Source organism: Lytechinus pictus, chromosome 5 (assembly GCF_037042905.1).
Source record: "Lytechinus pictus isolate F3 Inbred chromosome 5, Lp3.0, whole genome shotgun sequence".
Lineage (NCBI taxonomy): Eukaryota > Metazoa > Echinodermata > Echinoidea > Temnopleuroida > Toxopneustidae > Lytechinus > Lytechinus pictus.
This window is the reverse complement of record NC_087249.1, coordinates 48,050,025-48,110,972: the sequence shown is the minus strand read 5'-3', so window position 1 is coordinate 48,110,972 and position 60,948 is coordinate 48,050,025. Positions and strand designations below refer to the sequence as shown.

Here is a 60,948-nt window from a genome sequence, read left to right as displayed (position 1 = left end):
CCATGTAACATTACAAATGCACATGCCCTCCATCTCTATAATCTGTATTGTAACAAAATATCAGCAGCTCCTATTATTAAATTCCGTCCGACATTATTACCAGGCCCCCTAGCACCTCTACTGATAATGGGATATTAAAAAAAAATAGTGTGTGTGTTTGGGCGAGACAATGTGCTGTCGTGTGATAATAAGATATCTGGTCGCATGTCAAATATTACAATATGATTTTTTTTTCATTTCTTCTACGTAGCCTGTGACCTGTCAATGCCGGATAATAAATTCATATCAGGGAAACATTGCAATCTCTCCAGGAAAAACAATACTATATGGCTGGAGGATACAAGGTTGGTCAAATTTAAACTCCATTTCATTTTAGGGACGTTTGTGAGTCTATATTGACTTGGTCTTCTCGATGGTCTACTACCACATGGGCCAACCCACTTGGTCTATCGATTTGGTCCAAATGGCTTTTGGTCTATAAAAGGTATACTACACTTGGTCCAAGTCCAATACTTATAAACCGGTAGTCTAAAGTTTAATGCCCAGTTGGTCTAATTTCCAGTTCGTTCATAATTTGTTCTTTTAACCATAGTGGTGTTTGAATAGACCAAGTGGATATTGGACAAAATGAACTGATCATTAAACAAAATAGAAAATGGGCTATTATATTAACTGGTTGTAGACGAAATATGATTAGACGGTGTGGGATTAGACCTAACAGAAAGTATCAAAGTGGGTGTAAACCAAGTGGTAATTTATTGTTTGTGGCGTAACACAATGGACATTTAGGAATATGGCAAAAATATGAATGTGTAGTGATGAGGGAAGAGCAAAAATCTATGTATTTGCCCCAAACCCATTTCAAAATTTCAATTAAAAAACTAAATTCTAATCCAGTGAACTTCGTTTGAATTTCATTTTCTTTCTTTCTTTGGTTTTTCTTCCTGCAGTACTAATGGTACGTGGTTAAATGGAGTCAAGATTGGCAAGGGACAGGTAGGTTTCATACACAGTATCTGGTAAGTGTTTCATAAAGATGATTGTAAGTTACAAGCGACTTTACGAACGACGTGTGACCTTTTCTTACATGTAGGTACTTCATTAACACCAAAGAAAAATCTAGTGTTTATCATTTACCACAAGAAAAGATCATGAGCCGTTCATTGGGTCGCTTGTAACCTATGAATAGCTTTATAAAACATCCACCTGTTTTAAATGTATGTAAGCTCATGTGCAGTTTAGGTTACCCTCCCCCCACACACACAAAAAAGAACAATAATGGATATAATGAATACAATATAAAACAAAACAAAATAAAATGACAAAATGAATTTCAGAAAAAATGAAATAAATCAGTAAATTAATGAAAATATAAGAACATTATAATGATGACAGGATAATAAAATGAAGTAAATTAATTGAGTAAAGAAGATGAATGAATTTGTTTGAATATGAAAAAGGATGTATCCCCAAAAAAGAGGTACCTACTAACATGGCATCCAAGCCTCTCGCATCAAGTTTTGCTGTACATTTGTGCATTTTCACATTTTATACCATGATTAGAAATAGACTGCAAGAGAAAATGATAATGGTAATCGGCTTATTTTGTATTGATATTCAACATTTTCAGAAACAAAGACTGTTTCACAGGGATGAAATAGCAGTTGTACACCAAGAGGGCAAAGAAGGGGCTAGAGGTAAGTAAAATGAAGAAACAAAAATAAGCACGATTTAATAGGATATTCCGTTTGCCGGTAAATCAAAACGGAAAATCTGTTTTTGGTTCTTTGCTTTTCATGTGAAAATTCTTTTGATTTACCATTGCAAAATGGAAGTTATTTGCTGTGGACATTTTCTATGGCAAAACATAATTCCATTTTTAGATCAAGTTTGACACAGAATTACAGGTTTTTAGAAGTGGAAAAGCAATATCATGTCTTGTTTTTGTTTATTTTTTTCTTGAATAAAACTGGCAATTAAGTAACTGTTAAGTGTTGAAGTTTGCTTTTGATTTGTCAATTTCTCCTTTATATTTGGGAAGCAAACACAATTTGAAAATGCAAATGCAAGTTGAAATTCAACTTGCATAATTTGACTTTTGATGTTGCATCTAAATACAACTCATTGTACAATAGCTCCTGCTGATTGATAACCTATAACACTAAACTGTTCTATTGATTTATTTTTTAGATATAGTTTACCGATATGAAGACATTGCAATGCTGGAGGCTGAGCAAGAACGGCTGGATCAGACACAAGAAATGGATGACCCAGGTATTCTTTTTGACTTGATTTTTTTGGAATGTGTGTTTACTTTTATAATTTTGATAACATACATCATTTACGATTACAGATCTAGTTGTGTATTTAATTGCGCATTATTATAGGCACTGGGTGCATTCAAGGAATTAATCCTGCTGGGTACCCACTCATCTCACTTGGGTTGAGTGCAGCACAATGTAGATCAATTTCTTGCTGAAGGAAATTAAACGTGGCTTGGATTCAAACCCATGACCCTCCGTTTCAATGGCCAGAGGCAGAACCACTAGACCACGGTGCTCCAGATTCTAGAATAGCCTACAGATGCAAAACTTAGACCTCCTTGAAGCAATATGATAAGTCATGTCATGTAAAGAAGTTTTATCTGTCATCTTGTAACACTTGGCTTTATATTCAAAGTTGACAGTGTGTGACAATGGTATTATTAGTTTGATATGAATATTTAAAAACCTGTCAATTGCGGCGCTACATGTACAGTACCTCTCTACAGTTGCAACATGTTTTTACATGTACATGTAGTAGCCACCAAAATTGTCTACCATTTGAAAGAAATACATGAATGTTTTATAAAACCTGACAATGAAGGTCACCTGCCTCCAGTAACCAGTTTTCTGGTTCCCTTTATAGACAGGTTTGAGTGTAAATTACAGTAAGTTGGGGTTTCAAGATTGTCTATTGACTTATTTTAATTGTTCAGATGAAAATACAGAAGATTATGTATTCAAAGACAAAGATGATGAAGAAGGGGCTTCCAGGAAGAGGAAAAAAGATGAGGTACGCAGTGTAATGATTTCTATACTTTATATTTTTCTAAGGATTATAACAGTCCCATTTCATTGAGGTTTATAATTATGGTGTATAATAATCTAATAGTTAATGTTCCTGAAAAAGATTAAATATCTAAAAAATTAGTAGCAATTTACCAATTTGATTAGAGATGTGATTTAACTTGCCACTATCTTGCTGTTGAAGAAATGTGATTATTATTGTTCAAACATATTAGCATAAAAAATTGGACAGTCTATTTTACCATTTTAAAATCGTTTTTCTTTCTTGTATTTTTAATTTTAGGGTACATTTTTAACCCTATCTACAATTAACAGTGTTTCTACAATTCTGTCTACAATTTACAACTCTATCAACAATTTGGGCAATATTTTCGCTGAGCAAATTTTTTTTACCGCGCGGCTTGCTGACATTTTACATTTAAGTCTTGTGCATCATTTGAGACCAAATTTGCGATGCCCGGGTACGCAGTTCCGAAATTACGCAACATTTTGTTAGTGCATGTCAGACCCAAAATTGCTCAAAAAACGTGATATTGTGTACAAAGTCAATTGATGCAATTGTGTTATCAACCAAAAATTGTAAATGTATCATAATTTTGTTGTTTTGTTGGTCTAAATGGATTTATTTTATGCTGTTTATGATCCCAAGAGTCGCTGACAAAGTTCATTGAAAAAACACTGAAAAACAAAGGGTAAAAAAAACAGATTGCATAAAACAATATGATACATAAGAAATTGATCTGATATCATAATTTTTTCATATACATTTGCTAAGAACACTACAAAGAGTTTCTACAACAGAAAAAAGGACATTTGGGGCATTATTTAGGGAGTCAGAACAAAAAGTATGATTTTGCATACTAATTACGCATAAATTAGCGTAATCAATGAATAGCAATTTCTTATGTATTTCTTTGTTTTTTAACTTTTTGTTTTTTATTGCTTTTCAATGGATATTGTTGGGGGACATTATTTTGACCATGAACAAGATACATTTATGAATTTTGGCAAAAAAAACCACTATTTGTATTGGATTTGTACACAGATTCACTTTTTTGAACAATTTACAAAATGTTGCGTAATTTCAGAACCGCGTAGCTGGGGGTCGCAATTTTGGTCTCAAAAGTTGCACGAGTCTTAAAAGTAAAAAGTCAGCGAGCAACGCGGTCAAAAAAATTTGCGTGGCAGATTTATCGCGAAAAATGTTGAGGGCGGCTTGAATTAGCCCCCCCCCCCCCGTCTTCTTTAATAGGGTTAACCCTAATTCTCCCGGGGGGGGGCCATAATGGCCCCCCCCTCGACAATTTTCGCGATATATCCGCTGCGCAAATTTTTTTGACCTCGCCGCTCACTGACTTTTTACTTTCAAGTCTCGCGCAAATTTTGAGACCAAATTTGTGACGACCGGATACGCGGTTACGACATTACGCAACATTATGTAAGTGCATGTCAGACCCAAAATTGCTCACAAACGTGATTTCATGTACAAATCCAATGCAAATTGTGTATTTAGCCAAAATTCATAAATGTATCATTATTTCTACTTTTACTGATTGAATTTAATTAATTTTGTCTTGCATATGATCAGAATTAAGTCTGGAACGATTTCCATTGAAAAAACAATAAAAAAACAAAAAGTAAAAAAAACAAGGAAATACATAAGAAATTCATAAAACAATAAAATACATAAGAAATTGATTTCCAAACTTAAGTTTTTTTTAATTGCGATTGTTAAGAATGCTACAAAGAATATTTTAACCAAAAATTAGCATTCTAGGAGCTTTATTTAGTGAATTAGAGCAAAAAGTATGATTTATGCATAAATTAGCATAATTAATTCATATAAAATAAAATCTCATTATTTTGGAAAATTTTACCATACAGCCTTGTAGATTACATCGCACACAACCAGTGTGCAAATTTTTGCGTCGCTCGAGCGATCAGCGGCGGAGATCTTAAGGGGGGGCCATAATGGCCCCCCCTCCCCCCCGGGAATGACAAGAATCAAAATACCCCGGGAGATTGAGGGTTAAAGCTCGGAATTGACAGATGATGGGCTATCCCACAAAATCTGGTGTCTGTATTAAAAAAATAGATAGATTGAACTTTTCTCCTAAGTGCATACAGAAGTTAGGACTAGTTTCATACAATGTATCCAGGTCCATGAAATATTACACCTACTAAATTCTACTGCGCTTACAACTTGGTATTATATGATTAACCTGGCTGTAGCTGAGCTGCTGTACTGGCTAAAACAATACACCCTACGGGCAACCCATACACCTTTATACCTGGGTTGATCAAGGTCAGGCACTACACCATACCGTTCCCATGTATGTGTGTTGACCAAAAGCCAATTTTATTATAATGCAAACTTTTCCACTCAGTTTTCTTTTGTTAAAGACACAACTGATGACTTACATATTTTCTTCTGTTGGGCGTACTGTTCATTCAAGGAGCCTACCACAGTTTCTTCATATATATTTTTTTTCTTACGAAGGATTCTGATGATGGAAGTAAACCTCCTGCTAAAAGGCTTGAAGCAGGAGAGGAAGATGTAAACAAGGATGATAAAATTCCATGTAAGTTTCATTGAACTGTTGTCTGTATTGATTTTAGTAGCTATGTGTTCTCATTCCCGAATGCAATATGAGTGGAAGAATTCAGGGTGGTGTTTGATAAAACTGTATATGAATTTTTTTAAGAGGTACTAACTGAGCTCTACAAGGTTACATAGTAGCCTATAGCACGAAGATAGGATCACCAACTGTTTGTAAAGTGTTGCATAACTTATCAGCAGCTGTATGAAATGGCCCCCAGGTTTTTTACAGATATGAATATCTAGTTAAACTTGTGAAATTTCACTTTTGCCCAAAATTTCTTGGTTTATACACGTGCCTTTTATTCAGAGGGTTGTGATTTCAGTCATTCATGTTTTGAATTTCCTCTAGCAATAAAGTTGTTTATGGTTGCCTATTTTAGACACCCGCCTAGATATGTGACTTCGTGCTATTTAAATGGGGAGGGGGGATGTAATGCAGGGTCCCGTCTTACAAAGAGTTGCGATTGATCTGATCAATCACAACTATGGAAAGCCAGCAACATCTAACATACGTGTTTGTTCAAAATATTTTCTAGAAATGACGTATATTCATACATTCTCTGTTTTCTTGACAAATCAGTATGCTTCTCTTTGTTTTCAATGGACATTAAGTTTGATGGGATCAATCATAACTCTTTGTAACACGGGGCCGAGATGGTCATCTACATGTAATCCTTAACAAATGTTCCTGAGTAGGAGATCTACATGTAGCTGGATTAGACATACATGTACTACTTTGTATCTGCCCACCATTGTGCAATACAAATTTGGCCTGCGAAATGTTACTGTATCTTACTCGGCGAGACCTGCTCCTGAGATTCATTGGTCTAGCCTAAGCAAGTGGTGTGGGAATGTCCCTTTGGCTGATATCTGGGTTTTATTTTTTGTAAAGGTAATCCACCCCAGGAAGTCAAGAGGACATTGTTGGACGTTCGTACGCGCTGCAGATGGCGCCAGCTGCCCATTGACACCAATGTTACACGATACTTACTTGTCCTGCATGCTCCTGCTCTTGACAATTCTCGGTTCGCGTATGCTTAAGCTGCTTTTCGAAGATCCTGGCAGGTTGGCTCCGCCTCCTGCTGCTGTGTGAAATGACTTCGGCAGATGTTTGGACCAGCGCCAATGTAGTTGAAAGCAGCGCAGCGTATGTGTACTGTGCATGTGTGCATGTGCTGCACAACCGGCTGATGATTGACGTAGATGATCTTCGTGTTGAAGATGGCAGCGAGTACAGCATGTTAAAAAACCTTCCAGAAGCGCCCTCTTGAATTCCCTGGAGGTATTACCATTGAAATAGTCGATTGCAATATTGTCATTCAAATACTCATAGCTGAAGATCCTGCAGAAAAGCCAGCAGGAGAAGCAGCTTCATCCGTTGCAGATGAAGCTTCTAAGGCAATAGAAGATACTGATAAGGCTGCTGCCACTGAAAAGGGAGATGGGGATACTGAGAAGAGGAAAGAAGAAGGGGTGAAATCTCCAAAGGATGAGGAAGAAGAATCAGATGACATTCTTGAGACCCTTATATGCAGCATCTGCCAAGATATACTGCATAAGTGTATCAGGTATTTAAAGATTTGTCTATTTGTCTGTCATTTTGTATCTGTGTTTATTTTTTTCTCTCGCTGCCCTGATATTAATATCTCCATCAGCTTTTCTTTGTCTATTTATCAAGCTATCCATCAAATGATCAATGTCCGTGTATCTGTCTATCTATCTATCTATCTGTTTTTTTGCTATGATTTCTTCCATATACAACATGAAGAGTATGGAATATCACTTAAGATTTCACCTCCAGATCTGGGGTAAAAACTTACTATTTCTATAATTGAAAGATTATGACAATGACCATGGTAGTAGGTCTATGGAACCAGTAAAAATCAATGCTTTCTATGGTAGTAAACAGAGTGGATTATTTGCCAAATGTTATTTTAATATGAAACAGGGCTCCAGAACTTTTTTTTTCTTAGAATGATCGAAAAAGCTAGCTCTAGTACATGTATTTTTTTTTTCTCCATTTTGTGATACAGCCTTCAACCTTGTATGCATAGCTTTTGTGCTGCATGTATATCGGGATGGATGAAACATTCAAAGAGATGTCCTCAAGTGAGTATGCAATGATGATAATGTTGATGATGATGGTGGTGGTGATGGTGGTGGTGGGGATGATGATGATGGTGGTGGTGGTGGTGATGATGATGATGATGATGGAGATTGTGATAGTGGTGTTGATGGTGTTGACGATGATGATGATGATGAAGTTACTGATGATATTGATGGTCATGATAATCACCATGATGATGATGATGGTGGTGATGACGGTGATTATGATGATGATGATCAGCATGTTTAGCGCTGTCTGTTTTCATATTCGATAGATATAACACTACGTTATATAATTTTGTGTATATTTTTTCTTGCAGTGTCGAAAACATGTTAAGCGCATAGGCCATAATTACATTGTTAACAGCCTAGTGGATGCCTATCTCAAACAAAATCCAGGTAAGATTGAAAAGAGTTTCTTTGATCATCATTTTAGATCCTTTCCTCTGTTTGCAATGGACTTTAAATAACATGTCATTGTAAGATTCACTGAAGATTATGTAATAATGAATTGACCTGTAAGCTCTGGCAAGAATTCACAAAGGTGGTTTTGAAAAACGTTGGTTGAACCCATGGTTTATGCAGATTTCCTTTACAAATTGTGTTCGATTTACTGCATATATTAAAAATGTCCAATGCTGTCATGTATGTTCATTGCATTGTGAAATAACTCTGAATCAAATTGAATTGAATTGAATATTTGTTTTGCCTGACTTGCAGACAAAAAGAGGACAAAAGAAGACTTGGAAGAAATGGATGCCCGTTGCAGTATTCCATTCAATAAGGTAAATAGAATTTTGCTTCTATATTAACAGACTGCCAAGCAATTAAAGCAATGGTTTTGCTAATCACTCTTAATTTTCAAATTCTGCAGTAGGTCTTTTGATTGATGGGCAAATTCATATGTTATTGCTAAGGGAAAATATCAACATAGCAACCACGTAATGCTGCTTTTTAGTGTTTTATTTTTCTCAAGCATGGAATAGGCTGAAAATTTCAGAATATAATCTTTGTAGGTTTTGAATATCCAATTACTAAATTTATAAAGTAAGTGCTTGAAGGATAAATTGCCAATTCGTCTACTGCCAACTCGTCCACTCACCACATGGTCTACCTTTATGTAGTCTAATGCCATTCCGTCCAACATTTTGTCTAACAACCATTTGGTCCAATAACCATTTGGTCCAATCATCACTTCGTCTAATCACCATTTTGTTTATTACCATTTCGTCTAATAACCAGTTGGTCTTATACCTATTTTATTTTCATTCATCTTGCACAATTAACACTTTAGTTTAATTAGACCATATGGTATATGGACTAAATGGCTATTGGACCAACTGGTTATTAGACGGAATGGCATTAGACTAAATGAAAGTAGACCATGTGGTGAGTAGACGAACTGATGATAGACCAAATGGTAGTAGACGAGTTGGCATTAGACAAATTGGAAATAAACCGCTTCAAGGGCTATTTGAAATGAAAACAAAACATAGAGAGGGGGTGCAAGATGCCAAGTTTAAATTTTAATTGTTGAAAAATGCAAAATCGGAATGTTTATGGCTGAGAAAATATCCCACGACCACTACACTGTTGTAATTTTGGAACGTAAGATGACACTTGGAATTCTTATAGCATGCATTTGTGTTTTCATTTTTGTGTACTATTGCAGACATTTGACTATGACCCCTTATACGATGAGGATGAAGAAGGTGATTATGATCCAGATGATGAGGAGGATTATGAGGAGGAGGAAGAAGAGGAGGAGGAATATGTTCCACCACCACCACTGTACGTAGCTCTTTTGCCATCTCATGACATACTTGGCAACCATCCATATTTCATAGGGACAGTTTCTATTTGGGGGGAAAGAAAACAATAACTTGTCACCCAAAATGATCCTATGGTCCCTATTTGTGTGAGCATTTGTTCATAGGATTGGGTAGGAACTTTAGCTTTGTCCTTATTCTTATTTTTTTAAATATAAATCCTATGATGCACTTTGCACTGTCCTTATTTCATAGGGACAGTCCCTATTTTGGGGGAAAGAAAACAAGAAATTCTCACCCAAAATGATCCTATGTCCCTATTTATGGACTTGCAATTTTGGCAGGTACATGTATGTTATGATGCACTGCATAAAGTTATTGATCAGTAGCAAATCTATTTTGGGTTCCCAAATCAATCATATATCTCAGCAGCCTTGCAATTGATATGCAAATTTACTATTGATTACTGACCTGTTTTCTTGCAACTGCATGTAGCAGTATAAAAACAATTTGTTACAGATTTGAAGTGATCTATCAATTATAAAATTTGGCAATCGATTGTAAAATTTTTTCTTGCATTACCCCTTTAATGCTCTTTTTCTTTTCATTGAATTAATAATGCCACATGTATAGATGCCAGGTTTGGTAAGATGAGTTCTAAGGCAGAATTTCCCTAAATGAACAACCAATGTATTGTATGTGTAAATGAACAAAATACTATGCCAAATTAGTTCAATAGATGTAAATGCAGAGAAATAAGGAGTCGGGTAGTTTTCCAAGCTAAAAAAATAAACCAATTCTACATATTTATAATTACATGATGCAGAAATTTAGAACATTTGCCAGTATATATATAACATTACATACATGTACTAGTAGTTCAAACATTATAAACGTATTGATTTTTTTTTCAATCCAGTGCCTGTAGACAGTGTCCCCACTATGTACAGCCATTGGACAGAGATGCTGTCATGTCACTTCAAACCTCTCTGGATCCATCAACAAGCACTGCTGCGGTGGCAGGTTTGTATGGAAGCTTTCCTATCACTTGAATTGCAGCTAAAGGCAACACAGTGTATTGAAACAAGCTAATACAAGGTCAATATGCAGACTATATAGTGCAGAGGCCTTATGGTCTGACTCAGTACTTTTTTAAAAACAAACTTCCGCAACTGAATGCATGGAAAATTCATCTGAGTGAAGGTGAGTGGCAACAACCAAATGCAAGCATGGACACGCAGGTACAAGCTGCTTATGTAGGCTCATGCAGCGTTACTGCTAGATGTACATCGCAAAAGCTTCCATTGCTTCGCTTTTATTCGACTCCAGTCGCAACGATCTGCGACAAGAGGTGAAGGTGAGTTAGGCTGCGCATTTCTGCTGTTGGCTCACGTAGCAATACATGTACATGTACGCAGGTTAAAACGCAGGCTTTTAAAGTGCCACACTGATCATCAGATGATAAAATCTCGGATGGCATCATGTTTGCATCCTGTAGAAGTGATGGTAAGATGACAATATGTTAGTCTAATCATGTCTCCATTCATGTATAATTTCATAAGATTATGTAATTTCTTTATTGGTTGATTTCACCTTTAGTTATGACACATCACATGCTCATTCTAGTAACTCTCTTGAAAGAGGGAACATCTTTAAAAAAAATCTAATTGAACAAATGGAATCGTCATCAACAACATATTCAATCGGCATCATCAATATTGACACTTGCTCATGTATTGTTTACAAAACAATGTTGAATCTTGATCGTCTATATAAAAAAAGGAATGGAAGGATACAATGCAGTTTTTGTCTTGTCTATTTCATTATGTATTTCATCAAGTAATGAAGTTATGCATGGTTGTATTGTTCCATGGCATCGTAATATTATGTGTTTATTTGATCTCTAGGGAATGCTCCTTCCACATCTTCAGGAGATGCTGCTGTTCCCTCCACCTCTTCAGCCACGTCTTCATCTCCGTCCAAGAGAGTCCGAATAGCTGTGGGAGGCGTACCTGTCCCCATGCCAACCCCTCCACCATTCCAGTGCAATCTTGATGCCTTACAACACGTAGCCTGCACGTGCTGCCTGCAGTCCATGCCACACAGAACCAGAGCGCCAGATATTCCCCCACAGATATGTGAGTGTATTGGCCTTATCGTTTGTTATTTGTGACCACCCACCCCAAAACCATCAATAAGTTGCCCAAAATGAATTTTGAGCTTGAAAAAGGCACATCTTATGCTTTAAAATGATATATAATATTGTCAAAATTAATCAACTATATGTATAATCCTGACAAGTACTTGATTGAAGGCAGAAAAATTTATGTGCGAGTCCCCCCCCCAAAAAAAAAAAAAAAAATAAGGAGAAAACAATGTTTGAAGTTCAGAGTTCACTCAAGCATAAGATGTCACACTGCATTTTCATTGAAACTTCCAATAGTGCGCAAAATTGATAATAATAATAAGTTACATTTATATAATAATACAATAATAAATACAAAACATTTATAGGGCGCTTAATACAGGCGTTTATTCCTTTAATAGAATCTGAAAATTAGCACATTCACAGGATTTCTGAGGAAAATAGCAGTTCCGACTTTTGACATGGTGTCTATTATATCATAGCATAGCTGTGTTCTGAATTTAACTTTACATGGGGGAAAAAATTCAAAGGGCATAATAATAACTCAAAGCATGACAAAAATCATTAAGAGAGAAAAAAAATACTAACAGATTAAAACTGGTGTGCACCTCAATGACCGACCCACAACTGGGATTCATTGATTGAAAAGGTATGACGGACTTGGCACTATGCATGTGAGAGGGTAACTTGTTCCAAAGAGAAGGGGCAATAGAAGAAAAAGCACGGTCACCATATTTTGTAGAAGTTCGCGGTCCAGGAGTTAACTGCATTGTAGATGATGAACGGAGGGGTCTTGAGGAGGTACTAGAACGTAAAGAAATGAGATCTGTGAGATATTTGGGGGATTGACCATTAAGAATTTTGTAGGTAAGGAGGAGGACTTTGAAAGATATACGATGATGTTTGGGGAGCCAGTGGAGAGAACGCAGGATTGGGGTTATACATGTATGCTCAGATTTCCTACAGAGAGAGACCAGTCTAGCAGCAGAGTTTTTAACCCGCTGAAGTGGAAGTAGGTTTGTACAAGGGCGGTTAGAAAATATTGCGTTACAATAATCTAGGTGGCAAGAAACAAATGCATGTGTTAGTTTGGCAGTTGTGGGTCGGTCAAGTAGTTTCCTAATCTTTCCAATTTTGAAAATACCGTATGACGCAGACCTGCAAATGTGCTTGATATGATGTTGAAGAGTAATATTATTGTCGATCATCACATCGAGGTCGCGTATCCACTCACTACCCTTCAGAGAAGCATTATCAGAAAATAAATCAGGGAATGGAGTGGTATTTCTGAACTTTGATGATATGTGGATAACCTCAGATTTCCGTTCATTAAGGCAGAGTCTGTTTTTACGAGACCAAACCTTAATGTCCTCAATGCAGCTTTGAAGCTTTTGAGCTGCTTCAGCCTTGCCGTCCAGTTTAAGGACGTTCCACAGTTATGTTTGTGCGCATCATGATCTGCGCATATTTTACACTCTGCGCGCTGACGTCACAATGGATGAACTGGTGATTAATCAGCTGTACTGTGAGCTGATTTTTCTCCTTTACTAACTGCAGATCCGATGTTTATTTTATGAAGCTTATAAACTGGAATTATTCCATGGACCATTTTTTTTTATTCCTCTACAATTTCAAAATAGTTTCTCTGAAGTGCAGCAAAGTATGATGAATATGACCCCGAGTTTGAATAAATGGAAAAGTGGTTTGGAATTTTTCCTCACATAGATACAAAGCTTTTGGCGCGTTTTCGGGTGTTTTAAGAAGCAAATTTGCTCTAATAAGAGTGCTGATAGTTTGAAAACAAGCACATTAACCCATATTTTTTAATGTTTGCACCTCTTAGGTATACCTTCCTCTACAACTTTGCAAAGTTTTGTGAAAATGACATGGGTTTTTACTAAAGTGCAGCATTTCTTTTAACTTCTCAAGTTTGTTATTGAAATTTGAAATTTTTGAGGTTGAGTATCTTTCCCGCAATTTCTAAGAACTGAGAGTGTTGTTAAACTTCAATGAGCAAACAATTGACAGCAATATAAATCAATTATCAATCTTACGGATACAATTATTAATCATATTGCAAAATTTGATGAAATCTTTATAGATTTTGACTGATTAATAGAGCTTTAAACTCATTGTTGTGATCTCGTGAGATCTAAAAATGCCAAATTCTTTTGGATGCACAATTATTAAGAACATCATCCATTTTGGGTTAATTTTGAAGCTCTATAGCAAAAAATCAAGCACATGGACCCATGTAAATTTTTGTATATTTGAAATATTCAGGTGCTAAAGTATCTATGTGCAAAGTATAATGAAAATGACATGGATTTTCAATGTTTGGGAGCAAGACTACGGAACCATTCGCATTTTAGACTGTATTAACAGACTTTTGCTTGTTTTCGGCGCATTTTGGGCTGTTTCAAGCCAACCAGCCAACCTGCAATGCTTTGGACACTGATAATTTGAAAATGAGGACATGGACCCCATAGCTTTAATATCTTAACTTCTTCAGAATATATTCCTCTACAAATCTAGAGAGTATGATGAAAATGACATGGATTTTGAATGTTTAGGAGCAGAACTACGGAACCATTCGTATTTTAGACATTTTGGATGGTACATGTATTATCTGACTTTTACTTGTTTTCGGCGCATTTTGGGCTGTTTCAAGCCAACTCGCAACAGTTTAGGCACTGATAGTAAAAAATCGAGCACATGGACCCCATATTTTTAATATTCTAATGTCTTTAGAATATATTCCTCTACAAATCTAGAGAGTATGATGAAAATGACATGGATTTTGAATGTTAGGGAGCCAAACTACGGAACCATTCGCATTTTAGACGGTATTATTAGACTTTGCACGTTTTCGGCGCATTTTAGGTGCATTTCAATATTTTCAAGCCAACTCGCAACAATTTGGACACTGATAGATTAAAAACGAGCACATAGACCCCATATTTTTGATATTTTGATGCCTTTAGAATGTATTCCTCTACAAATCTAGAGAGTATGATGAAAATGACGTGGATTTTGAGTGTTTGGGAGCAAAACTACGGAACCATTCGCATTTTAGACGGTATTATTAGACTTTGCACGTTTTCGGCGCATTTTAGGTGGATTTCAATACTTTTAAGTCAACTCGCAACACTTTGGACACTGATAGTTTAAAAACGAGCACATAGACCCCATGTTTTTGATATTTTAACGTCATCAGAATATATTTCTCTGCAAATCTAGAGAGTATGATGAAAATGACATGGATTTTGAGTGTTTGGGAGCAGAACTACGGAATCATTCGTATTTTAGACATTTCGGACGGTATTGTAAGACTTGTGCTTGTTTTCGGCGCATTTTGGGCTGTTTCAAGCCAACTCGCAACAGTTTAGACACTGATAGTTTAAAAACGAGCACATGGACCCCATATTTTTAATATTCTTATGTCTTTAGAATATATTCCTCTACAAATCTAGAGAGTATGATGAAAATGACATGGATTTTGAATGTTAGGGAGCAAAACTACGGAACCATTTGCATTTTAGAGGGTATAGACTTCTGCACGTTTTCGGCGCATTTTAGGTGCATTTCAATATTTTCAAGCCAACTCGCAACAATTTGGACACTGATAGTTTAAAAACGAGCACATGGACCCCATATTTTTAATATTTTAATGTCTTCAGAATATATTCTTCTACAAATCTAGAGAGTATGATGAAAATGACATGGATTTTGAATGTTCGGGGGCAAAACTACGGAACCATTTGCATTTTAGACGATATTATTAGACTTTTGCACGTTTTGGGTACATTTTCGGCGATTTCGATGCCAACTCACATCACTTTGGACACTCATAGTTAAAAAACGAGCACATGGACCCCATATTTTTAACTTCCCTACACCTTCGATATGCATTCCTCTACAAATTAGCAGAATTTGATGAAAATGACATGGATTTTGAAAAAAGTGCAGCTTACAAAATACATGTACTTTTTAAATTTTTGAGTAGATTCACGTCTTTGAAGATTTGCTTTTTCCGAGTTTTTGCACCATTCTTGCCAAATGATGGCGCTGCTAACTCCAGATAGATATAGTTTTACCAAGTAAAAGGCTTTCTCTTACTTTGGTATACACTTTGTTATATATCTTGAAAATTTGATGAAGTTTGATGCGATATCCACTGAGTAAAGATGATTTAAACTCATTTGGTGAATTCGTGAGGTCTAAGAGAGGCAAAATTCTCTTAAATTGCACAAGATTGCATATCATTCAAATACGGCGACTTTGAAGACCCGTAGAAAAAAAATAAGCACATGAACCTATATTATTTTTTGCATTTTCATAATGCATAAATACCAGAGTAACTCTCTGCAAAATTTGGTGAAAATGACATGGACTTCATTTTAACTGTGGAACGTCCTTAAGTGTTACATAAATTTGTGTGTTGTCTGCGTACATCACATGCTGAACACCTTGGTGAGATTCTATAAGTTTTGAAAGTGGACTGGTATAAAGAATGAAAAGGAGTGGGCCAACCACGGGACCCAGTGGAACTCCGTAAGTTAGAGGGAATGATTCAGAAAGTGTATCATTAATGATTACTTGCTGGGAACGACCATGAAGGTATGAGCGGATCCATTGTAGGACAGTTCCAGTGATGGAGAATTCATTCTCAAGACGATCGAGTAACAGGTTGTGGTCAATAGTGTCAAAAGCAGCTGTATAGTCCAGAAGGACTAACGCTACTTCATCGCCTTTGTCCACAGCCAGTAGAAAATCGTTGAAAAGTTTAACCAACGCAGTCTCTGTCGAATGATGGTTCCTATAAGAAGACTGAGGCACAGGAAGCAAGCCAAATCCCTCAAGATGAACTCTGAGCTGCTACGACACTATTCTCTCCAGAACCTTACCCAAGAAAGGAAGGTTTGCAATTGGTCGGTAGTTATTAAGTGAATTTGGGTCGAGTGCAGGCTTCTTGAGGAGAGGAAGGAGTAGAGATGACTTAAAAGGTTCGGGGAAGAGACCGGAGGACAAAGAAAGGTTAAACAGCTTAGTGATGAGTGGAAGGATATCGTGAAGAGTGTCTTTTAATAAACCAGGTGGGGATCGGGTCCAATTGACAGTGCTTTGATGGTAGTGATGTGATGAGTTTCTTAACTTCCAGGTCAGATACAGGATGAAATTCTGAAAATTTGCACTGAGGTGGACCAACTGGAGTGGTGGTTGCTGGTAATGAAGATGAGTCAGAGAAAGCAGATATAACATTGGAGACCTTCTCGCTTCATCATTGGGTTTCTGAGCGCTTTACATTGTAATTATTATTAATACCCCAGTCATAAGATCCTTCACTGTTCAACATATAAAGTGTACCATCTCCACTCTCTGGGGAGTATCCTGGTCAGGCAACCGTTTATCGGTGCACACGTGCCAATCTAATCACATTGGTCAACGTTCACATTCATCCAGGTACCCATTTAACATCTGGGTGGAGAGTGACAAACGTTGATAGAGTCTATTGACTGAACCACTACACCACGACACCTCCACAAAGAAATGTCCATAATGATGTCAAAGAAACTCTTGTTTCTTATTTATTCAACTTTACAACTTCAAATTTTGATTGTATAGAGGTAAATCATTACCCTTTCAGATAAAGCAAATTTTTAATTTTTACTTTTTGAAGACCGAATTACATGTACTATTTTGACTTCTTACAGAGAACCTTCCCTGGTAAGTATTGTTGGTTTTGGAGTGGCTGGTCACATTTTCCTGTGGGTTTGAGTGGGACCTTCTCATTGATGGCATTTCTAACCATTCTTTGATTCCCGCTGCAGGTCGTATCTGCCGAAGGAGCTTTTGCCATATGTACTGGGGCTGTAAGCAGTACAACTGCCTAGGGTGTCTCAACAGGTTCCAAGGTGTGTATCATAAACCAAGAAAGAAGAAAGAAAATTGAGTGTAAATATATGTTCCGGAGCATCTCTTGAAAGGATTTATCAGTCATTTTATCTGACAAACTCTACTTTATCCGACATTTACCATGGTAACAATTGCTCCTTGGCCAATCAAAATCAAGGAAATTTGTCAGATCTGTCAACTGGTCAGACAACAAGTGTTGATGAAACCCTCTACTGGATATTCTATAATGACCGATTGGGCACATACTTTTGCAGGACGCAATTGTATATATACAGTGCGTCCCACAAAAAACGAAACCGAGATTTGTCGATGAATTATCATCTCTTAATAATAAATACAATAGACAAATGACCTACCATTGTAAAGCTTAGAATCTCCTCTTTCATCTGAAATTACTTAGATTATTTCTCATTCACGCATGAGTGAGCAAAAACAATTTGAAGAGGGGATACCAAAAAGTCAGTTGGCGGGCTGTATCTGGGTTTCAATAAGAAAACCACATTTTTAAAAAGTTCAATATCTGCTCTTTAATTTGATACCTTAATTACAGAGGAGATTCTAAGCTTTACATTCGTAGGTCATTTGTCTATTGTATTCATGATTAAAGGACAAGTCCACCCCAACAAAAAGTTGATTTGAATAAAAAGAGAAAAATCCAACAAGCATAACACTGAAAATTTCATCAAAATCGGATGTAAAATAAGAAAGTTATGACATTTTAAAGTTTCGCTTAATTTCACAAAACAGTTACATGCACATCCTGTTCGGTATGCAAATGAGGAGACTGATGACATCACTCACGTTTTGTATTTTATTTTATGAAATATGAAATATTCTAATTTTCTCCTCATTGTCAAGTGAAACAATGATCAATTCCTCCCTGAACATGTGGAACTAACATTGTTTAATACTATATCGTTCAGTCAAGTTGGTCCTTATTTGTCAAATCTGTAAAAAATGAAATATTATATAATTCAAACAATAAAAAACAAAAGAAATAGTGAGTGAGGGACATCATTGACTGTCTCATTTGCATTTCACTGAGTTGTACATACATGTATCACTATTTTGTAAAAAATAAGCGAAACTTTAAAATGCCATAACTTTCTTATTTTACATCCGATTTTAATGAAATTTTCAGCATTATGCTTTCTCTATTTATTCAAATCAACAGTTTTCTAGGATGGACTTGACCTTTAAGTGATGATAAATCATTGCTAAATCTCGGTTTCGTTTTTTGTGGGACGCACTTTATATATACATGTATATATATATTTTTTCCCATGGAATGTCTCTGAATAATTCTAAGCAATGTCTAGTTTTCTTCATATTCTGTGATGAAATAGAAATATTCAAAATAGTAAAACTTGGTAACAAACTCAATGTATTTTGTGAGTTTGCTCCAAGACGGCAAAATGAGGCAAGATATATTTAATCAGTCTACCAACAGTTAGCAACTGAATACTGCTTTTTACATTGATCAAATGTTCACCAGATGTTGATTACTGATTTGATATATTCAATTATCATAAGTACATGGCTATAATCTTTGATAATTGACAACAAAGGAAATTTTTGCCAATATTTAATGAATTCCAAGCATTGTAACTCTTTCAAGACACAACAAAGATGGACATGCCGGCGACCGTGCATCATTCAGCTGTGTTGATGTGCATGTCACAGACGCTGTACTGGGACACTTGACTATTAAAGTCAGCTTGCTAATTGTTTGTAACCACTGGTACATGTAGGTCATGTAAATACGTAAACTTTTTGTTATTTCTAATAATCAAGGAATGGATAGGTAGTTAATTCCCAAAGTGATACAGGTAACCTTGCATGTGTTGACCTACTATAAGCCGAATATTTGCCCAACCCATTTTTTTTTTGGTCTGAATTTTTAAAATGTATACCTCTTTTAGGTCAAATCTCTCTAAAGACAAACAGATTTCTGGGATCCCAATAGATTCAAACTTACCTATAGGCATGGTTACATGTACTACACAAAATATAAGACATTTACAGTAATGTTTGCTTAACCCTCAAGCTCCCGGGGTATTTTGATTCTTGTCATTCCCGGGGGGGGGCCATTATGGCCCCCCCTTAAGATCTCGGCCGCCGATCGCGCGAGCGACGCAAAAATTTGCACGCTGGTAGTGTGTGATGTAATCTACAAGGCTGTATGGTAAAATTTTCCAAAATATTGAAATTTTATTTTATATGAATTAATTATGCTAATTTATGTATAAATCATACTTTTTGCTCTAATTCACTAAATAAAGCTCCTAGAATGCTAATTTTTGGTAAAAATATTCTTTGTAGCATTCTTAACAATCGCAATTCAAAAAAACTTCGGTTTGGAAATCAATTTCTTATGTATTTTATTGTTTTATGAATTTCTTATGTATTTCTTTGTTTTTTTACTTTTGGTTTTTTATTGTTTTTTCAATGGAAATCGTTCCAGACTTAATTCTGATCATAAACAAGGCAAAATTAATTAAGTTTAATCAGTAAAAGTAGAAATAATGATACATTTATGAATTTTGGCTAAATACACTATTTGCATTGGATTTGTACATGAAATCACGTTTATGAGCAATTTTGGGTCTGACATGCACTTATATAATGTTGCGTAATGTCGTAACCGCGTACCCGGGCGTCACAGATTTGGTCTCAAAATTTGCGCGAGACTTGAAAGTAAAAAGTCAGTGAGCGGCGAGGTCAAAAAATTTCTCGCAGCAGATATATCGCGAAAATTGTTGAGGGGGGGCCATTATGGCCCCCCCCCCCCCCCGGGAGAATTAGGGTTAAGATAGTATTAAGAATGCATAATTAAAATATTGATATGTATTTTTTTTCCATGTCTCTTCTGTTTAGATATGAAATTTAGTGAGAGTGTTCTGGATACTATCATTAACAACAATAGATATGAATCAACAATATTTAAAGTGAGTAGTACTCTTTAATTCATTATTTTCATAATACATGTCGGCAAGTCTTGCCTTTATTGTGACATAACTTTATTTGTGTTAACCCAGAAAGATTGGTAGACCACGGTGTCCTCAGCTCCTTGCATTAATCACAGTGCTTCTCTTCAAAGTCATTACACATTTCATTCAAACGCGACAAGCTTTCTCAAAAACTCACTTATACATGTAGATCTAGTGATTAATCCTTATTCTTCTTTGCTTGAGATTTATTGTACATTGTAATATTTCTTAAATCTTTCCATCCTCACTTATGACCCATGCAATCTTGTAAGATAAAAGAAAAGAGAAAATGAAGTCATGTGATTGCTCCACTTGTTTTTTCCTGTCAAAAGGTCTTGTAATGGTCATGGTATTTCACAATGTGAGAATTCAAGGTGCATTTCCAGAAACAAAGGTCTGGAGAATCATGTATTGAAGAATTAAAATGTTTTTGTTTATATAGAGCTTAATTTTCTTTTGTGGTTAGCCATGTTACAATTAGCAAATTCGTGTACAGACTGTTGTTTAATTCGGTACCGGTATATAGTAAAGTACAGTATATTAATACAAATTTCTGCTTTGTAAGTTTATGAAAAAAGTGCATGAATTGTGTGTTCTTACTTTCTTCATGACAATGCAGAATGTAGAAATTACTTTCCTGAAAGTGTCTGAATTTGGGAAATTTCCCTGTTACATTTTGACTTTCTCCAGGATTTCATGTTATCGAAGGGCCATCATAATATCCATCTTGTACTACAAGAAGTATTGAGTGGACTTGCAGCTAATAATTACAGAACAGACGGTGAGTTGCTGTAGATACCGGTGTGTTGGTTCATGTTTGTAGAGTGTCCGTCTCACAACCAGGAGGTCGCGAGTTCAAACCCCAGCCTTGTCAGACTAAAAGACATAGATACATATAGATGGGAGTTGCTGCTACCATGTTTGGTGTTAAAATTTAAAGGACAAGTCCACCCCAACAAAAAGTTTAAATAAAAAGAGAAAAATCCAAAGAGCATAACACTGAAATTTCATCAAAATCGGATGTAAAATAAGAAAGTTATGACATTTTAAAGTTTCGTTTATTATTTCACATCATAGTTATATGCACATCCTGGTCGGTATGCAAATGAGGGAACTGATGACATCACTCACTCACTTTTTCTTTTGTATTTTATTATTTGAAATATGAAACATTCTAATTTTCTCCTCATTATCCTGTGAAACAAAGTTTTATTTCTCACTGAACATGTGGAGTTACCATGGCTTAACATTATATGGTTCAGTCAAGTTGGTCCTTATTGTCAAATCTGTAAAAATTGAAATATTGTATAATTCAAACAATATAAAACAAAAGAAATAGTGAGTGAGGGACATCATCGATTCTCTCATATGCATGTGACTAAATTGTGTTTATAACTATTTTGTGAAAAATAAGCAGATTTCAAAATGTCATGACTTTCTTATTTTACATCCGATTTTGATGAAATTTTCAGCATTATGCTTGTCTGATTTTTCTCTGTTGATTCAAAACAACCTTTTTCTGATTATTCATCTGTTGTCGTCATAGTCAGATGGCGAGTTGTTGCAATATTTGCTGTTTTAAAACATTGAACATGTAGGGGCAGTGTCAAGAGGATTGTGATGTTAGGGAGGGGGAGGGGCAGATTACCTAAGGGTGACATAATTTCGCCCCCTTATACTTTGTAACAACCTGGTATACAAAATGCTATCCTATTGACCAGTGAAAACAGTGTTTGGTAATATATAGGTTTCCCTTTGTTTATTACTGAATATTTTACTTTTCTTAGATAATATTGGTCAATAAAGATTTCAAGAAATATATTAGTACACTTTTGAATATAGGGGATTCACAAATACTGTATATTCTTGGTAGCACATACTTATGTATGCTTATTCTCCACTCCCTGGGAGCAATCTAGCAAAAGTTTCCAAGCTCGAGCACTGCGTACATGTATGACATACAGTGTTGTTGGACTTCCCACTTGGTTGTAAATTGAGTTCCAACTGGAATTAAACCCTTGATTGCTTATAAACTCTGAAGTGTTCACCTGTTTGAGTTTGGAGCCCCCATTCATACCAGAGCACTTTACATGTATGTGGGCAATGACCAACCTTTTTTGTTGTTGTAATTCCGACCTCCATTTTCCTCTCATCACACCTTAACCCATGAACTGCGCAAGTTGTCATTATTTTAGGGTGTTACAACTTTTCACCTGATTAAGAAAAGAGAGACAAATCATTTCAAATGGGTCTCACGAGTGGGGATCAGACATACAAGCATTATGGTACTGGCAGAATTGTGTATTTACTATATTGTTAGTGATAAAATTTCTTGCTTCTGTCTTTTGTGTTTTCTACCTTTAGAGACCCAGCTACATGCTATTTCAGGACTTAGTCCTCTTTGTTATACCTGTGCCTTGAGGGTATTCCAGGGTACTGCATATCTCTACAGAGCAGGCATTCCAAAGGATGATTTACCAAGTAAGCTTATAATATCTTCCTCATCTAAGAATTTTATTAGATAAGATTTGATATGATTAAATTCGATTTGATTTGATTTCATTTAATTTGATTTGATATCATTCAATTTGATGGATGAATCAATTTGATTTGATTGAATTTCATGTGGTTTGATTTGATTGAATTTCATGTGGTTTGATTTGATTGAATTTGATGTGGTTTGATTTTATTGAATTTGAGTTTATTTGATATGATATGGTATATTGTGTGATTTGTTGATTTGATTTGATATATTAGATTTTATTTGAATGGTTTTGATATGATTGATTTAATTTGATGTTATTTTCTTTGCTTTGATTTTTTTATATGATTTTATTGATTTGATTTTATTCAATGTGATTGAATTTGAGTTGCCTTGATTTTATTGATGATTTGATTTGATTCATTCATATTCCACATTCTCAAAGACATAATCATATTTTGAATCCACCTGGTGTTCTAACAGATGGCCTAATTTGCAGAGTGCCAATCACCATCATGGACCATCGTGGTCATACCCATTTAGTCTAGTATCACTTTGGTCTAATTACCATTTGGTCCAACTATCACTCCTCATCTACTTATTGACTTACACTTTGTAAAATGAAAATTTAGTTTGTAAACAATTCATCTAATCAAGTAGAATAGGTGGTCTTTAAAGTGAATATCAGGTGAAGTTAGTGTAGCATAACTGGAAATAAGACCAAATAGTATGATAAATGGGCTAAATGGCATTGAGACCAGTAGATGAGCTGGTTGTTAATGGACTCAGAATAGGCCATGTGGCACGACACAATGGTTGGAAAGTAGACAAAGTGGTTGTACATAGACCTAATGGTAATTTAGTATATAAAATATATTTACATCACAAGATGCATCCACCATGTTTCTCAGATGAAATGTTTCTCATAATCAGTAGAATGGGCAAAAAAGATATGTTTGGGTATGCTTTTAGTTTTCAAAGGGGCGAGTTGTACATGTGTGTCATTACATACTTTCCTAGCATTGCCAATGGTGGGATCTCCATAGCATTAGAGATTTCCACAGTCCAATGCTCATATTTTCTCCCTTTTTTTGTTTTTGTTAGCTCAAATTTTGATGATTTTTTCCTTTGATTTTTCTGCTTTCACACAAGCTATTCCTGCATTGGGTATTGTGTTAGATATAGAACTACATGAATAAAGTTCATTTGATTGTGTCTTTTGTGTTGTATTGCAGTTCTTGTCACAGCCAGGCCGGACTGCCATTGGGGAAGGGCCTGTAGAACACAGTACAACAAACCACATCATGCTGCGTGAGTATTAATAATACACACAGTGTACATCATTATTTTTTGGGCGTCACCTGTGCCTGGGAGGCAAAAAGCGAACTGAATCACTGTGACCTGCAGGTCTCTCCTCCCGATGTAACTGATTGGGGGGAATGCAGGTGGACCACTACACCGGGGTTTCCCCCTACTCTTATATGAATAATGCAGTGGGTTCTTAACGTGCAAAGGTGGTGACTCTCCTCTACACGGGGCCTCAATTTAATGTCCTATCCGAGGGACGGGGTGTTTTCCACTGTAACATATAGCCTGCATCTACGAAACATGGGAGAGACGTAAAAACACAACGCACTGGCTTCAGTCATCCTCCCAGGGTGGACTCGAACACACGATCTTTGGTTCGACGGGCAGACATGTAACCGACTGAGTCAACATCGCTCTCATTATGGGCATTAGTGAGAATTATATACATAAGGTACCTTTAAAGGGCTAATGAGACGACCAACACTTTGTGTAGTCTCTTTGTGTTATGAATAATTAGTCTTAAAAATGTACATTTTGAGATCGCCAACAATAATACATGGAATGAATTAGCCTGTAATTTTTTTCATACAGAGAAATTAAAATGTTTTTGAGAGGGAAAGTACATGATGTGCTACTTTGCAACATAATTAGTGTGGCATGAATGCATTGAATGGTGAATTAGTATGTTATCATTCTAGTGGGCCTGTATAACAAGACTACACAGCTCAGAATGTACATTATACTGGCCAGATGTGAGTAGTTGAGGTGGCAATATTAACTCTATCTTAATAGGAGTGGGCTATAAATGGGTGATTTTTGGTTTTACTGTGGGAACAGTTTTTTTGTGTTCCTTTTACCTTATCTCAACATGAAATGACAATATTTTTTGTCTCGGGTCCGAGAAAAAAGTGTGCCGGGCCAAAATCCAAAATGGCCGCCAAAACCCCCAAAAATCACAGTTTTGGCCACAACTTTTTTATTTGGTGGTCATTTTCTCTGGTTTTGGTGTCTATTCATATGTTTTAGGGGGCAGGCAATTTGTTTTTCCTATAATTAGTACTTTTAAACCATTATTTGTAGAGTTAAAAGGTAATTATACTTAAATTTTCCCATTTTTGTAGACTTTTTTCAGCCAAAAAGTAGGTTTTATCATCCTGGGGTTCTGGGATATTAGATGGTACGAGGTCAACAATAGCAAGCAGCTTCATGTAGCTATATTGCTTTTATTCCTCCACTTTGGGTTTTACGGATATTTGTGAAATATATCTTATCAAATAAAAGAAAATGTCATTTATCCATAGGGGCTATACGGTGTAGAATGCACTGTACATACTACACTGCATATATCCGTGCATTGACCACCATGGCATATGACAAAGGCCTGTATATAAACTATAGTGTCATAGAAATGAGCTTCAAAGGTTTAGAATTAGATTTTGAATTTGATTCTTTGTCAGCTGAAACCAGCAAATTAAATTACACTTACATGTAAATATCACATACATGTATATATACGTACATCACATCTTTAGCCATATCTTCTTCATTTGGAGGCTTTTTTAAAAACCTGGTTCTGGTGTCTAACTGGCCTATGTTTATGGGGTCAGGTAACTACTAGTATCATGGTAATGCTGATCAACAGCCAATCAGAATAAAGGATTGCATACAAGTTACCATTAAGTTAAGTTAACATAATGGTAAATTTTTATGCAACGGGCCCAGAATAGCTACAGTGTAAATTACCTCTTTCCGCCCCCTGAATTAGCATATTTGACAAAACATGTCCTCAATTTCTGAGACAAAACACATCTTCAATTTCTGAGGCATCTAATTCTAAACCTGAGAGCTCATTTCTATGACACTATAGTTTATACAAGCCTTGTTATCTGTCATGGTGGCCAATGCATTTATGCAGTGCAGTATGTATGTACAGTACATTGTACATATGTATACTGTATAGCCCCAATGGATAATTGACATTTTTTTTATTTAATAAGATATATTTCACAAATATCCGTAAAACCCAAAGTGGAGGAATAAAAGCAATATAGCTATATGAAGTTGCTTGCTATTGTTGACCTCGTACCATCTAATATCCCAGAACCCCAGGATGATAAAACCTACTTTTTGGCTGAAAAAAGGCTACAAAAATGGGAAAATTTAGGTATAATTACCTTTTAACTCTACAAATAATGGTTTAAAAGTACTAATTATAGGAAAAACAAATTGCCTGCCCCCAAAACCTATGAATAGACACCAAAACCAGAGAAAATGACCACCAAATAAAAAAGTTGTGGCCAAAACTGTGATTTTTGGGGGTTTTGGCGGCCATTTTGGATTTTGGCCCGGCACACTTTTTTCTCGGACCCGAGACAAAAAATATTGTCATTTCATGTTGAGATACATTACAAGGAATAAAAAAAAACTGTTGTCATATTGAAATTACAAAAAAAGTATTTTTGACCCATGTATAGCCCACTCCTAATCTTAACTGGGCTATTTCAGACCAGTATATACTGGGGGAGGGGTCAATTTGACCCCCCCCCCCAGATCTCGGCCGCTGATCGCGCGATCGCCGCGAAAATTTGCACTCGCGTAGAGCCAGATGTAAACTACAAGACTGTATGGTAAATTTTTTTTGTTATTCTTTATATTTTTAATTAATTATGCAAATAAGCATATGAAATTTGCCCTAAATTTTGTTTTTTGTGTATGTTTTTGCCTTTAACTCAATTTTTATAGCTAGTAGAATGCTCGATTTTGGTTGGAGTATCAATTATTACATTTCTAACAAATATCTACAAAAAAATTGCAAAAATATAATGAATTTCTTATGTATTTTATTGTTTTTTAAATTCTTATGTATTTCTTTGTTTTTTCAAACCTTTGTTTTTTATTGTTTTTTCCAATGAACTTTGTGGGGGACCCTTTTGCGATCATAAATAGCATAAAATAAATCCATTTAAACCAACAAAAGTAAAAATAATCATACATCTATGATTTTTGGTTGAAAAACACAATTTGCATTGACTTTGTACACGGAATCACGTTTTTTGAGCAATTTCGGGTCTGACATGCACTTACAAAATGTTGCGAAATTTCAGAACCGCGTCCCCGGGCGTCGCAAATTTTGTCTCAAAAGATGCGCAAGACTTGAAAGTAAAAATTCAGTGAGCGGCGCAATAAAAAATCCTTGCGCGACAGCGTAGTGACAACATTTGTCCAAGGGGGGGTCAAATTGACCCCCCCCCCCCCCAGTTTAATAAGGGTTAAGGCTGCTGGTTCATTTGGACGTTTAGACTGTTTCTAAGGTAACAAGAGTAGGTAATTATTCTATTGCCCGAGCAAAAAGATGTGTATTGTGTCTCTTAGAAGATAGTGATAGGGATCCTTATGTGATAAACCATCCTCTCAAAACCATGATCGGTCAAAAGAAGAACTCATAGTACATAGTCTTTAGCATGTTCATGTGATAAAGTTCAGCCCATGTTATTCTACTGCTTAGGGTGTTTATTTCTCAATTTTGGTTTCATACCACAGGAATTTCAATCATGTTTGTGATCAAGTTCGATTCTGATGATGACCCCCATATAGTCTGTCATTTTGGATCAAGGAGCGTTTTCCAGTTGGTGACCTACATTATGACCTTTGGATGGGAGCGATGACAGTGCAAGTGATCTACAATAGTAGGGTTTGATCTGCTCAGTAGTGCCTCTGAAAATTATATTTTATTTTATCTGTGTGATGTTTAGTCATATATTTATTATTTATTTTCAAATGTACTTTCTTTACACAGCTGATATAATTTCTCAATTATATGAATTTTTGCAACGTTCTGTGCAGTCAGTATCATTGAGCAAAATATTTGTTTGTTCTGGAAAATAGATACGTTTGTGCATGTACATTGCCACTCCCCAACATAGACCTACAGGTATGAATTTATTTATATTCCTACACACACAAAGATGATAAAATATTTTCTCTAATGTTCGTTTCTGAAACTGAATTGTTTTATAATTTGTGATGTCAGTGGGTAACACATACTGCAGTAGCGTGTGTATATATCACACCATATTACATATAGTGCATGCTAAGGAGTTCAATGTACCATAATATGAGTGTCCATAGATTTCTAATTTCTCGCGTGCGTATAGATTTCAACGAGGCCGCAGAAATTTGAAATTTATGTATACTACATGTATTTGTATATTGAATAACAATTAGCATGTACTATCTGTTATATAATATGGGAACACTTCTGAATTGAAATTGTATAAAAATGTATCTGAACTTACTACAAAATGTACCGTTGCTTGCACGGCTTTAGGAGGTGATGTCACAATACGAGTAAATTCATTGCGCTCAGTAAAAAATGAAGGTGTACGCGTGTGGCCTGCTGGCTAGCTGCGCACTGCAACTGCCTAGATACATGTACATGTATCATGCACGCTGATGGGATTTTGATTTTCGCTTTCAATATTTCTTGCTCCTTTTTCATATACTCAAGTTTTTTATATTTTCGCCGTATTCTGAGGTGTTGTACAATATAAATAGCAAATATTTATTTATATATATATATTGTAATATAAAAGTATCTCAGAATCGTTTTCTTCAAGGTACCGATCGATACATCACCCTATGAGGTTTTGTACACAAGCTTCCGTGCAGAAATTGCAGGTGTATGCCATGATCGTGGCCATATACGGGATTACGTAATTGCAAAAAGGGCAATCAGAAGCCTTTAGATCTAGTACAGTTACATACATTGAACTTTGTGAAATCATGAAATTAAACCTGATAAACAATCACACTGAACTCACTGAGTTCAGTCTGAAGATCACTTACACAGATAAGCACATGTGAGGCAGCGTATTATAATTGATTGGAAAAAGACCAGACAAATAGCTTGAATGTCATGCTTATTTTTGCTAATTCCTCAGCGATTACAAAATTTCTTGCAGAATCCTTTGGTACAAATTTTGTATTTATAAATGTACATACATGTACAGACACTTGGGTGGTCATTTTATAAGATTCTGTATAAATTTATTTTTAAATCATTACCACAGCTGGCATTTATCTTTAAGTGCAACCTTTAGACACGCTTAAATCGTCGTTAGACATTCTCCAGGTAGATACAAATGACATGATCTAAAGGTAGGCCAAATACGAGCACCTTACAGATAATGTGGTTCCATGCTCATGTAAGCAGTGCTTCCACAGAAAATCCAGACATTTAAAGCCAAGTGTATAGACTCCTAGCGGTATCAACTAATTAACAGAACTAATCATACACATAAACTAAAATATCTGACCTTAACTTATGGGATCTGGGGGGGGGGGGGGGAATCTGACGACTGAGTATCATGTGAACAGATGTAGTCTCATCTATACTATGCTGAGCTTTGCTCTGTCAAGTATTGTAATATGTCTGGGTCTCTTGCTGGCAGCATGGTTGTTAACGGAATGGTACGTCCTGCGCCCAACTGGTCCAAGTTGGGGTTCAAACCCCAAAATATTTTTCTGTACCCGGTAATTGCCAAAAATGTTTCATATGAAAATATTCCTTTGCAAAATAATTACCTATGCCCTATCACTCTCAAGAATAACAAATCTACCTGCTAAATACAGAATATAGATGTTAAATTTGAATATAGATCATTCCAAATAGGAGCGATCATTTCAGACTGCAGTTTTAATTCTTTTTTTTTTTCAATTCAACACATGCCATTCTAGACACTAAGGATAAAAACAGTATTTTTCTTTCCTTTTTAATGGCATTTGATAAAAGTGTATGGAAGATTTATTAGCGTTTAAAGTATACATAGCAAAGCAATCTTGTTTATCCCCCAAAAGGAACCGTTTTAGGTGATATTGATTTTAAGGATTAAAGAATTAATTACCAACGGTATAAAATCGTAGAATAGTCAAAACCTGTAGATTGACTGGTAGAGGATAGTTCTTCTCCGTGTTCCTCTTCAAGTCTGCTTGAAGCATGTTGATGATGTAGATGACATTTTCCTTGGAGAAACGATAGCGTATTCTAAATGCATCTTCTTCGTACAATTCAGAAGGATTCTTCATGTCCCTTGGTCCTCTCTGTGGTCTCACTTCTGGAATCTGTATACATGTAGGGGACAGTTTCATATTATAGCCATATTTCTTTAAACGCTTCATTATTTTTTTTTGCAAAAAATACATATATATATGAGGACATATATCTAAACTGGCATTAGATTCCAAACTTGAACCTGAATGAGCATGGTATTGGGAAGTTCTTAAAGAGAAGTAGTAGTGGTCTCTCAGTCAGCCATATAGTTCCCCATATGACATTACCATTTCACTATTAAAGTTAGATTCTATGGAATAATGAAGCATTTATTTTGTGTTCATACATGTATATACAAAAAATAATAAACAAAAACAATTTCAAAATAGCCCAGGCTGTACAATGTAAAACCAAATTTTTAATTAGTTTGATCATTAAGTAAGCTTTTACTTAAAATACACAGTACAGTCCCAGGTCCATGGTTACCAGTACTTACTCCAGAATAGGATAATTTTCATCTCTCTTTGGCTACTGAAAATTTTATGTTTCAAACAATGTTCTATTAAACCAAAGGTAGACAATACAGAGAATATATTTCTTCATAACACATGATGTACTGTACCTTCTGAAGATGAGACGGGAAATCAAATATGGTTGAGACAGCATCCTGCATAAGACGAATCATTTGCCCAGTCCTGTTAAAGCAAACATCTTCAAAATGATCAGAGCAAATTACAGAGCTCTTGGAGGGAGTCCATGCAGCTCGCTTCATATTGACCATCCATACTGTAATTACAGACCGACGGCTGAATGGGAATCTGCAGCAAATGTAAACACATGAAATCAATTGAACTCTACTCAGCAGTCTACACTTTACATCAAGTTTATTTCCAGGAAGGGGGTGAATGTCCACCCTTTTTGGGTTACTGGAAGTGCCAAGTCCCCATAAATAAACACAATGAAAGAATACATGTAGCAGTACCACTACAAGGTCAATACTCTTGGGTCTTCATGTTTTTAACTCATAATTTATTTCTCAGGTCTGCAGACCATGTAGACTAGTTTATTAACCACTCCTACAACATAGGAAGTAAACATGCACGGCAGTTCTGCTCTGGGAGTCTGGCCTTGGTTTCAGCCTAACTTTGTGTAGGATGAGTTTAAAGGGGAATGAAAGCTTTGGAATAAGTTGGCGTTTGTGGAAACAGAAAAATCAAAGAATAAGACAGGGTTCAACATTAGCAGTGGCCCGAGGCAACCAGCAAAGAGAGTCGGGCCACCAAACTTCTGTAGAAGCCCACACTTGGTGGCCCAGTGGGGCTACCAAAGTTTTGATATATTGCAATGTTTTCTATTGTTTTAGGGCCAACATATTTGCTTTGCGGGCCACCAAAATATGAAATCAATGATTTTTTTTTTACTGATCGGGCCACCTTAAAAAAAAGTTAGTATCGAGCCTTGAATAAGATCAAAGCAAAAATGCAATTTATCGATTATGAAATTGCAGGTTGTGCTATGCCGGGTAGTCCTTTGAAAAAATTGAATATAGAAAGTGAAGTCTAATGCTTTTTTATCAAATGAAATACATAATTAAAAAAGAAATCCTGACCAAAAAAAAACATGTAGAAAATCAATAATCTACAGACAGTAGAATATACTTAGAATTTATTGAACAAAAAACCACCAAACAAACGGTAGGCCTTGAGATGAAAGACCTCGTCCCCCTAATTTCAACAGAAATCATCCCAATCTCCCCTTAACACAGAAAATAGCCCTAAGAATACTATTTTATACATGTACCATGATAAATTGAACTGTAATTCGGTGGAAATTTACTTCATGTTGCATACCGACTGGAGTAGTTGCATGATTTTCACCATTGGCGGCGGAAGCCAAAAAATTTAGGGGGGGGACCACAAACATTTCAGGGGGAACGCAGGAACAAAATTGACAAGCAAAAAAAAAAAAGGTTATCAACAAAAAAATTAGGGGGGGACAGGTCCCCCCCCCCCCCCGCTTCCGCCGCCTATGATTTTCACGAAACATACAATATTAAAAACAAAAACATCTCCATGTACAGTCTTCACTGGAGCATGAATATAGACTGATAAATCCACTGTTTTCAGTCCTCCTCCTCACACACAGACCGATGATGGCCATTGCGATGGTAATGGTGGACGATCCACCGTCGCATAACTACAGCGTCTTTACTGTTTAAATTGTTCATATGAGTCATACAGCTATATAGCCAGTTCTTCAGGAACTTCTTCTATTTCTCCATCAGGAAGTTCTCGATAACCAACATACGCATGTCCCTCTCCAGCTGGAAATGTTGAACAAATTTTTAACACAGCACAGGCTGGGATGACTCTTCTGTTGCCTCTGCCAAGGATACCATGCACCCAATACGTGAACATCCTGTATGCGCAGTATCGGTAGGATCTGTAAGGATAAATGATGGATAAACAAACAAAGTAAAAAATAGGAAACAGAACTTATGTTAATCGTCATTCAGACATTACACAATCAATTAGAAGTACATGTAAGTCATTCATTCCAAGTCAAGATCAAGTTGAATTCATTTTTGAACTTCAGGGAATAATTTTTATGGTATCGCATCACAATTTGCTCCATATTTTTTGTGGATTGCAACACGTACTTTGTTTTGTGTAGCAACTTCATTTACATTTTGCAAAGCATTGATTGATATACATGTAACCATAGAAGGTAATGCCAGGCTGTTGAATAATAAAAAAAACTGGTGAATCAAATCAATCAAGCCCAAAAAAGACAAACGTATCAGTCATGTTCATGTCGCCAGCTGTACTGACTTCAATCAACACAACTTGACCTACTCGCTATCAAGCTCTTCGGGCAGTCTGGCTCGATGTCCCCTGCAGTCGAGTCTTGTGACAAGAGCTGTCCGTAACACTGCTTTCCCTAAACAGACTTTACTAAAGTCTTTGTGAGTGGTGATGCATGTAATGTCGTCTTCTTCCAAAAGTCGACTGCAATTGGCTACCTCTTTGCAGCAGCGGCACTGAATCGGCCGATCTATGGGAACACAGTTCCCGCAGGTACACCAATGATTGTTCGCCATACGATCGGGTGGCGGTGGTGGAGGAGGATCTTCATCAGATGCTGGACCTGAGGCTGAGGTGTGAGCTGCAGCAGCAGCACGTTTAGCTCGACGAGCTGCTATCTCTTCAGCCGTGTACATGTACTTGGGCATGAAGTTGTAGGCTTGAGCGCTCTCCAACACAGTCACAGTCTTCTGAAGACAATTTATCGCCGCGTGGATCAAGTAACTCGCTAACAGTAACACTGTCACACTTACAAATGAGTTCAAGATATCATAAAAAACAGGTGAAACAATTTGTTTTATACCTTGCACGGGCGTATTGTGTTAACTGAGAAGAGTTTGTTAGATTAAAATGTGAACAAAACGAGCAGCTGATGGTAGTACATGTACGTATAAACGGCAAATCAATAAAGGCGAGCATAAATATGCAGAATGGTTGGTAAATACGATGTCTGCGTACTGTCTGTTTTTGGTTGAAAAAATTCAAGTGGCTGTATTTAAATTTTAAAAAAATATTTATACGTCGTAATTATTTTTTAAAGGTATTTTTTCTTTTAAATTGATGAATATAAAATTAATTGCAATTAAATTAAAAAAATTATAGTAATGAATTCATTTTCGTGAGTACATGCATGTGCACGTTCGTTCAAGATCTGGATCCAAAGCATCCTCGCTCACACTAGTAAATACATTTTACTTTTTTTCTCGATTTATCTTCTTTTTAAGAGATTAATTTTTTTTTTTAATACAATTTTTCTTAAACAACAATTTTTTATTGTTTTAAGTAGGTTTTATAGCTACAATTGATATAATTTTTGTAAGAAAATATAGACGCACGTTTAACACGATCAATCCAAATAAGGAGATGTCCACAGATACATGTACATGTACGTCATCACGAGCAGCAGGCTCAAAATCATGGCTCCGCGCAGTGCACTCGAGAAAGGTACATGTATCAAAAGCCGGTAGAATTTCGGTTTTATTTCTATTTTGGTTTCTTTTCCAAGGATTTTAAGAGGACTATTGTAGCAGTTGAAAATACTTTTCATACAGCTTCATTTGTGCAGTGGGTTTCGGTTTCCTTTAAGGTAATAGCTGTACATATATATTTATATATATATTATATAGCTGCTTTCCAATCATGAAATGTAGTGAAAAATTTGTGATATAAACTTTTGAAATCTACATCCAATCATGCAGTTCTTTATTAATAGTTTTGGAAAAAATGACCATCTGGTTATTATTTTTTGCATGGTCAACCCACCCCCCCCCCCTTTTGGCTCACCCCCCACCCCCACTTTCAAAACCATTCCGTGGCCCCTGGGTAGGAGGCGCAAGATAAATGACCCCAAAAAAAACATGGCCATGGCACTTTTGTGATTTGGTATGTGGCATTATACTCAAATCTGATAATACAAAAATAATAATACACTAATACCAAAGGTTTAAGCAGAATGGTCTTTCATATGTATTAGAACATAGTCAGCTCGCCTACATCTTGTATTTACTGATGTGCGGATATCTCTCTGAAATGCTTGTGTGGAGGTCCCACCAGGATACACCGGCTCCGCCTGCCTGGGCTACGTTTGCCTGGAATGCAACCTTGGTGCTGAGACTCTCCTTGGTGACCTTCTCTTTGCAATCTACTTAAATTACAATATACATAAATACAAGTGGTAAGATAACTGCACATCTACCAAGTACAATATTTAGAAGTGAACTTATACACTTATAGTAAAGGTTTAGGCTCAATGGGCCTTCATATGTCTCAAAACATAGTCTGCGCACATACATCTAGAATTAACAGCTGTGCGGATGTCTTTCTGAAATGCTTGTGTGGAAGTCCCACCAGGATACACCAGCTCTGCTTGGGCTACGATCACCTGGAATGAAACCTTTGTGCTCAGACTCTCCTTGGTGACCTTCTCTTTGCCATTGAACACCTGTCCGTAAAACTTGCACTTGGCCAGCTCTTCCCTTGTCAGCACCTTCCCCATGAGTTTTAGGATCAGCTCCTTCGCAGTTGAAGACTTGTCATAGGCTTCGTTGAAATCACTCTTGGCCATCGCCCAATTTGCCCCGGGAATGCCAATCATCACCTTCTCGTCGTCAATGGTAGTCGTGTTTGGTCATTGGGTCCTTGGTCGGGTAGCCTCTACCTGAGCACGGAGGGTCACATTCTCGTCCGTTTGCATCTAGGAGGCTTTGGTTGGCGTCCACAAGTTGTCGGATCTCACTCTTTAGATTAGACACAAATCTCACCAAAGGTGAGTGTGGTGATTGGTCAGTCAGTAGTTGCTCAAGTACCTGTAGGTTGTCGTGGGTCTCCTCTTGTCGAGCATTCATGTCAAGTTGGTGTCCAAGGGTCGCTGGTCTTTCAGTGGGGTTTGGTCTGCTGTGGGAAGTCGTTGGTAGGTCAGTCATGTCGGTGGAGATGTCACAATTCTCTGGTCTGTCCGTCATGTTAAGATGGTCGTCGAAGACGTCCTCAAAGGGTCGAAAAGCGGGTGAGCAGTCACTGGGACCTGATGATAAAAAGGGAAAAGAACAAACTATATTTTAAACATTGGGCAAGAAACCTCTAACTTTACAAGAAAAAAAAAATTGGTGTCACTTTGATTTTAAATTATTTTGGCCATTATGGAGAAATGTACCCCTCCCCTATAAAACACTGACTTTTTGCTGTTCTTAGCTACACATGGGGGGTGCTATTGTTATCATTATTTGTGTAAAGTCGTGCAAAACGATAGGCATATTGGAATGATGCATTCATTTCTGAATACAAGCACTCTCAGTTCACTCGTGAGCTTCTTCTCTGTAACATTTATCAGGGTTTGGCAGGCTGCAAACCCAATGTCAACTTTTTTTAGCGGCAGCAGATTCTTCTGGTCATTGGGGTCCAAAGCTGCTATCTTCTGGTAGGTACAGATCAGCTTCGTCTAGAAGCTCCTTTTTCATAAATCGGCTCATGAGGGTAACCAGGAGATTACTGTAAGGGAGACAGGACATCGTCTTAAACTCGATGAGGTGGTTGTGCCAGTTGGTGAGTCCACTACCTCTTGTACGAAATTGAAGAATTCTCTTGGTATAGACTTTTTGAAGTTCATGCCTACATGTAAGTGAAGTAAAAACAAAATTCCTTTTAGTAAAAATTAACGCTTTCTCTAATACATTAAAACAGAAAGGATAAAACATCTTGATGAGACGTAGCATCATCTCAATTATAAATACTAGAAATATCTTATTATCATGAAGGCAAAATAATAAATGTCAGTAAGATTCAAATGAAAGCTTGAAGAAATAAAAGAGTTGATGGTATACTATCAAGCTTAAGCTACAAAATGCTATAAATCAAGAAATGGAGGTCCAATACGATAATTTTATAGGTACGCTTTGTAGCCTTTTTATTTATCAAATCTATTTTCTAGATTTCATATTCATATCGGTGCTTTTACAATTTATTCTTCTAATGGAAATTATTGGTGACACTTTCCAATTCATACATGACAATAATTAATTAATTCCAAAAGTTTGAGTAAAAATGATGATACATTTATGATTTCTCATTGCATACAATATTGTTTTAGAATGAATTTGGACCTAACATGCATTTTCAAAATATTACATGCCTTTGGAACTGCATTCTCATTGTTACATTGCCAAAGAAACAGAGGAAACATTGTAAAAATCAAATGTGGGTGACGGGTACATGAAAAGTCACTGCAATACTCACCAATAAACTGACCTAGGGCAGAATCTGTGGTATATTCAGGGTATGCCCTCTTACATGTACATTCATCCCAAGTCCTTTTTTTAGTGAGCAACTGGAACTCACGCTGCACTGTGTGAAGTCCTTTCTGAAATTTAGCCCTTGATTTCATGCTGTCCAAATGAATTTCTCCATTCACCACCTTGGTGAGTAACTCATATTTCTCCTCTTCTTTCAGTCCTTGAAGATGCATGAAGACCTGCAGAAGACCATAAGAAAACGAAAAAACAATAAAATACATTAAAAACAATGTTGATACATGTATTACAAAATCTTTGAAAGACATTCCACAGTTTAGAAGAAATCAATGTCATTTTCACAAAATTTTGCACATAGTTACTTTAGCACCTGAATATTTCAAATATGCAAAAAATAAGATGTGCTTGATTTTATGCTATTGAGCTTTGAAGTTCACCCAATTGGAAGCTCTTGAGAATTGCTCATTCAAAAGAATTTGGCATTTTTAGACCCAACGAGATTACTATGTTGAGGTTAACCCTAAATGGACTGGGCTATTTCGACCCCCATGGCATCATCTAAAAAACTATATCATATTCTGCGAAAAATCTTATTGCTCATTAGTTATGCTAATTTATGCATAAAATCATAAGTTTGCTCTAATTAATGAAATAATGCCCTTAAAATGCTATTTTTTGTTTCACATACTCTAGATAGGCATCTGATCAAATTAATTTTTCAAAAATGTCAACATCACATTTATTTTTTTATGTATTCTATTGTTTTCTAAATTTCTTATGTATTTCTTTGTTTTTCGACTTTTTGCTTTTTATTGTTTTTTCAATGGAAATTGTCAGGGGCTTTATTTTGACCATAAACAAGATGAAATTAATTAATTTTAAGCAGTAAAATCAAAAATAATGATACATTTTATGAATTTTTGCTAAAAACACTATTTGCATTGGATTTTCCACAATTTCACGTTTTGAGCAATTTTGGGTCTGCATGCACTTACAAAATGCTGCATAATTTTGGAACCGCGTACCCGGGGGTCACAAATTTTGTCTCAAAAGTTGCGGGAGACTTGAAAGTAAAAAGTCAGTGAGCGAGGCAGTCAAAACATTTCGAGCAGCAGATTTATCACGAAAAATGTCGAGGAGGGGCTGAATCAGCCCCCCCCCCCAGTCTTTTTATGGTTAAACCTCTATTACTAAGTCAAAATCCATGTAAATGTGAACAAATTTTACAGTAAAATTCTGAATTGTATAGTAAAGATGGAAATTTCATTCATACTAGTATTCATTTGCCCTTTAAGGCTAGCAGCACCTTTATTTCTTTCAAATTGTGTGAAAGATGACAAAAACAATCTCAAAAAGTTCAAATTTCTGAAACAAATCTGAAATGTACAATAAATGATGCACTTCATTCAAAACCCATGTCATTTTCATCAGTCATCAGTACGCAATATTTCTGAAGAATATATAAAAAGCTAAAGCCGAGGTAATGATAACAATGCCCCTCAGAATAGATTATTTCTAGATTGATCACAAAATAATGAGAATCAAATAACTTACAGTTTGCTTCAGAGCTTTCCCATGCTTTTCTTCATGTAGCTCGAACATCCTTTCCAGTTTCGCATAGCACCTCCGACTGTACAGAGCTAGCTGGAACGTTGTTTCCAATTTCTTTCGATCCTGAGGTAAAAAATAAAAATACAAATCATCAAAAATAATCATTAACAATAATATAAATCATATCATTCTTTATTTTACAGAAAAGACATACATGTACTGTAGTATACTACATGTTTTAGATATCCAAGCAGCGAGCCTCAGTATTAGAAGTCATACTTATACCTACATGAGTCAACTGTATCCTTGCTTGATATTGTGAATTTAGGCCTCTTAAGTATTTGAAGGATGCTTTTCAAAATTCAAATATCTGAAAAATCATTTGTTTTTTTGAAAAATGTATAAAAAGCAGATTTGGAAATTAGACATGGTACAATGTACAGCAATCCAAATAACTACAATGTACATGGTAAACAATATTGCATGTTGTATGAGAAATTCATGAAAGATTTGAGACAATACTTTTTTTTTTTTCTTTTGCCAACACATATAATTATTACAGAAACACATTTTCAAAGGAAGCAATACACTTAGGTATATAGGAATATCCATCTTAGGGTTAGAGGACAAGCAACCCAATGCTGCTGCTGCCCTTTTCCTCCAAGTATCTTGGACAGTGGCTGGTGGTTCATCAGCGTCCTCATGAAGCTCATGTATGCTATATAGTAAACGTCTACATACTGCCACCTTGGCTTGGAGGGTTGGAGCCTCATCAACAAGAAGTCCCTATCCGAAGCCGTGTTTTATTCGGATAATGCTGCCCGAAGCTGTGTTTCTATTTGAATAATGTTATCATAAGCTATGTTTCCATTGGGATAATGTTATCCGAAGCCGTGTTCCTATTTGGATAATGTTATCCAAAGCAGTGTTTCTAATTGGTTGATATCCGAAGCTGTGTTTCCATTCGGATGATCTTATCTGAAGCCTGTGTCTATTCGGATAATATTATCCGAAGCTGTGTTTCTATTCGGATAATATCCGAAGCTGTGTTTCTATTCGGATAATATTATCCGAAGCTGTGTTTCTATTCGGATAATATTATCCGAAGCTGTGTTTCTATTCAGATGTTGACCGATATTTTCCAAAGCCTGTTTTATCTAAATTTCTTATTTTTCCAGTGTGAAAGTGGTTTGAAGTGTGTTTGGATGCCTTGTTGTATTCAGATGTGAACAGGTATGTAAGGATATAATTAGAATATAAAAAAGCAGAGAACAGTGAAAGAGTATAGATTGTGAGGTTAATGGTACAAAATCATGAAAGATTGAAGTTAACACTGGCATAGTAGTGAAAAATAAGAAAATAATGATGTTGTTCTGAATGAGGTGAATGGTCGACAAAGAAAGAATTGTTGGTCATGGTGCTTGAGAAAATAATCCCATTTTAAAGGGAAAATGCTGTTGTAAATTGATCATGATGATGATATGATAATGATTAATGCACAGAATTGTCATATCAATTCTATGCATTTATTTTTGCTATGGAAATTGCCCTGTTTTTCACAAGGAAATTGACGGGTCAATAAAGCTTCAATTTTGGGCAAAAATGAACAAAAATTGTCCATTTTGAAAAGATATATTGTTTTCACCAAACAGCGTCTAGCGTCTACTTGAAAATCACACACAGTCATGACAGTTTAAGAAACAAACTATTGATGTGATTTTCAACTTCAAGACCGCTTTGCCCGCCAAACTGGTTTAAGCTGCAAATTCAATGAAAGTTTGAAACTGTTTTATTTTCATGGACTGAAAAAAAAAATGCAAAAAAAAATTATGAAATATGACCGACACTGACAGTGTTTCTGTTGTGGAGTTTTATGGCCACTCCTTCAAAAAACAACTCTCACTAAAAGTAGGTTTTCGATGTGGTAAAGAACCCTGACATTGTTCTCTTTTAGTGTATGCGCAAAGCAGGATATTCTTTGCTTTGAGACCAGCATCACAGATGCCTCCACAGCTGCATCCTCCTCCAAATCTTGCCAGATGTTCTCATCTGCAACTTCTTCCTCAACTGCTGTCGCAGCTACCTCTCGTTTGGCAAAACTTGAGGGAGAAGGCACGCTTCATGTTGGCGGCATTGTCTGTCATCACAAATTCAATCTTTCCAATCATAATTTCTAGGTAATGATTGATTCCTGAGAATTCCTATGCTACTTTTATATTGGTTTGTGGGAAGGGTTGTGTCTGTTATATACACATAGTACTGCTAAGTTCCTGTTTTTATGTTGACTTTATCTCTTCACTGTGTCCAATTCTGCATCTATTACATCCATGATCTTTGGTCTTAAAAAAGGGGCTCTATCTTACCAGCATCTACGTAAAGCATGCCAAACTCTTCATTTATCTAAAATGGGTAAACCACCCTTTGAAATGGCCGAGGAGTGACGGTGAAATTAATAAGGTTTATCGTTACAAAACACTGTTTTTCCACCCTATTTTTTGTTTGTTTTGGTATGCCCCACCGTGGGGCAAGTTCACACAGGGGGGGGGGCTTTCAAATCCTGAATGGGTCTTGTTGAAAGCCGTTGCCCTCCCAATGCTGGTGACTTTGGGTGTTGTCTGATCAACAGTGTTTCATTCTGCTTCAAAAAACTTGTAAACCAGTCCCTACCAGCGCATTTATTTGACCATGATTTAGGGACCAACATGTCAAATGCCTTTGCACGGCTCTTCGCTTCATATGGGGACAGTCCTGTTAGATATCGGCAGCCCCTTTAAAGTACTCTGCCAACTTTTGCTCTTGTACCTTGATGAATATTGTCTGTCGTGCATATCTGAAGGGATGTTTCAAAGTGATCATACCCTCTCTGGTTACTGTCTAACTGCATGTGGTGTCCCTCGATGTAATACGAGAAACATTTTCAGCAGTCCTGGAGCCATTGTCAGTTGATAAATACTGATCTACATTCTGTTTCAGTAGAAGTGATGTAATGTGCGTAGCAAGGTCCGTTTCTTTGATAATTTCGTACCATTCTGCAAAATTAAAAAGAAACAGGCATTATCAGTGATAGGTTTTTAATAAATAAGAACAAGAACTTGATAAACTTGGTTGGACAAAGTTGACATCTACCATCTTTTCTCACACCGACAATGTGGAAAATTGCTTTTTCAATAACATTTGATAACGTAGCCACGAACGTATGTATTTGTTTTTAACAGTGCTAATGGTTATGTTGACAAATAAACTTCATTGTCGCATCCATGCCTACAGCTTACACATATTCACTAAATCATGAGTTTATAGGATTAGAGAATCAAAAAGAAAATTTCACAAATTTGAGACACTGTTTAACCCATCATAATAATTCTTTTCACTTTCTTATCCTTTGAAGATACCATATCGAAAGAAAAAAAACATGAAAACATCAACAAAACCAATGGAAAACTTTTTTCTCATGAACTTTGATTAGCCCCCCAAAAAAGCCTGTTCACTTAACCTGTTAAAAACTGAAATTTTACAAATGAGATTGTGTGCCTTATTAAGTAAGATATTTGAACATTGAGCGACATGTGAAGGGTGAATGTCTTATTTCTTTATGGCTGGGAATAGCCATACAGTGTGGGGCAAGTTGGTGCGCCCCCCGGGCGAACCTGCCCTGTCGCAAAGGGAGTAAATTTGCCCCAAAGGCAGCCATTTATTTCTCTTTGCTATGCAGAATGTATAACCTATCTTGAAGTATCAATGGCATATTTTAGTAGGCAAATATCACTCCATTCTAAAAACAAAACTTACTATAACTGCATTCATGAGTGTCTATAAAAAAATACAAGAAATCTGACATAGTTTTTTCTTTTACACACATGGCTTTGAAATAAATGATTTGCTGTAAGTTTCTGTTATTCCGAGCACATGATCTTTCGTCAACGTATTCTTTTATCTGTGTCATTCATCATCAGCGAAACTTTATCCAATCACAGCAAAGGGGAAAATCATGTGGTGAGCGACTCGCCCCGCTCGCAAATTTTTTTTCCGCACTCGGCATAGCAAATACTCCATGTGCGCATGTGCGTGGACTTAGTTGCTCGCCGGTCTCTGCCATAGAAAATGTACGCATATGTACACTATGAATGTACTACTTCAACACGATGGCTCAATAGTCTTCACGCGCAGACTCTAATTGAACAGTTCGATAAAATTGTGTGTAGTGTCTGTAGTGCGCCAGATGTTCTTGTCTGTGTAGTTTTAGCATTCAGACCCTATGGTACTGGTACTGTCTCCTCCAATATGCGCCCACTCTCTCCGTCACTCTGTATTAGCTAGTATTTGTTTTACATGGTCTACTTTGAGCCAGAAGGCCATTAGCTCCTTTAAAACCATAATGAATGCCCTTCTGGCTCCCAACCAACTGTTGTGTATGCCTCAAAGGTACTTCACATGTTATATTCAACATAAGTTTTACCTTATCTGAACTATGGTGTTCTAGCTTGGGGTAATTCAGCTAAATTGCAATTAAATAGAAGTTCAAAAGCGAGTAGTGAGAACTATCTCCAACGCAGAAATGCGTTCACACACGGATAACCTTTTTCTACATATATAAATAAAATTTGGGAGCACTGATGTATCAATTGGATAGATCCTACCTACAGACACGAGACCTTTTCATGTAACCATGGAGATAAAAAGGGAGACCCTCCATGGTTGAAGGCGGGTTACAATATATCTTTCATCCATCTCTCCCTCCTTCTACATTCCTCTCGCACCTCCCCCCCCCCTTCTCTCTCCCCCATATGAAATATTATCCTGTTCGATGATGTCTTGTATACACTTCGCTCTATTTCTCTGTTTCTCTCCCTCCTGCATTCATCTCTCACACCCATCTCCGATTTCTTCTTCTTTCTCCCCCATGTAAAGTGTTATACTATTTTTCTCTACAAGCGGGGCCTGTTTTTACAAGAGTAGCTTATTTTTAGGTCCCACAACTTGCAAACGTTTTCTTTCTCTCTTTCTCTCTGGTATACATCATATAAATTTGGCGTTTATTTTTACTATTGTCAATACGATGCATATGTATCACATTTATATGTTTTATGTTTTTGTATGTTTGCTTAAAAATGGACTAAACTGAAACGAACTGAACTAAACTTAACATATATTGTTAATGTGAGAGGTAACATCAAAATGTAGTCAAATGCTGGAAATGTTTTGAATCATGAGACCAAATGTACAGATATTTTCTGTCTTTCTCTTACAGCACCCACACAGGATGGTTGTAATGGCTTTATTCTCCAAACAATAATTCTGTAACTGTTTATTTAGAATAAACGCGGTGACTCTTTTGTAGGTGTAGTAAATGCTCAAATGAAAAATAATGAAATTATGATAAAGATCTATATGATCTCTACAGATTCCCATTTGCCACCTTTAATGCTATTTTTATTTCATGAAAATTGATAACGACACATGATTTTTTTTTCTCAATTATTTCTTTTCTAAATGCACAAGCAAACACACACTACACCAACTACACATTAGATGTAGTCCTATATATATGAAAAGGTATTAGCAAAGGTAATCTCGAGTTGTAATTTACATCAACAGAGTGTTGTTAAGAATGAAAAGACATCAAATGTACGGTGCTGTGAAATATAAACATTTCAGAATAGTTTGTTTTGGTTTTTTTTTTTATTCTTTTAAATTACCTGCAGTGGTAAAAACTTCTTTAAACGCTGCCTTAAAAGTGATCTTCCGGAATGTCGGACAGGAACACTGAGATTAAAGAGAATAATCACTACCTAGCAGTAGTTTGTTAGGGGAACCCCCCCCCCCTCCGGAAAAACTCTAACAAACAAACAAAAATTACTTATCAGGCTTTGGATGTTGAAAGGTGATACTGGTAAAAATACGCACACACACATGCACACAAAAAAAATCGGAAAGAGTTATACATGAACTATATATTTAAAATTTTGTTCTTTATTGAAGAATCCGTCAAAAATATCTTACCATCATTTATCATATTTCTTTTATCGAAATATTTCGTTAAATTTATTCATTTCTGCTTTACAAATATAGCATTCTTACTATTCAGTCTATCCTTCGGACAAGAATAATAATGGACCACATTCTCAGATATTCAATCTTTTATGCAGTATCTCCTTGAATATTGTTATATCGTATGTTTTACGGTACTTTTAAAACATGGCTGATATTCCACATTAAGAAAAAAAAATATTTTTCACTGTTATGCTCAAGAAAGTTGCTATTTTTGAATTTTTGTTTTTAATGTATGGAAGCTTGTTGACACACACATACAATCATATATATATATATATATATATATATATATATATATATATATACAGTGGAAACTCAGTATAAAGGGATCTGATATAACAATATTCCTGATATAACAAGGTAATATTTTGGTCCCAGCTCTTTTATTCTTTTGTTTTTTTGTAAACCTGATATAACGAGATTCCTGCTATATCAAAGAAATTTTGATGGTCGCAAGGACCTCGTTAGACTGAGTTTCCACTGTATATATATATATATATATATGATGGATTTTAAAATTGTTGCATTAAAAGGTTCCATCACAAACTGCTTATTTACTGGCCCAACATGGTATGCATTATCATTTTGCCCCTCATTTGTCATGTTCATCATTCATATTCATCAAGATTGCGCATTTCATAATAACAATCCTTCACATTTTCATATCACTTTCATATCCCCTCATGGTCGCCATTCACTATCATCATAATAAGATACATATACACAATATGTCATTTTTCAAAACGACTGATATACTTGAGTCATTATAACCGTCATTGAGTTATTGTCACTTGAATATACCTGTTGCAATGACATAGTACATTTTCCTCAGATTAGGTGAAAAAGTTGGTAAGAAGTTTGTGCTCTCTACACCGAACTTCTTCATGACGGCACTCTGGTGTTTGCATGGTCCACCGGTGATACCCATAGGACAGGTGCATGTACCCAGGGTAATATCGACATGATACTGTCTCCCTGATGACGTGCTGGGTACAGTGAAGCTTCCTGCAATTAAAGCGACAAAACAAGAGAGTGTATCAGAGAAATGAAAGAGTTGAAATACTAAAAGAGGTGCAAGACAGATAGACAAGGAAATAACATTAAAATCAATGATTACTTATAAGTCCTTATAGGAATCAACAGGGGTTTAGCCAGCGAGGCGTCTGGGCGTCTTTTGGACGCCCATTTCTTCTGGAAGACGCCCGGCAAAAATTGCAAGACGCCTTGATCAAATTCATTTGATGGACGCCCTTTTAATAGTTAAAGCAGGGCTTGACACTAGCGGTGGTCCGGCGGACAAAGTCCACCCAAATGATGCCTTGGACCACCAAATTTGGAATATGCAAAGAAATGGTGGTCACCATGTGACCACCCAAATTTTTGAAACACTGATGCTCCCAAAACAACAACTAAAATTCTCCCTAAAATTCTCAAACCCCAAGGCTTTTGGGGAAAATTTATTTCTGAATTGCTCTAATATCTGTTTGGCATAAGATCATTCTTTTAATTAATCTCACGAATGCACTGTGTGTATGGCTGTGTGTGTGTAAATGACTGGAATTCACGCATGGCATGCACTCTGCACATGCACTATCAGTTTTGAACACACTCAAAGTCACTGCTCACAGGAGCACATCTCTAAGTTCCCGGGTTGATAATGGCCGTATGTATCATTGTTTTGAACCAAATTTATAAGAAAATGAATTTTTACAATATATTTGTTCATATTTTTCTCTTTAAATCGATTAAGTTTGGTTTGTTCATTAACTACTCTGCCACGACTCAGCGCTACAGCGCCTGATATTCTAGGGGGATTTTCAAGCACTAGGCTGCCTGAGCTCTGGGGAGGAGTCCAACAGTGAAGGCCTGCAATTGCCCAGTATTGCTGACTAGAACAATATATTATCAAATATTTGAAAACTCCAAGTGACTATTTGGTGAAAAATTCCTTTCACTGCATATTTCAAAAGATGAATGAAACATATACCACATATTTAGACCCCTGTAGATTGAAAGAAATTATCAGTGGACTTATGCATTTTCACAAGCACTTCTCAGCACCAATACAGTAGTATACCAGATACAGGCCTGTCTCTTGATCATGCTTAATGCCCATACCACATATCCAAATCTACACATGATCTTACACTCGTATATCCATGCACCCACACCCACACCCAAACCTACACAACCTACCTAATATAGGGAAAACAAATCAGAATGTGTAATTTTAACATGTTTTTACCTTAACAACTGAGGAGGTAATTCCAGCAAGCTAGGAGAAAGAAAACTATCTTTTTATATAGAAATAGTGAAAAAAAATCCAGCGAAAAGGGGGCGTTGCCCCCTTGACACCCACTGGGGGCGGTGTCTCCCCAAGAAAGACTTGCTGCGCTTGCCATATCGTTACGCTCGCCCCATTTTTTTGGACACCCTGCTCTAGAATTTGGACACCCTATTTTCAAATCCTGGCTAAGCCCTGGGAATCAATGAATTTAGATTTCTTTAAATGATAAAATAATTTAACTATATGTAGATTAAAGTAGAATTACTTCAGAAAATAGAAATCAAGGAAATCGACAGACACTTTGAATTATTATCTTTGATAATAATTTACAGAAGTGAATAAATTTGATGGAAATCAAGATGTTTTACTCATTAATAAATTACCTATGACTTCTGTCTTTCATTCTTCTCAATCTTTCTCACAATCATTAAATTGAAACTTGCCATTCACCTTGACGATGTTGTTGAAGTTGACGTCACCATCGTCTGCATGGTACTTTGACTGGGAAGGGTTACACATCCTATTGTTAGCAACATCCACCAGCTTACGTACATAGTAGTCCTCCATCCGAGTGCAGAGGAAGTGCACCGCTTGGGTGACATTGTATGCCTTCAAGCGCTGAAAGACCTTCTCTTTGATGACCCTCATAGCACTCTCTGCAAAATTGTTGGTTCTGTTCCCTTGAGTTGGCAGCTCCTTGTGCAGGCAAAGTGCCCATACCTTACGTCTCTGGTATACCGTGTCTACATAGGCCTGGAACTTGGGATATTTACGGACGATTTCATCATTCACCAGATGATTGTGACGTGCATCCAGGTCACCAACGCTCTCAGCGTACACAAGACTTTTGAAGAGGCCGAGAAGATAGGGTCGGTATTGTTTTGGGATGCCACTATGCGCATCCCACAACCACCTCCACATTGCCTGTAGGAGATGAAAGATGCAGAGGAGCAACGAGCACTCGGGGTAAACTGCATGCAGTCCTTGACGAAGTGATTTGCTGTCGTCCGTCATGGCAACCTGAGGACCATATGCACCTCGTCCAGTGAATGCATCTTCAGGTAGTATAGACTTCAAGAGGTTAAAACCAGCTGTTATGGTTGATTGTGACTCTGAGGTCGTCACTACAATCCCTAATGGTAGTCCTCCTGCAGAAGAATGAGTCAGCAGTACAAAAATCCGGCAATTGTGCCTATCGCAATTACCACTAGAGTCAACAAAAACCATCTCTCCACTGTGTCTAATTTTTTCATGCACTCTTTTCATTAAAGGAGTGCATATTGCGATGACAGTTTGATTGTCAGATGTCTGCTCAATTTTTGCACAGGTCTGGTGCTGTTCTTCATTATATTGATGTATCCTGCTCTCCAGATCTACAAACATTTGCTCACCAGATGCTGCGCCGTACGATTGCTCAAATAGCTTGTAGTACGTCCTGTTGAAGGCGAAAAAGAAGTTATGCTTTCATTAGGTAACGATATTCTACAATTCTGATACACTCAAATTTTTATTTGAACTCATTTACTTCCTCAGAATTTCAAAAGTAGTTGCTTTTAGGATACAGGCATGAAAATTGGGTATGAAAAAAAAAGCTGAAAGGGTTTTGGAAATGTCGTTGACAAGACAGTGGGCGAAGCCCACCTGGCGAGCGGCTTGCCGCTCGCTGCTAACGGGTGGGGTCCAGGGGCCCGCCTTAGGGCCCCTGGTGGGGTCCAGGGGCAACGCCCCGGTGGGGGTCCAGGGGCCAACGCCCCCGGAAGCTCCTGAGTTTTATCAATTTTACAACTCCAAAAACCTGTTTGAGTTGAATGATTGTAATGAAGTATTTATATGGATTTTTTGTCCAAAATTCAATAAAAAAATACAAAAAAATACTAAAAAATCAAGGTGACTTTGGACAGTTTTTAAAAAGAAGATTGCTTCAGCTACATTCCTTTCGCCGTTGATTTTTCTGAAAATATTTAGTTATTTTATGATAAAGGATATGTAAATAATGAAACGAGCCATTTAATTATTCACATATCCCCCTATCATCACATATCTAAACTGTCCAAAGTCACCCTGGTGTCCAAAGTCACCCCGGTTTACGGTAATCAACTTAACTTAAGTCATTTACCAATTTAATCAGTCTTACCATAATAAGCTACTTGTCATACTTGTACTTGAGCAATTTGCGCTGAAAGTTTTCTGATAACTTTGTCTTAGCTGATTTCTCATGAAGTTGACCTTCAGCTATTTTAGTTTTGTCTTTGGAAACCAAGTTACGTCACAAATCTCTGCGAGCACATTCAGCTTCTTTATCGGTCTTCCACTGGTCCGATATGATATGCGCGCCCGGTCGCTGCATGCCCGGCGCGCCGGGTTGCCCCCAGCGATTGCAAGCACACCACCGCTGCACTGCATGCACAGAAACGTAAAACACACCGCGAAATACACGTGTAGAGTTGAGATGTGCTAGATAAGAGATTCCTGCGCAATCGTTGTAAAGGCCGAACGTCATAAACACGTAAGATATGCTAAAACATTTTAGCGCTAAAAATCGGAAATTAAAACGCGGATTTTAGGAGTAAAAAAAATGGAAATTCAGCAAACAAAAAACGCGGAAATCCGCGGAGAATTTTCATGCCTGAGGATATGACTGACAGATAACAATTATTATTCAATAGTGCACATGCAAAACAAAAAATAAAAATGCCTCCCTTTTAAAATTTGGGGAAAACAATTATTAACTGTGTGCATGTTTCCAGCATTTTATCTCCCAATCTAGTACATTAAAGTAGATGGGTAGCATTGTCAGAAAAAACTAGATGAATATTAGACCGTGCACGGTCGAAATGTATGCCTCCGCCACTACCAGATCAGAAATATATTTCCTAGTTTCTATTTCCATAAAGATAAAAACTAGACTTTTGAACTTGCGACTTCAAAATCTAGTCAGATAACTGTTTCTGCAAAAAGCAGACATATGAACTTGATTAAACCCTGTGACCTTGATACCCCAAAATCTAATCAGATCAGTGCCACTTGTATATGCATACATGAACCAAGTTTGAAGTTGATCCATTAAATGGTTTTGGAATCATCGAGAGAACGGTCCATTTCTAGGTATATTATTTAATTCTTTGACCTTGACCTTTGACCTTGAGACCCCAAAATCTACTCAGATCATTATCACTTGTATATGCACACATGAGCCAAGTTTGAAGTTGATGCATCAAAGGGTTTTGGAGTTATCGCAAGAACGGTCTATTTCTTATGTATTTTATTGAATTCTATGACCTTGATCTTTGACCTTGATATCCCCAAAACTAATCAGCTCATCGTCACCTAGATATGTATCTAGATATGTATCCTCGAGCCAAGTTTGAAGATGATTGGTTGACCGGTTTTTTAGTTATCGCGAGAACGAAAGTGGGACGGACGGACGACCCGAAGACATAATGCCTCCGGCACCCACCTTCGGTGGGCGGAGGCATAAAAAAATAGATGTTTTTAAAAATTCTGGTGCTTTAAAAACGGTACACATATGAGAAAAAGTTAAAAAAACACCCACGTGAAAGTTTCAAACTGTAATATTTGTGATTAGTCCTTTAAAAAAAAATCAAAATCTCAACCAGTCTTCGAGCAGCTACACGGCACGATCGCCCAGCAAAAGCAATAGTGCCGTGTGTTCGTAATTAGGCATAATAATTAGATGCTAGCTTTATAGGCAAAAATATAATGTTTCCTACATCCACCAAATTTTCCTAGCATAAGATAAATCATTGTAGTATGTTCTAAAATGTTATGGTTTAACATTCTTTAAGATTTTGTTACAAGATAGATCTATTTACTATGATGACTTGCCTGTAGCAAAACTGAAGGTCTGGGCAGATAGAGCGGTCTGCAGAGACAAAGACATACTGGTCTCCATGCTCCTCCTGGAGGTCATACTTGATCACATTAAGTGCAGAAGAGGGCGAGTGTCCATTTGCAAACAAGGTTTTCAGCTTGGTAATGGTGTCTTCTGAAACGTCTTTCCTCCGAACAGCATCGGCGGAAGAGAGGGGATGGTTGTGTTCAAACCGCAATGTAACGATGAACAGAAGTCCTGCCTTGATATGAGGATTCTTGGATCTAGTTAAAAGTCAGAATCATCCAAATAAGAGTGGTCAGACTATTTCTGTTTAGCTTGTCAAGTTAAACAAAGTATTCATTTCTTTTTTCAAACACATTATAATGATTTCTCAAAACCATTTTTTTTTCTCCAACAATCAAAATGTAATCCAGCCAGCTGGACAAATAAAAAGTGCATAATTTTACTGGGTGTTGAAAATACATTTCAAAGATTCGATTTATAACTGAAAAAGACTATTTTGTCTCAAATTGGCTCAGCAGACAGCTGAATAGTGACCAAATTTGTTGGATATGGTTCGGCTGAAAAATCAGTGTTCATTAATTCATAATTGACCACTTAAGTTTTTGTGATTTCTGAAAGCCATACAATGCCAATAAATTAACACCAGCCAGGTATCTATATCGGAAAACACCAGAGAGGTGTTGAAACAACAGTTGAAACAACAGGTCGACAAACCGACACAGAGCATCCAGGGACCTCGTACCGATGAGACAGAGGGAGATCTCCCTCAGCACCTTCTCTCGCAAACCACTGAGCTCAGGGCGGGGATTAACGCTGGTCCTATGCTCCCTGAAGCACTCAGGCATGTGAGAGTAAACATGCCATTTCAGCTTCCCAGCAATCGCCCCACAACCTGGCAGTGGACAGGGCTTCTTATAATAGCGGCCCTTCTTTGCCGGTATTTCTTGGGTTGGGGCCTCTGAAGGCATGGAGGAGAACCCAGCGTGGGTCTTTCCTCCACCTACAGCCGACCCGCCACGGTTACGGCTACTGGAGCGGTTCCGTTTCCGGGACTCCTTCCTAGCCTTATCCGAACCGTGTGTGGTTGGGTGGGCATTCCCGCCCGTCCCAAATGAAGACCGCCTGGGAGCAGGTCCTGGAGGTGGCCTGGCAAACTCGCCCCGCCTTTCCTCTCGAAGACTGCTCACTCTGGCAGCTGAAGCTAGACGTGGGCGATCGCCCGGCCTGGCTTCTGATGTTCTGCTCTGAGTGGGAGCAGTAGGAGTTGGGCGAGCACTTTCGCTCTGCCTCGCTCCTGCTGTGCCACTCTGAGCCGACACGTTTGGAGTTGGGCGAGCATCTTCGCTCTGCCTCCCTCCTGATCTTCCTATCTGAGTGGGCGAGCTAGGAGCCGGTTGGGCACCTTCGCCCTCCCTGGCTGCTGGCTCACCTCTCTGAGTAGACGCTCTGCAGGTGGAGCGAGCACTTCCGCTCTGCCCGGCACCTGAGCCACCACTCTGTGTGGATGCTGGGGTCGAGCGAACATCATCGTTCCGCTCAGCTCCCCGTTGGTTGTTTCCGCTCTGCGGCTGGCCAGAGGTTGAACGATTGGCCGTAGCCTGCCCCCCTTGTGGCTTGCTACTGGGCGCGGGCCTCTTCTTACGCCTCCCAACACGGGAACGCCTCCCACCCCCAGATTGCTCAGAGCTAGAAGCACCAGCCGGCTGGCGGGAAGTCCCGCTGGATGCCATTCCAGCAGGCGGGTTGGCTGGGTGAACTCCACCTTGCCTTCCTGCCACTGCATTAGCGAAACTTGCCGACTGGCCGCTTGCCGCCTCGTTGGGTGATGCGGGCGGGCGAGGAACTCCACCCCGCCTGCCTGCCGCAACGTCCGCATACGAGGCCGACTGGCGAAATCCCCCGCCCTGACTGCCTCGCTGGTCGCGGTTCTGATAGGGCCTCGGAGCCGGAATCTCTCCACCTGGGGTCCAGAACTCCTCATCCCTATCCGGAGGGATAGACCACGCATCCATCCCCTCCTCTGGCACATTGCGGCGCCCCTCGATGTTGGGGACATTCAGCAATACCCATTTGCGATCCTTAAAAGTGCTACGCAACAACCAATACTGGAGACAGATAATCCATCTCCAGTCCCTACGTCTCAATGCAAAGCCGTGCTGCTTAACGGCCAAGCATTCAAACGCCATAGGCTACATTTTGGTTGCCGAGCGGCACACGAATGAAGGGTGGAGCAAGACGCCCGCATCTGTGGCTGCCCACACCCTCCTCCTCACTTGCTCCTCATAATCTTCTTCTTCCTCCTCAGCACGTCTAGGTCGTCTTGGCCACCGAGGCATCTTCAGATCTGAAATACAAACAGAGGGGAAAACACCATTAGAATTTGGAAATAACTTCCCTCTGTCTTATCTCCCAGACCCCATAAATAATATACCAAGACCCACATGCCTGTTGGAGGTTCTTGAGAAAAGGAGTGGATTTCCCTAAGTCCTAGATGAACATCCCGGACAATGGTACTCTTCATCCACCCCCAACATCTCGCCTTTCTCTTCGGACATTCCCACGCACTGACCGTGGAACCATTCTTCGCATTTGTCACACTAGATCATGAACTTTCCTCCCCAGGGCTTCCTGCAAAGGCAATACACCTCCTCTTGCCTGTGCTTCTTCCCTTTCTTATTCAGAGGAATAGTCTGATCTCTGCATGGTTTCATGCGGTCATGGTTCACTGTCATCCTAACATTCTTATACTCCACCCGGTACAGGAATGGAGACAGTCTTTCTACAATCAATGCTGGACCTTTCCAGGGAGGGCAAAGTTTCTTGCACTTCCCCTTCAGTTGAGCAGTGTCCAACAAGTATACCCGTTCACCTACCTCATACTTCCTCTGGAACACTTTCATGTCATCGTCCTTTTTCTGTCTCTTTTGAGTTTCTTTCAAATGAGATCTGGCCAGCGAGTGTACATCGGCTAATGTCTTACGCAGATTCGCACAGTACTCCTCGCTTTCCACTGGTTGTGCTGCTTGCGGCAACGGGAACAGTAAATCCGCCGGTTGGGTCACTTCCCTTCCAAGCATCAGCCGGTTGGGAGTAAATCCGGTGCTTCTATTCACCGTTGATCGTATAGCTCCTGCGATTTGAGGAACAAATTCATCCCAATTTCGCTGGTTCTTGCCTACGAAACAACGCACTGCATCCATTAGCGTCCGGTTGAATCGCTCCACCTGACCATTGGCCGATGGACGATAAGCCGTTGTTCTCGCCATATGTATTTGCAACAGCTTACACAGGCTTGTAAACAACCGGCTCTCGAAATTACGGTCTTGGTTGGTGAAGATCTGCAGAGGACACCCGTAACGGCTGAAGAAATGGTCCACCGCTGCTCGGGCTGTCACATCTGCGGTCTGTGAAGGCAAAGGTATGCACTCCACCCATTTCGTAAATTGGTCAACCATTACCAGGATATTCTCGTTCCCATTCGCCGTTTTTGGCAGGGGACCCAAGAAATCCAAGTGCACCCTTTCCATTGGGTAACCAGCATGATAGCTGATCATAGGGTCCCTCCCGTGTCTGGCAGACTTCTTGCATTGGTTACAGGTTGGACATTTGCAGATATAGTCACTCACATCCTTCCCCATTCCATACCAGAAGAACCGCCTCTTCATCTTGGAGATCACCCTTACATTGCCAGCATGTCCTGCCGAGGGCAAATCATGGTTAAGTCTAACCAATTCTTCCCTCATAGAGCGGGGAATGAGAAGTAAATCCCCTTCGCCCTTGTTCTGGCAAATAACCCCATTCTCCAGGTGAAATAGGTACTTCTGCTCGGGACTCCATAACATCATAGCTCCCTCGCTAGGTTCTTCGCCTGTGGCCAACCATTCCCGTAATGGGAGAAATTCCGGATCTCTGTCCTGTTCTTCTTTCAATCTCATGGCTGGGGGTGTTTCTGGCTCCTCGACCACCTGGGAGATATTCTGTTCCTCGGCGATCGGCCTTGAGCTCTCAACTACCTCTTCCGACCGTAGATCAGGGTCTGATTTCACCACCATGTGGGTTGTCCAAAACCCTGACTCAAGGTTCCGGCCATTGGTGTTTGTCCGTTCTCCGGTGACTGATGCCAAGGGAACTACGTCATCCACTTCCTCTACAAAAGGAGCCCAGTACCGGTGAGCCTTCTCACAGTAGGGGCACCCACCACAAGGAAGGTCTTCTAACTTGAATCCTAACCGGAATTCTTCGCAGAAGAGCTCAGTATCAGGAACTCGAGACAATGCGTCCGCATTCCCATGCTGCTTCCCCGGGCGGTGTATCACCTTCATCTGATACTGACTAAGTTCTTCCAACCATCGGGCTATTTGCCCTTGAGGATGTTTGAAATTCATCAGCCAGATGAGACTACTGTGATCTGTGCGCACCAAAAACGAGTTACCTAAAAGGTAGTGGCGGTACTGCCGTGTGAACTTCACCACTGCTAAGAGTTCTCTCCTTGTCACACAGTACCTTCTCTGTTCAGGAGATAGTGATATGCTTCCATAGGCCACTACTCTCTCTTGTCCATCCTGAACCTGGAGTAACTCCGCGCCAATAGCTTCATTCGAAGCATCAGTGTCCAGGATGAACGTATCTTGCAAGTTGGGCATGGTCAACACTGGGGCTGAGGTAAGCAGCTCCTTTATAGAGTCAAACGCCTCCTGTTGTTCAGGTCCCCAGTGGAACATGTTTTTCCCAGTGATCTTGTACAGAGGAACAGCCGCCACTGCATAATTCTTGATGAAGGTCCTGTGATAGTTCACTAACCCCAAGAATCTCTCCACTTGCTTAGTGTTGCGCGGCGCTGGCCAATTCCTCACTGCTTCAATCTGATCTGGTTTCAGAGAGATCTTATTTTCTCCTACATTCCGGCCCAGGAACTCTACCTCGCGCCGGAACAATTCACACTTCTTCGGCTTCAGCTTCAACTTGAAGCTTCTAAACCTTTGTAAGACCTCCCTCAAGTTGTTCATGTGATCCTCAAAAGACTTTCCCAGAACTACAAGAGAAATGCTAGGACTATGTCCCAATTCAAACCTCTCAAGATTAAGTCCATGGCCCGTGAGAAAGTCGCGGGAGCGTTGCACAATCCAAAGCCCATCCTCACAAATTCGTACAATCCGTACTTTGTGGTGAAAGCAGTCTTCTTGCGATCCTCCTCCGCTATTTGGACTTGCCAATACGCAGAATTGGCATCCAGCTTGGAAAACCAACGCGTCCCAAAAAGGGTATCCAGACACTCCTCGATATTCGGGAGTGGATACACATCTTTCCGAGTGATCTGATTGAGTCCTCGGTAATCTACACACCAGCGGACTCCCCCATCTCTCTTCCGTACCAGCACAGGTGCCGACGCCCACTCCGATTGTGAAGGCTGAATAACCCCAGCCTCCTTCATTCGTTTCAGCACTGCCTTTTCTTCTTCTGCGAAACGCATCGGCATTCTTCGCATCTTGTGCTTCACCGGGGCTGATGTACCTGTATCTATCTTGTGCTCAATAGCTGTAAATTCTCCTAAGTCGAAGTCGTGACGGGCAAACGCATCTCCGAACTCCACCAGGATACGCCTAAGTTCAGCTTCTTGTTCAGAGTTCAGGAGTTCCGAAGATCGGTCATACAGATCCTGTAAATGTTCTGGCACCTTTTCCGCCACGTCCTCCGTCAAGCAATTGACTTTAGGTTCCAGCTCCTGAGGCGCAGAATGTGACCTGGTTTCATCGTCTCTTTCTGGAAGAGAAGACGGCACCTGAGCCACAGCCACTGCCTCGAAGACCCGGCCTATTATCTTGTTGCCCTCCAGATGGACTACTCTGTCGGTTGGGTTCAGAACATACAGTTGAATGTGCGTACCTCCGTCATGTAGCGACCTAGGTGCTAGAGCGGGTAATACGGATGATGGCTCAAAGACACAAGCATTCATCCTCTGGTCTATTACTCCGGTGACACGCTTCAGTGTGTTGGGTGAGATGGTGGTCTGATTAGAGGTGCTTACTCTGGCCACTCGTCCACCATTCCGACCATCTCCGACCTCCATTGGTATCCGTTCTTCCCCCATAAGCAGCTCCTTACTACTTATAAGGATATCGATTGAATGCCGCTGGAGAAAATCTAGACCCAACAGCATGTCATCCGCTATTGGTGCTGTGTAAATGTTACCGGAAAAACACTTTCCTCCAATCCCTACTTCCACTGGGCCGATCACTGCTCCTTGCAAGCGTGTGTCTCGGCCAGCGGTGCTCAAAACAACTTCTCTCACCAGGGGCAGGGCAGGGTCAAGTAGTTTCATCGCTCGATCCGAGATAATGGTCACTTCTGCGGCAGAATCTACCACTGCATCAAGTGTAACGCCATTCACCTTCACCTCTACTCTCAACATCGAGGACGAACGAAGTTGACAGACCACTACCTCCTGCGGAGATTCCAACTTCGGTTCTTCCCATTGGGTAGGGAGGACATTGCTTTCTTCTTCGCTAGCTAATGAATCTACCTCTGAGGAATGCGGATCCTCATCTTCCAGTTCTAACTGGTCAACGTATTCCGCTAACACCTTCATGAATTCTGGAAGACCGGCTACACCCTCCTCAGGGTTGTCTGTAGTTGGGTGGCCTAATGATGCTCGAGCCAGGGTGTGGCCTCCCCCTCCTCCTCTGGCTCGCTCGAGTTTGATGCCTCCTCCTTCCTGAGGACCGAAGCGGAGGCCTCAGGGCCTTTGTCAGGACAATCTTTCCTGAAATGTCCCAGCTTCCCACACTTAAAACAGCCCTCGGTCCTGGGCGCAGGGGATGGCGATCTCCCTCGTCTTCCTATTTGTGACAGGTTATCCATGGAGGACTGCAGTTTCTCGAGCTTCTTATCCCAATCAGAAACCTTCTCCTCTAAAGCCCGCGTGCGATTATCCAACACTGAAAACCACTTGGTCACGCTCTCACCATCTGAAGATATCTTACTTGAAGTGCCAGGCACTGAGTTGTTCTTCTCCAGGCGGGTTTTATTAGCTGGCGGGGGGGGGCTCCAATCTGTTGGATCGTTGCATCTTCAAATGACCAAGCCTCAGGTGGCCAATTTACCATCTTGACGTCTGGTCTCCTCTGCCTGCCATACACAACCTTTTTTTAATGTATATACCAAGTCACATGATCCACAGCCTTCTCAACTGAGTCCGGCCGTAAGTTCAGGGCGTGCAAACCAGCTTCCCGTTCAGAACACCCCTGACAAAACTTCAACACCCCTTGTCTCTGTACCTGAGACTCCGGAACCCCTGGGAAAGTCTTAACAGCCAGGCTGACCACCCGGTCAGCCCACTCCATGATTCCTTCATCAGCCAGCTGATGCGCCCGCATGAACTCCATTTGAGCTACCTCCAGAGGATCATCCGTGCCAAACCGGCGCTCCATCCTCCTCACAAGATCTTCGAAAGACATGTCTCTGTCACGCGACATCAGCAATGAGAAGTAATCACTTCCAATACCTTTCATGCACCACCACATCTGATATTTCCTTTGAATGGGAGATCAGCCCTGCTCATCTGCATAGGCCGTGAACTTGAGGTAAAACCCTCTCCAGCTCCCTCGGCCATCAAAGTTAATGGTCTTGGGGAGCGAACCCATGTGACTCAATGACTGTGAACCCGTTTGCCTGGAGCGGCCAGTAGTCTTATGCATAGGAGTATTCCCCGTAGACTGGCTGGTGGTGGGGCTCTGGGGTGGCTGATGCGGTGGGACAGCCCATGACTGGGGTGGTGCCGGCTGGCACGCTGTTGTTTGGACTTGCACCGGATTGGTCTGTGCATGTCGAGATGAAGGGACTTGTGATGGCGGCGCCGTTGCCATCTGATAGTATGCAGCCGCTGCCGGTTGTAATGGCGGTGCTGCTGGCATCTGTGCCGGCGCATGTGACGGCGGGGCCACTGACATCTGTGGCAACGCATGTGGCGGCGGGGCCACTGACATCTGTGGCAACGCATGTGGCGGCGGGGCCACTGGCATCTGTGGCAGTGGGGCTGCTTGCATCTGTGGTGGCAGTGCTGGTGGCGCACTCTGCGGCGGGGCCGCTTGATTGTGTACCACTTGCCCCTGTTGCTGAGGTACATGAGGATACCCGACCATGGGCATATGCGCCTCTGGAGCTGGTAATATTCGCAGCGAGGGAGCAGCCGATAACTGCGGAGGCTGAGCTATCGAACTCTGCGGTGACTCGCTAGTGGCTGTGTCGGTGGAACCAACGAAGCCTGTGGCGGTGTTCGCACTGGAGGTGTGTAAGGTGACCTTTGCCTAAACTCAACAGTATGCGGTGGTGCCATACAGAAAGGTGTGAAATCTAAATGATCCAAAACCCCTCCGGTACAGACACCAGAGAATTGAAATACTCTCTTGTAATGCCTCCTTTGCATTCTAACAGCAGGCCTGCGACACAATGGCTCACTCCAGAAATGCCTACGAGTTCGTGATATGAACACTTGTTCACCAGCAACGGGCGAGCAATCCCTTCATCGAAGGGGCTTACCCTATCCGACAACATTTTGCATTAACTCAAATCAATTAACTCCCAAAACTCTTGTGTTATCCAATTCCTTAAAACACAATTGGGTAACACCCCACTCCCCGTCGAACAAAATGTCGAACGACCAGGGCTGCAACAACCCTAAAAATAAGAAACAATCCAAAAAAGGTTGCCCAATACTCCAACAAGGACAAGAACTAAAGCCCAAATGTAAACAAAAATAATCCAAAGATAGTATCCCTTTAAGTTCTCAAGCTTGAGAAGTAGTACCTAAAAAGCATAGAAAATACTCTAAGAAGGGTATGCCTTTAATTTCTATAACTCAAAAATTATTCCCTAAATGTAAAAAATAATCCAGGGAAGTTGTCCCTTTAATTCCAAAAGCACAAGGATTAATTCCTAAATGTAAAAAAATAATCAAAAAAGGTATCCCTTTAATTGCCAAAGCACAAGGATTAATTTCCTAATGTAGAAAAAACAATCTAAGGAAGGTGTCCCTTTAATGTGAAGAACCCCAAAACAATTTCAATAATGTAAAGGAAACAACCCTGAAAAGGTGTCCCTTTAATCTGAAAAACCCAAGGAACAATATCACAATATAAAGAAAATAATGCTGAAAATTGTCCCTTTAATTTGAAAAACCCAAGAAACAATATCAAAATATAAAAAATAATCCTGAAAAGGTGTCCCTTTAATGTGAAAATGCTCTTCAAAAATTAAACCTAACAAGGAAACCTCTCACTTAAATCCCAAACTCCCACAATCAAAAAGGTAGGTGATCAAGAAAGACCTATCCTTTAACGCCAAAAATAAGTTCTCAAAAATCCAATTCAATAAGATAACAAAACCCTGTAAATCTAATTTTAGTCTAAACACACCATAAAAATAAATACAAACACTTATCCCTAAGCCTAAAAAATATTACACCAATCGTGGGACGAAGAAGGGAGACTTATCCCTTTAATCCAATAATATTTTTTAAACAGTCACGAAATAATTTGGTAATGACTCAACTAGATAGGGGAACCTATCCCTTTAATCCAAAAATATTTTTAAAACAGTCACAAAAGAATTTGGTAATAACTAGACTAAATGGGGAAACTTATCCCTTTAATCCAGAAAATACTTTTGTAAAAAGCCAAAAAATATTTTATAACAGCTAGACTAAACAGGGAGACTTATCCCTTTAATCCAGAAAATACTTTTGTAAAAAGCCAAAAAATATTTTATAACAGCTAGCCTAAACTGGGAGATTTATCCCTTTAATCCAAAAAATACTTTTCTTAAAAGCCAAAAAATATTTTATAACAGCTGGACTAAACAGGGAGACTTATCCCTTTAATCCAAAAATATTTTTGTAAAAAGCCAAAAAATATTTTATAACAGCTGGACTAAACTGGGAG

At 38.6% G+C, this 60,948-nt stretch overlaps 3 protein-coding genes across 3 annotated transcripts; 1 reads left to right on the top strand and 2 right to left on the bottom strand.

The window, feature by feature from the left end:
- The first annotated feature begins 254 nt into the window (after positions 1 to 254).
- LOC129261166 (E3 ubiquitin-protein ligase CHFR-like) lies at positions 255 to 28,305 on the top strand. The gene is made up of 19 exons (XM_064099118.1): positions 255 to 344; positions 951 to 996; positions 1,631 to 1,697; positions 2,191 to 2,274; positions 2,978 to 3,054; positions 5,569 to 5,650; positions 7,004 to 7,238; positions 7,704 to 7,779; positions 8,097 to 8,175; positions 8,497 to 8,561; positions 9,449 to 9,567; positions 10,465 to 10,568; positions 11,453 to 11,683; positions 17,523 to 17,606; positions 20,485 to 20,555; positions 21,288 to 21,378; positions 22,962 to 23,078; positions 24,315 to 24,390; positions 27,928 to 28,305. The coding sequence occupies exons 1-19, from the start codon at positions 265 to 267 to the stop codon at positions 27,962 to 27,964; spliced, it is 1,821 nt and encodes a 606-aa protein (XP_063955188.1). The 5' UTR covers positions 255 to 264; the 3' UTR covers positions 27,965 to 28,305.
- Positions 28,306 to 45,971: 17,666 nt separating this feature from the next.
- On the bottom strand, positions 45,972 to 50,683 carry LOC135154055 (uncharacterized). Its single transcript, XM_064099119.1, has 2 exons — positions 48,896 to 50,683; positions 45,972 to 48,840 (listed from the first exon to the last, which is right to left on the bottom strand). Exon 2 carries the CDS (start codon positions 48,535 to 48,537, stop codon positions 47,563 to 47,565), a length of 975 nt encoding a protein of 324 aa, XP_063955189.1. The 5' UTR covers positions 48,538 to 48,840; positions 48,896 to 50,683; the 3' UTR covers positions 45,972 to 47,562.
- Positions 50,684 to 58,557: 7,874 nt separating this feature from the next.
- LOC129261329 (uncharacterized) lies at positions 58,558 to 59,157 on the bottom strand. Its single transcript, XM_054899395.2, has one exon. It carries the CDS (start codon positions 59,155 to 59,157, stop codon positions 58,558 to 58,560), a length of 600 nt encoding a protein of 199 aa, XP_054755370.2.
- Between the last annotated feature and the right edge of the window lie 1,791 nt (positions 59,158 to 60,948).

Coding starts and splice junctions, on each gene's coding strand:
- LOC129261166 (XM_064099118.1), top strand. CDS start 265: ATGCCGGATAATAAATTCATATCAGGGAAACATTGCAATCTCTCCAGG. Junction 1,698..2,190: donor GGGCAAAGAAGGGGCTAGAG/GTAAGTAAAATG, acceptor TTTATTTTTTAG/ATATAGTTTACCGATATGAA. Junction 8,176..8,496: donor CTATCTCAAACAAAATCCAG/GTAAGATTGAAA, acceptor CCTGACTTGCAG/ACAAAAAGAGGACAAAAGAA.
- LOC135154055 (XM_064099119.1), bottom strand. CDS start 48,537: ATGTTTGTAGATCTGGAGAGCAGGATACATCAATATAATGAAGAACAG.
- LOC129261329 (XM_054899395.2), bottom strand. CDS start 59,157: ATGCCCATGGTCGGGTATCCTCATGTACCTCAGCAACAGGGGCAAGTG.